This window comes from Lacerta agilis, chromosome 3, assembly GCF_009819535.1.
Source record: "Lacerta agilis isolate rLacAgi1 chromosome 3, rLacAgi1.pri, whole genome shotgun sequence".
In the NCBI taxonomy this organism is placed as follows: domain Eukaryota; kingdom Metazoa; phylum Chordata; class Lepidosauria; order Squamata; family Lacertidae; genus Lacerta; species Lacerta agilis.
The window spans coordinates 21486585-21558673 of record NC_046314.1 but is presented as its reverse complement, the minus strand read 5'-3'; the positions used below and the strand labels follow the sequence as shown (position 1 = coordinate 21558673).

The 72089-nt window shown below is 41.4% G+C and overlaps 1 pseudogene; it reads left to right on the top strand.

Annotated features, from left to right (window-relative positions):
* The first annotated feature begins 43644 nt into the window (after window positions 1-43644).
* LOC117044820 lies at window positions 43645-43794 on the top strand (annotated as a pseudogene).
* Window positions 43795-72089: the final 28295 nt, after the last annotated feature.

The window sequence follows — 72089 nt, the reverse complement described above, 5'->3', positions numbered from 1 at the left end:
TTCTCAAGGAGAGGGGGGAAACAAATTCACATAGAAACTAGCATATGTCAAAGATAGCTAGCCTAGAATCATTCTCATTGAGACCTAGCTTTCTATGTTCAGGGAGCTATTTTTAAATAAGAACCCAGAGATGGTATGTAATTAAGTGCACGAGGGTTTTTGCTGTTAACACCTCCCCCAAATCTGCTCCTGGGGGTTGAGGGTGGGGGGGGGGGAACCCAGAACAGATTTGGTCGGGGTCAGGGAGAGAACTGCACTGGGGGGGGGGGTGGAGCCCTTGCACTGACAATAACACTTTTTTAGATAGAAACCACAGTAATGCCACCAGCTGCCTGTCTCCACCTGCAGTATAAAGGGGAGCACTGTCATCACTGCATCTGCTAAGCAGACCTCAGTTACCACAATATAAAGTGATGTTATTCTCACTACTTATCAACTCTGCCATAGGTTAAAGCAGTTCATCTTATTTTGCGGGTGTTGAATTATATAGCCCTCACAGGCATGTGACCAGGAGTGGTTTCTCTGCTGTGCAAACAGTTCTGCTGCTGGTTACTTACTCACTGTATCTTCCCATTTCAGCTGAAGTTAGGAAATTTATTTGCATATGTTTAGCCGGAGCAGACATTGCTATTCTCCTTCGGCAAACCACTTTTGAGCGTACCTTACAGTGAGCAACTCTTTACACTTTGCTTTTGTCTTTTCGATTCATTTTCAATAAAATATTTTAAATTTTTATGAGATTCCCCCCCCCACACACAAACTCATTAACATAACAAGAAAAATGCATAGGGCTATCTAACTTTGACAAGTGCATTTTATCCTGTCGAGACAGAGAATACATGAATGAATGCATAGCTATTGTTGAATAGCCAAAATGATGCTGTTAAAATTCTGCAAGGCCTTGCAGAAAAATAATGGCATTAGCGTGACTCACAAACCTCCCAGCCTTCTGTAGAAGCCATTATAAAATGCAAACAGTTATGAATCTTGCACATCTTGAAATCTTTAACCATCCGTCTGCTGCAGATATACTGCATTATCATTGCTATCACATTCTATAAACTTTCTTTGAAAAGTGATAAAGCTGTTCTGCCTTAAGGTTACTATCATTTAAAAAAAAAACAAATATTGTGTTTTAAAATTTAAGTATATTGAATAATTTACCAACCTTTTTTTAAAAGCTTTGTGCTTCTTCTCTCTGCACCCAGGTCACCAATTTGAAGAAGCGGTTGGTAGAAGAACACAGTAAGGAATGAATTTTATCCAGTGGATAAGAAAACCCAGATTGCCCCACAGAAAGAGGGAGAGAGAGAGAAAGAATGAAAGAAGATGCAAAATGGTGTGGCTGATAAATGGCCAACAGGTTTATTAACGTGCACAATCTCCAGTGAGCAAAAACCTGTTAGCAATAAGCTAACAAACCCTCAGTGCAGACTTCTGAACTTCAGGTCAGAATGGGGAGCCCAATAGGACTCTTCCTCTCCAGGATTCTTCTCATGCAATCTCAGGCTGTGTCTAAGCACAACCCCCTCTGCTCTGCCCATTTCATTTCTCTGCATGTTCTAGGAGACCAGGGGGGAGGGGATATGGTCACAACATGAGGGGGAAACTCCCTGGCTTCTGCCTCTCCCTTGGAGTCTGAACTGTGCTTTGCCTCAGCATCTTCCTGTCCACTACACCCTGTCACCTCTGACACCTCCTCCACCCGGTCAGCTCCTCCTCCTTTTCATCACCACCCTACCACCAATCCCCTGAATCTGAGCCTTCTTCCCATGGGAGTTCCCTAGGGGGGTTCTCCGGCTGGTGCCTCCCACCACTCCTCTGTATCCAGACAGTTCATGACAGACTGAGATTAAACAATGGCCTAAGTACAAAAAGAAACATGGGTGGCTTCATGCTCATACAGTGGAACCTCGGTTTCCGAACGTCTCGGAAGCTGAACGATTCGGAACCCGAATGCCAAAAACCTGGAAGTAATTACTTCTGTTTTCAAACGTGCCTTGGAAGTTGAACGTCTTCTGCTGCATGTTTTCTGATTTTTTTCATTGATTTTGCCCTTTGTGCCCTTTGTGGATTACGTTCGACAACCGAGGTTCCACTGTATACTCCTCACTCTGTGGCTGTGAACATCAAGTGATGGCTTGAAAATGTGAAGTAGTCACCACCAGTCAGATACCACAGACAAAGCTTTCATTTCATCTCACGTCAGATACAATAGTTTTCAGTGGAAGGAGCATGAACCCATTGGGTCCATATCGTGAAATGACTACTGGAGCATATAACAAAATGTTGCTGTGTCTTCACTTCTTTGCAGGAGTGTTCCCATCTAGGTTTCCTGCCAGCCATTCCACTCCCAATCCCCAGCTTTATACCCCCACCCCCTCCTCAGCTGGGACTCAATATTCTATGGCTATTACATTCAGTCCTAGTTGGGCTGATTTAGTCTCTTCTGTCTGTCTGTCTGTCTGTCTGTCTGTCTGTCTGTCTGTCTGTCTCTCTCTCTCTCTCTGTGTGTGTGTGTGTGTGTGTGTGTGTGTGTGAAATAGTTAGTACTTCTCAATTTTGGGGGGTTTCCCTAATCATGGAAGAGCCTCCCCCGTGTTTCTCAGAGGACTTCAGTTTGGCTTAAATCCTGTCAGCCCCCGCCACCCATGTTTGATATTAGCGGGAGTGGCGGACCATCAAGTGATCTCATTGAAAGATGAACACACAAAGCTTGAATTTTCTCTCACATGCCTCTGAGCACAAATATTGACTGTACTCAGGGACACTAAGTCCTTCAGGATATTGCTTATTCCACCCCAAACACAACTTTGGAATAAATGACATGATTTATAAAACAAGGCAGAGCCATTTGTGTTCAAATACCTTGACCTTCTCCCTCAATCGTGCATTTCACCAACTAATTCCCGAGTCAAGTCTGTATCATCTGATTTGCTCAAGCATGTATTTCTGAAAGACAACCGTCCAGGTTTTCAAAGCCTCCAAAGAATAAAGGGATATGCTGTGTTTCTTATTGCAATGTCCCAGTGATTAGTTTTCAGGTTCCAAAGGTAAGTGTGTATGGATCAGAAGGCAACGCCTGACCAACAGGGAGAATGGCCCGGATAAAGGCCCTTTGCCTAATCACAGAAGTATGGGGAAAAGGTATTAATTTAAAGATAAAAGCCTTGTGCTTTGTGTACCGTGAATGAAGAGGCTTTTGGAGTGATATGTGTCATATCTCATATTCCCAACTTAAGAACGTAAGAATAGCTTACTTGAGCCACCCAATGGCCCATCTAGACCAGCACTCTGTTCTCACAGTGGCCAAGCAGGTGCCTTTGGGAAACCCTCTCCTCCTCCATGAATTTGTCATTGGATTGTGCTGTTAAGATCATGAGATAGATCACAGATCCTCTAACTGTGGGTTTGGTTTTTCTAGAAAGTTAAATGCATATCCTCCTCCTCCTCCTCCTCCTCCTCCTCCTCCTCCTCCTCCTCCTCCTCCTTTTCTGAGAAACAAAGTGGGGGAATGCACAGAGTTCAAGAGAGGGAGTGTAGAGAAGATGTAAAAGAAAATGAATATTTAGTTTTGACAGAAAGGTCTATCTTTTAATCTATCTGTTGGGGGTTTCTTTAGGCCACTCCAATCACAGTGATTTGGGGGAGGGATGCTGAACTAAATATACACAGTCTTCACAATGTACTGCATATTATACTAGACTTAAGTTGTAGCTGGGCGGATACGAGAGTTTTATGTGCTATTCTGCTCTTGTTTAAAATAGACAATAAAGTTCTTGTCTAGCCGCTTGATGAGTGTGTGCTCGAAGCTTCCAATTGAACAGCTTTTATGTGGTTTTCTGACGGATTGCCTGCTGGAGAAACAAACCATTCAAAAACGGCAGTGGGAAACTATCTTTATCCTTCTACAAACAGCCAAACAGAAATAATATACAGAAGAAACTCCCGGGCTGGCGGGCGTCATTGCAGGGAAGAGGGACATCTATATTGTCATGCTTCTTACCTGCGTTTCTCCCCCAAAATGAAGAGTTTGATGCAAATAAAAAGGATTCAACGTTGCAGGAGAGGGGGACTTGCTTCAGTCTGAGGGGCACATTAGCTTGTAAGGAACCTTCCAGGAACCACATGCCTGTGGTGGCTTTGGGCAGAGGCAAAGGTGGTTGGAGCAAGATCAGAGGTGTATGTACGGACACACCTCTCCAGGTCCAGGCAAACTAGTCAAGGGGTGTGTGGTCTGGAGAGAGGCAGTGCCTTAGGAGAGTGTTACGGGCAAGAAAGAAAGCTGGGGAAGGCTGCATTTCAGGGCTGGGGTCTGTCCTAGTGTAATATGCAAGGTGTAACTGGGAAGTTCGGTGAATGGTCACAGAAATTGGACAGCGAGAAATATCTGAACCTACAATCGGCACTGGAATCCCACAAAATGCTCACAGTTGTGTACGGAGATGAAGCTGTAACTTGAAAGACAGTGTATGAGTGGTTTAAGCATCTCCATGAAGAGCGGCAAACCATCGAAGATGACCCTCGGTCTGGCAAACCGAAAATGAGCAGAATGGCAGAAAATGTCGACAGAGTTCGTGAGCTATTGATGCGGGATCAGCATTTGTCCATCCAAACGATGGCGGAAGAATAACATATTCTACGTGAAATCATTACTAAGGTTACTGAGTTGTCCCACCCTCCATATTCTCCCGATCTGGCCCCTCCAGATTTCTTTCTTTTTCCAAAACTTAAATCTGCACTGAAAGGGCACAGATTTTCCAACATTTCACAAGTCCAAGTTGCCGTGATGAGAGAATTGAAAGCAGTATGAAAAGAGGACTTCTCCAGAAGTTTCCAACAGTTCTACGAACGTTGTCATTGGTGCATTGTATCAGAGGGGGCCTACTTTGAAGGCCTGTAAGGTATGTATGTTCGAATATTTCTCACTGTCCGGTTTCTGTGACCATTCACCTTACTTTCCGGTCACACCTTGTATAACGTACTATTCTTTCCCTTTTTTGAGATCAAAGAAAGGTCCAAGAAGCCATCAGACAAAATGGGACAGAGGGAGTTTTGGGGCTGTGGAACGGATATCCTCTTACAAATGCCTCTCCTCTCTTTCTCTCTCCTCTCCCAAATTTGCTTTTGATATTTCATTTGGAGTATTTTCTTAATTCATTGCATGAACAGGACCTCGGAGATGAACAGAGCATAATTAACCGCCCGGGCTAAAGGGGAATGCAATGGCAGCAAAGAGACTGAATAATGTTGAGGAAAGCAGTTCAGAATATGTTTACTGTCCCATTTGTTCCAGAGACTTTGGCATTTTGTGTGTGTGCATTCTTTCCACTACATCTGAGTAAGCAAAACACTGCACCAAATTGCTTGTCTCTGTGGTGATGGCACTGTTAAACGTTCTCCCTACACACTCAGTGGACAGAACATACTCATTTAGAACACAATGCAGAAAACTTACAAAGTCAGGAGGCTCCACAAAGTTAATGAGATAAGGCAACTTCTGAGAATTGCATTTGAGTGTTCTGCATTTGCACAATATAATGATATTGGGCAGTTGGGTACTGTTTGTTACTAAGATCATTTCCATTACACTACAGCAACAGTGTGTACATATCCAAAAAGCCATTTGTGCAATTCCATGGGGGGGGGGGGACGGGACACTGCATTTGTTACTGTGATTGCTTCCATCACTGTTACCAACCAAATCCATTGGTATAATAATAATAATCCCCTACATGTGTGAATAACTGCAATCTTGTGTCTGAACAATTCCTTCTCCTTGCACTACTTCACTAGCATGGGCTATAGAAACACTGTCAGAAAGCTGGGAAGGTAATACACTGTATTTGGGGACCACGCGGACATCAGAATGCTCCCTGCATTGCCACATTCCTCTAGGGACAGCGGTAAGAATTAGCTTTCCTCCATGCGGTGTTAAGGACCCTTGTGACATTGTCAGCCAAGAAAAACAAGGCTATCCATCTGCCCTCTCCTGCAAAACATTTGAACATTCAAAGCACCAAATGGCAATTCTGTCCATGCAGCAGATATTTTAAATCAACACCTTCAGTGAGAAATTATTGATAATGGTATTATAATAACCATATGTGGAGATAGCTGTAGCCATACTTCATATCCATTAATTCCCTCCGACATTGTGGAAAGGAGGAGAACTTCATTGTTCCTCTTTGATTGGATATAACTGAGCTGGTGTTTCTGTGCATTCCTGGAATGTTGCCAATCAAAATGCTGTTATGTGAACAGTAAACTCAGTGTTCTGAGTAGCCTGTTATTCTGAGAAATGCCACCCAACTGTTTTTGTACATTTAATTGCTCACATGTTTTCCTTCTCTTCTTGATGTAGAACATATGTATCTCTGGATGGCAGTCACCCCATGCCTATGGCACCCTTTGGGAGATTAAGGAGCTACATTTCGATGGCAAAAACATCCGGAATATGGAAACTGCCTTGGATAAGGCACTCAAAAGCCCATATTCTGTCTCCATTCCATCGGAAACAGGAGAGGCTGTGGAAAATTGGACAGAGGTCTAAAAGCCGTAATGGACTAGATGGGAACCAATACAATGAGAAGTGCTGTGGGGAGGTGTTCTCATGTGTGGGCATGAGGTGCATGATCTGTTCTGGCCGGGGTTGCCCTCCCTATGAATGGAAAGGTTTGTAATCAAGGAGTACACCTGAATTCAAACCTGCCACCAGAGTCCCAAGTTGCTTTTGTGGCTAAGGAGTGCTTATGACCAGCTTAGGCAGATTTACCAGATACGGCCATTCCTCAGTTGTCCGTGGTCTGGTGCCCTCCTGTCTGCACTACTATAATGGACTGTATGAAGGGCTGCCCTTGATGACTGCAGCTAGTGTAGAATGCTAGGCTGGTAAGTGGGGCAGCCCGACGGGACCATACGTCTCCAATCATGAAAGCACTGAACTACTGGGCCCAATTCAAGGTGTTACTGATAGCATATAAGACCCTGGATGGTTTGAGACCCAAGTACCTGATAAAACAGCACGTTTCCCAATATCAGCCATCTCTGGCCCTATCATCACCAGGTGATGCCTTGGGGGTGCTGCCACTGCCCCCCAGATTGGCTTTGGCCCACAGCAGCCTTTTCAGTGGCAGTTCCCTATTTGTGAGGTGGTGAGTTGCACCTGTCTCCCTCGTTATTGACTTCCATGAGGAATCGAAAAACATTCCTGTTCACCAAATCATTTGATGGCTGCTTGAGATAATGTTTTTAACTGATATACAGTGGTACCTCGGTTTTCGAACGTAATCCGTTCTGGAAGACTGTTCGAGTTCTGAAACGTTTGAAAATGAAAAACTCAGTATGGAAGCCTCAAAATGAAAAACTCAGTACGGAAAACTCAATATGGAAGCCACATTTCAACTTCTGAGGCGAGTTCAAAAACCGAAGCATTTACGGCATTTGGAAACATTCACCAATGGAGATGTTCGGAAACCAAAGTACCACCGTATATATACCAGTTAAAAACATTGTACACAAACCTAACAATAATATTTCATTATATATATAAAACGAAATATTATTGTTAGGTTTGTGCCCCTGGGTTCCTTTGGGAGGAAGGGATAGATAGATGATGACGACAATGATTTTGAAAGTATGGCTGCCTCGTGGCCCACAATCTTCAATGCTCATTTCCGATTTCCCTTAATGCCTTGGGATGCAGGAGAGCAGAGACAGGCACCAGAAGAAGTGGAATGGGTGGGTCTGCATGTGCAGGCACATGCCACAAATAACCCAGAAAGAATGTATGTTGTCCTGGATGTATGTTCCTTCCTCTGTATTAGATGTAGTATCCCTGTCAGCCCTGAGTGAAATATATCTGTACTGAAGTCAGTGGCTGTAAAGATGCTTACAATTACACTGCAGCTGAAGTCTGGCTAGGTAGGGAAATGGCACCTTCTCTTCCCCCCCCCCCCCCAAAAAAAAAACCCAAATGAAAATAAAGGACTCCCCAACTGCCAGGCAAACGTTGATTCAGCCTTGAACTTCTATGATACCTGCTGAGGTGTCTGTGGCTGCCTAAAAGTTCCTGACATGAATTACCACGGCTGACACCAGTGGAATGCCAACAGCGCGCTGTTTCTTGTAGGTTTGTGCTTCCCCCATATGCAGCTTTCCCCATCAATAAATAAGACAGCAACTGACATTCCCTGCATCGCCACAGCAGTTCTTCACATTTATGAAGTCTTCATTTCACCCCAGCATAATAAGCTTCCTGAATACATATCCATGATAGAGATACCTTAACAACCTTGTCATTTCAATTTTTCACACATTTCCTTTGTGTGTGTCCTCTATCTCAGCGAAGTTTCAACTCATTAGGCAACTGCCATAAGCTATTAGTCTGTAACATTGTTCAATATATATATGTATTCATCACAAAAAAGGAGTGGTGGGGAGAGCTTTCAATCACTTCCTGTTTCTTTGGCATTCCACATCATTAACCCCCCCCCCCCCAAAAAAAATGCAGTGGAAATGAAACTCTCGTCCTTCGCTAAAGGAGTCCTTTTAAGAACCACAGTCATATCACCCGTTGCCATGAAAAGCACTGTGCCCATTCCCTCCCTTCCAAACAGATTAGGGGGGAGGGGGAATGAAAGGGAGAGTCAGCATTAAAAATGTAAGATCTTATTTATTTGCATAATATAGCCACTAAGAATGTATGCACCAACTTTTAATACAGTTGTTGTTCCTAAGACTAAACAGATAAACATGGATCTCTCTGAGTCTGTTGGAAAGCTGTCTGTGGACAAATGCTGGCTCCCTTGGCCTGAAGTGAAATGAGTGCCGCACCCCATAGTCATCTTTGACTGGACCTAACCATCCAGGTGCTCTGGTCCATGGGGTCACGAAGAGTCGGACATGACTGAACGACTGAACTACAACCATCCAGGAGTCCTTAACCCGTACCTTTATTTTTTTAAGGTGACATGAGGCATTGAGGGCCTTTAAAAACTGCAGTAAGATTCCACTAAACCACACTAAGTTGTCTGGACCCTCTTTCTGCTTGCTATGGAAGTACTTGTTCATCCTGGATTACTCAACAGGACCAGTTCTCTGTGACTCCTATCAGCTTGGCAACTTGGGAACGGCTGCCTCACAAATCCTGAGATGTAGGTCCAGTGCTGTTCCCTAATACCACTATGGGGATGGGCAAATAACGACAATTTCTGTTTCTTTCTGTTTCTTATTTTTTCAATATTACATTCAGTCCTCCACATTTCTGTAGCATGAAAATTTGTCAGCATCTTAGTGCAAAATTCTCATAACTGATACATTTTGTATGCAATTTTGCTCCAAATATAATTTTTTGCAAAGCAAAAGGTGGTGCCAGAGTTTGTTAACAGTGCTTGGGGTGGGGCCCCTTCCTTTTAAGACTCCAGTTCAGAGGGAACTAGCTGGGCATCCCAGCAGCTGATAACTATAAGGTCATTTAAAAGCATACATACATATTTCACACATTATGTGAATTGCTTAGAGTGTTGTTGTTTTTTATTAAACAGCATATAAATATTGTTAAATAAATAAACAAAAATGCATTATATGAAGGAAATTTGTTTTGTAAAAATGTGTGTATTGTCAAAATTGCATACAGAAATGTGTATATTAGGAGAAATTGCACTAAAACTATGAATTTTCATGAGGACTTAAACAATAAAAATAATAATCACAGGCTAATGTGGGAATGTGGAGGACTGAACCTACGAATGGAAAAATTGGAAACTGAAATTAACAGATTCACCCATTCCTATTCATAATAATTGTTTCTCGAGATGCGGGAGGTTAGAGTACCTATCTATTGATACTCCCTTCCAAGTTTGTGATTCTGTGCAAATGTAATTCAGTAACCACATCTGTTAAATGGATTTTTAAGACACATGCACACACTGTAGGTCTTATATGATGCAAACTTGCAAGAGATTTAAGAGCCATTCCCGAAAGACTAAGGCAGAGAATTAAATTCTCTATGCTGTTTCAAGTGTATGTACCTCTGCTCAGAACACTTCCCACTTAGAAGGAGTGTAAATAACATGACAAGATTTGTCAAAGGAAGATTAGCTCCACACATATTATCTTGTGATTTTGTATGTGCCAGGAGTCGTAGCCACTGCAAATAGATATTGTAAAAATAATATTAAAATGATATTAAAAGTAAAACTCATTGCAATGGGAAATTTTACAGTGCTAGCCAATATTCCCTGTTTAGGGAAGTTTATAATGTATTTTTAATCTTTTGTTGGAAACCCAGCCAGATGGGTGGGGCATAAATAATAAATTATTATTATTATTATTATTATTATTATTATTATTATTATTATTATTATTTTCTATTTATCTACTTGTCATCTGTCTTTAGTCATGTTATTCAGCAAACATAGGAAAAATATAACTTTAAAGATACAATTCATGCTGTAAGTAACTGCTGTTCTGTAGATCTTGCTTGTTTCTGGAAAATGACATATACGTTGACAATTAAAGCCTGTCTACACACAACAACAAATTAGTTCTGGAAACCTGTCACTTTGGGATTAAACTTAAGTATACTTTGAACATGGAGATTCATGAGAGAGATTTGTACTTCCTCGGTTTTTGTCAGCAGACTAGTTTCAAATCCTGCCTGGCAGTTGTTTGAAGATGATTAATGGATGCATATTAATGAATATTAATTAGTTAGCTTAACAAATTTGAGCGTGTGCAACCGGCGTCGACTGAAATACGTGGTAGCCTTTTATGGAAATGAATGAATGGGTCTTCTGCTCTGCTTCTTGCCATATCCTTAGTATGGTTCTAAACAAACAACTATTGGAAATGACAATATGGCTGAAAGAGGAAACACATTTTCGTCGACCGTTTTTAGGCACCCATTTTCTGCACACCCTGGAGATGCAGCCCTAACCACTAATTATTATTATTACATTTTGATTTCCTCCCACCCTCCACCACAAGGTCCCAGTGCTGGTTACACCAATTTCTCTTCCCACAGAACTTGGGGAACTGTAGCTGTGTGAAGAGCCTAACGGTTCTCAGGACCCTTAAGAAGCAACATGTCCCATGATTCTTGGAGGTTCAAAGTGTCCCAGAATTCTTGGAATGTTTAAAATGGCATGATATTGCGTAAATGTGTAGCTCAGATGGGGTCATAATATACAGTGGTACCTCACAAGACGAATGCCTCGCTAGATGAAAAACTCGCTAGACGAAAGGCATTTGCTAACGAAAGGGTGACTCGCAAGACGAATTTCCCTATGGCCGCAACTCGCAAAATGAGAACATTTTGCGATCCCCCCCCTGTCAAACCGTGCTTCCTCGGACTGTGCTTCGCAAGACGAAATTTTTGCTCTACGACAGCACTAGCGGAACAAATTAATTTCGTCTTGCGAGGCACCACTGTACCTTGGTTCTCAAACACCTTGGTACTCAAACAACTTGGAACCTGAATACTGCAAACCAGGAAGTAAGTGTTCCAGTTTGTGACCTTTTTTAAGAAGCCAAATTTGCTCCGTTTTGAGTGTTATGCTTCCGATTTGAGTGCCACACTTCCATTTTGAGTACTGCACTTCCAATTTTATTGTTACGCTTCTGATTTGAGTGCCACATTTCTGTTTCGTGTGCCACACTTCCATTTTAAGTGTTATGCTGAGGTCGGTCTGTTTTTCCTATTCATTTTGTGTTTTTGTTTTTGCGGCTCCTTTTTGTTTTGTTTTTGTGACAGTGTGGAACCCAGTTCAGCTACTGATTGACTGTGTGATTGCAGTACATTGTTTATTGCTTTCATTTTATGGATCAATGGTCTCGTTAGATAGTAAAATTCATGTTAAATTGCTGTTTTAGGGGTTGTTTCCAAAAGTCTGGAACGAATTAATCCATTTTGCATTACTTTCTATGGGAAAGTGCACCTTGGTTTTGGAACACTTTGATTTTAAAATGAACTTCCAGAACAGATCAAGTTTGAGAACCAAGGTACCACTGTAATCCAAATTGGTGGCCATGATTATCTCCTGTGGGAGCAAATTCTATAGTTTAATTATGTAATATGTGCCCTGAATCTTCCCATCAGTTACTCTCTCCCCTTCTCAAAAGAAAGGGCTCTCCCTTCTACATATGCAGGTGGTGAAGGATGGCAGGGGAGACTGACTTACTGGCAGTGGAGAAGCAAACCCCATTGCTGACTAGACCTGAGCCTGAGGACAACATGTGTTCTACCGCCCATCTCTTTTGAGGGAAAATAACACATCCATCTGTTGGTACACAGTGTCTGCAAAAAGTCATTTGGCACCCTAGATATTGAAAATGGCATCGTTTGCATTAAATTAAGCAATCACACACACATGCAGTACATTTTAGAGGATCCTTTTTTATCTATTTGGGCCTGTAAAGCATTGTACTGTAAAGATGAATAGAAAAAATAGCTTTTATTTTATTTTATTTTAAAAAAAAACCCTGACAACATAAGAACAAAGCAACTTTTGCTCATCGGAAACTGAAATTGGACTATCAATATTCCACTATTTACTCCGGAGTTATTGACCCAGTAAAAAAAGGTGCATTAACGAGATTTAGTGCTAATGCTGTAAACATGCTGGTTTTTACCATTATGTGACTTTGTTACTATATCCCTCTCCTTCAGCACTTTATAGAACAAATTTTAATGACAATTCAACCCTTGCCCTTAATTTTGCTGTCATCTTCAATCTTGAACATTTCTCTCTCTCTCTCTTTTTACATTAAATCTTTAAATTGCTCGCATGATTAAGGATCCATTAGCGTAAAGGATTATAAGGACCTCACAATTTCTCTTTCCTTTCTCTTGTGACAGACAAAGATAATAGTTATGTGATAACCTACACACAGCAATGGCCAGTGTCATTTCCATACTGATCAGTATGGTATTTGATTATATTCAATTTCACATTCACCTTCTGCATATGAGGATGTGGCTTTGCTTTCTCTCTGTGTGTATGTATTATAGACAGAGAAAGAGAGAGCAATAAAACTGTACTGCTCTCACGCTGCCGTTTCTGTGGGAAGGGAAGAAATAATATAAGCAGTCTTTTAATTAACTTATACTACGACTTCCATTTCATATAAAAGGTCAGAACTGGTAGCACTAATGTGGTATCTGCAGCACATATAATTATAAATAGGAGAGAAATAGACAGTGATAAATTTTAAAGCATTGCCTGGTGAAGGAGACAGTAGGATCCCAATGAGAAACTACTTCTGTTTATTATTCTTTAGCATTCATAAGGTCAGGAATGCTCTAGGGCAAATTTATCCCAACTCGGTGTATGGATCTGGACTTCATTTTCTTCTATAACTTTTCCAATATCAACCCATATCACCTTGTGCCACCAACATTGGAATTATACCACGGGAAAAGAAAGAAGTCATCTCAGAGGCAAATGAGTGGAAAGCAGTCAAGAATTTGTCAACTCGCATTTGATAAAGTCAATCCCTCTTCAGCCTAGGGGTAGATGAATAGGCCAATTTCAGTTTCTCCAAGTTTTTCATGTTTTCAAACTCAAATTCATTTATCCAATTCTTTTTCCAGAAATCTACATTTTTTATTAAAAAAAAGCCTCATGAAAATCTGTCAACACTTTAGTGTGAATTTCTTCTAATGTGAATTTCTTCTAATGCACTTTCTTTTTTATCAACCAATATAAACATTTTTGCAGGTACTTTCGCCTCACATAATGCATTTTTAGTCTTCTTATATTCTTAGGTTATTTTTTCCTGGAACTTTTAGTAGCAGGAAATCTGCCAGTTTGTTCATTCAGCTCATTCACTTATTTAAAGTGGCTGTTTAAGATTACGTATTCGAACCTCTGTCTTCTTGACTATTTTTGGATGTGACTTCACTGAAAGGTATTCATTTCATTAAATGTTTTAGAAAGCATATACTTTAACCTCATTCACAACCTTTTTATCTCTCCTCAGAGACATTGTAGCCTTTGGGGTACCTCCTTTATTGAAAAGCAAAGCAGCTCTCTTTTTAAGGAGAAAAAAGAATAAAAATCTACAGAGCTAAAAAAGCAAAACGGTAACATGGCAAAAGTTCTAGAATATTTGAAAGTTTGACAATTAAAATTATTCTTTAATTACCGCCAAGTTTGCAAAGTATTTAAAGGTTAAACCTTGTCTTTGATCTCAGAATTCAGCAGTGCCTTTGAACTCTAAATCAGGGTACTAAAATGGAGTTTGTTCTCTCTGTAATCTGCCACTCTCACTTGCAGTGCTTCACAGCTGAAGCTTTGCTTGGGATTCTGCTGAACCTGTTGACTTAACATTTGAAAGGCATTTCAATTCCTGTGATTCTGAGGTAGGCAAAGGTTACTTATATTTCATCCACGGGGAGGACTACTTAACGAAGTTGGTTAGAAAAGACTTCTGTATTACTAATTGAATTCCAAAAATCCCAGAGCGGTTGTGGAATGCAAAATTTGACTTTGATTACAAAGGGAGACTCATTTTTGTAGCACATCTCATCAGTATGGTAAATAAAGGTAAAGGTAAAGGGACCCCTGACCATTAGGTCCAGCCACGGACAACTCTGGGGTTGCGGCGCTCATCTCGCTTTATTGGCCGAGGGAGCCGGCATACAGCTTCCAGGTCATCTGGCCAGCATAACTAAGCCGCTTCTGGCGAACCAGAGCAGCACACAGAAATGCCGTTTACCTTCCCACCGGAGTGGTACCTATTTATCTACTTGCACTTTGATGTGCTTTCAAACTGCTAGTTTGGCAGGAGCAGGGACCGAACAACGGGAGCTCACCCCATCGTGGGGATTTAAATGAGGGGGGGGTTAGTCAACATGCACTAAGTCCACACAAAAAAGTCTGTACACACACACGCACGCACACACACACACCTTCTTTCTTCTATGGTGCTTTGATGGAGAATAAGGAACAACTCACACAAAAGGGAGATTTGCAGCTGAATACTCTCCATGTGATCTAAAGTTAAACACCTCATGACAGAGTAGCAGAGATACATTCTAAGTTAATTATCAACATGTTAGACACCCAGAGAGCTTTTTATTATTATTATTATTATTATTATTATTATTATTATTATTATTATTATTATTATACCACTCTTAATCCAAAGGTCTCAGGGCAATTCACAGGTATAGCTCGATGGAATTTTCCAAAGTTAGCCTTTAGCAAGACACATACAGACATATCCATTTCAATGTACAATTAAACAATTGCACTTAACAGTGAAGGGATTATTACCAGCTCTATAATTTTTCTACCAGCATGCTCCATGCTTATGCCAAATGCACCGAGGATGTGCTGGCAGTGCATAAATGTTATTAGCTAGAGCTGGTATTAAGGTTTGACACCTGCTGAGGGACCCTACATCAGCAGGACTTCCACTGACAAGAAGCCTCTGGACTGCTGCTCTCACTCTGCTCCAGAAAAGAGTGGAGCAGTAAATGCCACTGCCTACTTGCTCATTGGCTCTCTGGAGCAGCAGGTGCTAAGGGCAATGAGAAGGCAGGTGGGCTGATCTTGCCCAAGGGCCCCCTCAGACCTAGAGCAGACACTGGTGTTAGCACGCTGGTACACTCTGTTTTTATATTAAATGCAGAGGGTGGTCTTTGATGGTCAGACCCTGGGTCATCCTCCTGGACTTCCAGAAGCCAATCAGGACTGGTTGGAGCATCAACCAAACAGGAGGAAGTGGAGTGTTAAAAGATGAAACCTGGCAATCAAACATTGAGATAGGGCTTACTGGGGATTAGCTGGGTGTTAGGTGTTTGTTATGCAGGGCAACCCAGATTGTTTCCTTGGGGGAAGGAAAAGATTCCAGAAGGCAGCTGGAAGTCATTTACGGGCTTAGTATATAACAAATAGTCATTCTAAGAAAAAGCAGTTTAATTAGAAACAGGTTAAAAGTTCTTAAATACCTTTGTAAAGTGATTTTGACTGAAATGAAGTGTTGTGCCTTATTGGAGTAATCATTAAGCTTTAACCCTCATCAAGTGTGCATTGATAAAATTCCAGTTTCCAAAGTGCCTCATCCTTACTTTGATCCTCTGATTGAGGGAAAAGTGATCACAATTTCTCCTATTAATTATTATTATTATTATTATTATTATTAAGAGAGTAGTGTGTAAAAAGCCTGCTTCTATGCATGTATGAATTTTACTTGGACTGGGGCAATTCTTTGCCCTAACCTCTGTGTGCTGGGATTTTTTAAATTGAGGACTCAGCTAGGGAACATCAGTGTAGTTATCACCATTTTTTTCTTGCTCTGAATAGCTAAACATAGATAACTCAACATCCTTAGGTTTCATATTTTTTAAAAAATATTAGTTGTTCCACTATAAAGCAGTTGAAATTTTCTCAGCTTCTGTACATATCAACACAACTACCCTTTAAAAGTCTTTCTCCTAGTGATCCAATAATTACTTATGTTGGTGACAAAATTCCAAGCTCTTGAAACATAACTTTTAACTTGGGGCAGATGCAAAGGACCCAACTTAATGCAGATAGCGCTTCTGGAGTGCAAAACAATGTTTTGATGAATGATCGAGCAAAGGATTTGTTAATATTTACTCACTTTAATGAGCAATTATGTGATAAAGCAATCATGGACTTGTAGAATGTGTTAATAGATTAGGGAATTAGCTAATGTTTGTGAACAGATACACAGGCAATAACAAACTATTAACTACTTAAGTGCTAATTAAAGCATAAATAATATGGTCTGTTGTATGTTAATCAATAAAACCATTTAGACAAGTAGAGAGGGGTTTGATTCATGGATGCATATTGTAATTATGTAAATGCAGTATCAAGGAGTTGAGCATACATGTAAGCAGTGAAATAAATAAATAAACAAATTAAAAAATAAATAAAGGCAAGAGGTGGCACATACAAACTCAAATCACTAGTTTAATCTTAATATGAATAGACTTTTTCAAGTGCTCATCTGATCGCATAAATATTTGTTTTTGGGGTGGGGAAGCAACCAAGTTAACCCTCTATATTTCTTTGTTCAGTATTTTTCTATTTTTCAGACAGTAAAAAGATGTGTCACTGTGGACATTTTCTCTACAGGCTCAACAGTACAGAGCAGATATGCTGCTCCTAACATCTTCCTTGAGGTGGAAGTAGCAGGGGCAGCATCAAGAGGGACTGTGCATCACATGCAACAAGGTGTGTTGTTTGGAAGAAAGAAGCACACGCGGAGAAAGTGTGGGTTAAACATGCCTAGATTTTTCTTTGGCCATAAGGCCAGGATCCTGCTATCAGGCAGTTCCGGGCAGCAGTTCACCAGTATTTGAGACTCTACAGTGGTGCCCCGCTAGACGAATGCCTCGCTAGACGAAAAACTCGCTAGACGAAAGCATTCGTCTAGCGGAAGGCTGCCCCGCAAGACAAATTTGTCTATGGGGCTGCCTTGCAAGACGGATTTTTTTTTTTTTTTTTGTCTAGCGAAAACCGCGGTTTGCATTGCCGCTTCGCTAGACGAAAAACCCGCTAGATGAAAATACTCGCAGAATGAATTATTTTCGTCTAGCGGGGCACCACTGTACTTGGAGATGATAGGGATTGAACCTGGGACCTTCTGCATGCAAAGAAGCTCCTCTATCACTGAACTATGGGCCCTTCTCATTCATAGACCATAGCATAATTATGGGGGAGCATAATTTTGAGCAATATGTCCTCATCCAGGACAAATGAACTGCTGTGGGGAGCTTCTCAGTGCCACCTAATGAAGACAAACAGCCTGATTGGTTATGCCATGCATAGTGTTTTGCAAGCAAAGTTTGCAAGATGCAAAACTTACCAGACTCTTAGGAAGCGAGGTCCTAAACACCTGCATTGAGCAAGGGAAGGCCAAAAAGCCTTGGTCTTGATGTTTGGTCAGCATGATCCCATCTCAGATCTGAACTCCACCTTCAGTATAAATAGAAGTTTTCATTGCCACTGTCCACAAAGTTGAGAGGGGGTGGGGAGCCTGTTTTCCCAACCCTACCCTCGCTGTTCAAAGATCAGCAGGGCAAGCACCCAGGTCCCCAAACCACAAGACCAGGCAAACCACTCAAGCCATCTGTCAATGTGAGGTCATTGGTCAGAGGGCCTTCACACCAAAAAATTGCCCCAGAGTGCCTACCTTAAAGTCAAATCCCTTCCCAGCTTGCCCCAGATGCCAAGATTGTGACAGGCTAGCAGTCAATTAAGCCAAATTAACCACACACCTCAGATCAGAACTTTACAGAGCAGAAGATAAAACACACCACAAAGGTCCATCAGGGATGCCCCCAAAATCCTACTCAGTCCTTGATGGCAAATGGCTAATTCTGCAGTATCCGATGGGTGGGTTGCTGCCTGATCTTATACTGACAAGAATGAGGAGGGCAGAGTCTCCTTTTTGAGGAGACAGCTGGCCAACTCCCATTGCCTACCTAATGTGATGTGCAGAACACCTCACCCCAGCCTCCCATCCAGGGGAAGCCACATAAGACTTCCTCCTGCAGATGCAGAGCAGGGCAAACTCCCTCCACTCGCAGTAAGTGGCAGAACAACTTTATTCTTGCGATTTCAATAACTTTTCCAAAACATTGTGGCGGCTTAAAAACCCAAACCCTTAGCTTCTCCCTTAAAGCGATGAGGCATGCACCTAGGAAGTACTGTACAGTATACAAGGAGGAATATCAGGCCTGTGCGTAAATGAATATAATTTATTCACTTAAAAATGGGGAAGAATTGGGAAAGCAGTAATGGGGGGGCAGTAACATGTGGATAGTTGTGACGGTTATGTAGCAGGAAGCTTATAAGTCTGGGGGATTCAGGGAAAAACTAACAACATGGAAGCGCTGTCCCAGAGCAGAACTGAAGGAACTGCCCCTGCAATGCAGTGAATAGAGTGAATTCACTCTATTTATCAATGTCACTCTCTGCACTTAAGTCATATTTTTGGTTTCTACAGTCTTCGATTCCATTACACATAATATTCCACCTGACCAAGAAAGGAAAGGACGAAAATGAAACTGTACCCTTGAAATATGGTGCCAAGAGATCAGAAATGTAACTAAATTTTAAGTCTGGCCTGTTAAAACACACAGAGACACAGTCGCAATGGAGTGGCCTTATTTTTATTTTATATTTTATTTTATTTAACTTCTAACGTTCCTGATTAATCTGCAAGAAGTAGAAGACTGACATTTGGCTGTAATCAAACAATATACGCAGCTAGTAATTCTGGAAAACCAACCATATTGATATTGATATGAGAGATAGAGATAGAGATAGAGATAGAGATAGAGATAGAGATAGAGATAGAGATAGAGATAGAGATAGATAGATATAGATATCCTTTTCCTCAATGCCAAGCAGCCTGGTGAGGGAGGGGGAACCCCTCATATTTAATTTCCCCAGATTTAACAATCTAAGTGGAAAGCAAATTCTATCCTATACTAAAGAGGGAGAAAATAAATAGCTGAAAAGGGCAAATCATTGGGCAATTGCTTAGCTCTAGATATCACCTCTTAATCTTCTTCGGCTTGCATTTGTTACTTACACCGTCAAAGGCTAAACTGAAGACTGAAGTAAGTAAAAAAGCACAGTGGTTGAGTGGGAATATGAATCACGGGAATATTGCAAAAGCAGTGCAAGTAGGTATTCTTTCTTCATCTCCATGTTTGTTTCGTGGTAGCTTTGTGAGCAGTTGGGACGCTTGGAATACCCTCTTCTGATGAGCCTCCTTCACCCAACACACAGAATAAGAAGCAGGACTCCACCCTGGGAACTTTGGTGAAAGGGCAGTCTAAAAATATCATTAATAATAACGATGATGATAACAACAACTGTGAGGATGATAACACTGAAATTTGTCCCATTTGTTCTCTTGTGGTGAATGCCACGCTTGCTATGACTGATGCTGTTGTTAAAGGCCTTTTGCCCCTTCAGTTTTATATCCAGGCTTCTTTATCAGTTTGATATGCTTTATTGTATACTTTATATTCAAACTACTTTATTGCTGATGATTAACTTTTATGTTTCACTTAGTATCTTAAGAGAGAGAGAGAGAGAGAGAGAGAGAGAGAGAGAGAGAGAGAGAGAGAGAGATACACCCTATATTACAGGGAAAGGACTATTTGTGCTAAATAAATTATTAAAGCAGTAATATAAAGGGAAGGTGACTTATTTCCAGTGTTATTGTCAGGGAAATCAATCACTGTGACATCTTATTTATAACAAAATGCTTTAATTTACATTTTATATGTGGTGTGAAAAAGAACATTTATTACTGACAGCAACAATAATAGCAGAAGACGGGTGTGGTGTGGCAGACAGCATATTGAACACGTTCTAGTGTGTTTTCGGGGCAACCCTGTGTTCAAATCCTAAATACTCCTCCACACAGTATTGCCTCTACTTGATTTCGTCATCAATAAAATGACCCAGGTGGCTGGTCTAGTCAAGAAGACAGTAGAAGGTGTGCTCCCAAGCAGTGCTACTTTTCTAGAAAAAGAGGTGCTGGAACCATAAATACCTTCCTTGTTCTCTTAGAATGGCAATAGTGCCCACCTGAGAGCATAGGAGCCAATTCCTAGGGGCCGTGGGGACTTCGGCCCCCACAATTATTATTTTTTTGAGGGAGCTGGGCCCCCTATAGTTGATAGGCATTCCCATTCAAATGGTGCGTGTGTACTGCGTTATGTGATCAATTATGCAGAGCGGGGCTTACCTGGGCCCCCACAATATTTTATTCAAGTTGCCACCCCTGCCTGAGGGGTGCCAGAACTGCGTTCAGGCTGGGGGAAAAAGCCCTGCTCCCAAGGTAGGCACCCAATACCTCTATGATCTGGCTACAGTAAGTTGTGCATAAGATCCAGCCAAAGTTGGGCCCTTTTCAGTCTAACTGAGTTCAACGTAGGAGGATATATAAGCTTAATGGCTAGGTGACATGGTGATGTTAGCTATATACTTCCATCCTTAAATTCATGCTGCTTTTTTATATAAAATAAAATAGAATACCCTCTGCAAGGGCCTCAGCCTGAACTGGGACCCTAGTAAGGGGTTTTGCTCTTTGCAAAGCACTGTGGGAATGATTCAGCATGGGCACCCTATGCTTGCAATTTGCAATGACACCCCCCAAAGGTCCCATTGTAATAAATGGGCCTTAAAACAGGCTTAACCTCATCTAGATCATGCTCAGCCGAGCAATCCTGATGTCCAGCCTGCCACACTGGAAGCAGCAAAAGTGTGCCTCCACACAGAATGCTGGCAGACTGCTGCCGCAGATAGCGCTTGCATCCAACCAAAGCAGAGGTGGGCAGAACTATCACCAAGCGAGCTTCTGGGGCAGAGACATAGCAGAACCAATAGGTGGAGCCGCAACCAATGACAAGTAGTACTATATAGTTCTAGTTTTGTTCACATCTTCATCTCCGTTGCATTTAGCAGGAGCAACAAGGAGTCTGAGGAGGAGGAAGTAGACAAGCAGTACCACTCACTGGACTTGGTATCAAAAAGAAGGTGGGAGGGAAGATGGAAATGGGTGAAACAGTGCTCCATACTCCCTAGTGAACCTGCACATGCTCCAACATTTCTTCAATGAGAATAGGGACGTCCTATTCAATAATAATAATAATAATAATAATAATAATAATAATAATAATAATAATTTATTTATACCCCACCCATCTGACTGGGTTGCCCCAGCCACTCTGGGCAGCTTCCAACACATATAAAAACATAATATAACATTACACATTTAAAAACTTCCCTATACAGGGCTGCCTTCAGATGTCTTCTAAAGGTTGTATAGTTACTTATCTCCTTGGCTCAGGGGTCGCATACTTCCACACCCACCAACATTTCTCTGATGAAAATACAGTGGGGGTGTCCTAAGGAAAAGTGGGACATTCTGGGATCAAATCAGAAACTGGGACAGCTTCTGCAAATCCAAGACTGTCCCTGGAAAATGGGGACACTTGGTGGGTCTGTTATAATATTCTTAGGCAAAAGGTCAACCATGGTATACCTAGGCTTCTGTCAATTGCCATTGAACTAAGTGGGGCTTACTTTTGAGCAGACATGCATAGGATTATGCCATTAGTTATACATGCTAATACTTAACACTGACAATAAAAGTTAATAGAACAAATATGGATACAAACACGTCTTTTACTGGCACTCTTTACAAGCTTTTCTTGGAAAGGTTTATGAATGCATGCTTTGATGTCGACTCCAAATGAAAACCAAATTGTATACACAGTTATCCAAAGTTCTCCCTGTGCCAGGAGGGTTTCATAGATGTATTGTCAAGGGGTAGAAACAAAAATGCAAGTCTCATGTGAACTAAGAAATACATGAAGAATGTCACAGAAGAGATATTTGTAGTGAATACCTACAAGCTTTTTATTCTTCTTCCTTAACAAAAGAGTAGCAGCGTTGCCAGGAACAAATTAACGAAGGAGTTTTGCAATCTGCTTATAAACCATCCATGAGGGAGGGTGGGGGAAGAAGAGACTTTGCTGAATAAGTTGTTTGTTATATATTACTTGTTCACTTAAAAGTTCACTTCTTTTATGCGCCAGAAGGCTTATTTTACAGTTATTACTTTGCTGAGAACAGAAACATATGGAAGGAATAATTTTAATGACAGCAGATGCTGCTTCCCTACTGCTCCTGCATGAATCGTGACCTATGTAAAGGCTTCCAACCCCGTGGTTTTTCCAAACATTGTTTAGCATCATCATGCAACATCATACCTAGGAACACATGAACACTTGTAGTGAGTCAGATCATGGGTCCTTCTTAGTTCAGTACTGTCTATGCTGATGGACAGTAGCTCTCCAGGAGTTTCAGACCAGGCTCTATCCCAGCCCTACCTGGAGATGCTGGGGATTGAACCTGGGATGTTCTGCATGCAAAACAGAGGCTCTAGATCTTATTTCTAAGGCATGTTCTAAGAGGAACCACAGCAGAAGAGGCTAGCAACACCTGGCGCCCAACCTTCATGGGCCAATGCATCCTTTCCAACGGGAAAGGAATACAAGTGAGTTGGAAGTGATGTCACACACTGGCGGCTGGCCATGCAGGACTTTCTTATCTCCCCACTGGAAACCAAGGGGGGATACAGCTGTAGAAGCAGAGAGAGGAACAGCAGGGATGGGGTTCTAATTACTTCGACCCACTATGTTGTCCTCAGAGAAAATTTTGTACAGGCACTATGAAGGAAGAAACCATCAGTAATGTCCTGTGAATTGAAGGACCCAGCGGTGAGCCAAAAGGCAGAGCTCACAAGGCAGGAGATCAGGCACAGGGGAGCGTAGATAAAAGCAGGTGGCCATGCTGGATAGAGACAGAATGTCTGAAGCTTAGATGAGCTCCTAACTTCCCTTAATTAGAATCAATGGGCTCACCTAGCCTCCTTTGCAGTAAGAATTTGACTCTGATACCAAACCATGCACACTGATCCAGCAACTCATTCTCTTTAGCACAAGTGCACAAGATTCTTCACAAGAGACGCCCGATTCACTTCAGTGTCTCTGGGCAGTGCATTTTCAATTGCGCCTGAAACACCACCACCTTAAGATGTCAGTTGACTCCAAGCAATACTTCATACATTATGTTAATGGATAACGGGGATCAATGAATGACAATATAAAATTGCGTAGCATGCACCAGAGTATACTAATGCATTCACAGAATATTTGTACCACTCCATCCTGTGCACGAAGTTGTTTGCTGTAGAGGGAATCCCCATTTTCCTTTCTTCCTTTTCCCTAGCCAGAGATCAGCTGGGAGCATTTATTGCAGGATGCACAGCAATGCACCCAGCCATTTCCTTCAAGGGGAACCCCATGGGCACCCCTACTCAGGGGCGTCGCAAGGGGGGGTGGGGGGCGGGCCACCCTTAGTTCCAGGGGAGGGGGGTGACACTTTGGCCGGCCCCTCCCACCCCGCCCCGACGGGCGGACCCGAACAGGGGCATGTCGCCTTTCCCCCCTTCCAGCGGCTATTTTCCGGTGGGGGGGCAGCAAGGAGGGGGTGTCATGCTGGCATGACATCCCCTCCCCGCTGGCCACCACCCCCCGCCGAAAAAAACTGCTGGGAGGGGGGGGAAGGAAGCAGAGCAGGGCGCATTCAAGCCCAGCTCTGCTTGTTTTTCCCCTTTCCGCCGCTTTTTTCGGCGGGGGGGTCGGACCCGCCAGGGGGGGTGTCAAACTTGTCACCCCCTCCTTGCTGGCCACCACCCCCCGCCGAAAAAAGCCTCAGAAAGGGGAAAATCCCCCCTTTCTGCATCCACGTGTGTTGTGGCGTCATGATGACGTCACGACGCACTCGTGCCCCTCCCCCAGGGGGTGCTTCTGCGCTGCCGCCACCCCCAGCAGCGCAGAGGCTAGCTATGCCACTGCCCCCACTACGTAGGTGTTGGCACCCCACTGGTCAGCAAGGCTGTGCACATGGAAAAGAACAGATAGCGTCCAGGAAGAGCATATGCATAAATACCTAAGTGTGTGTGTGTGTGTGTGTGTGTGTGTGTGTGTTAGTGGACTCACTGGACCAAAGAAAGCAAACTTTGAAGACAGTACATATTTGTTTATAGAAGATCAGCTACTCTAACTGCTTCCTCACCACAGTGAAGTAAAATCCCTATAATTCATCTGCACAGTGGCAGTGAAGGCATTTGAAGAAGCATTTGAAGAAGCATGTGCACAATGGAATGGGGGAGAGGAAATCAATTTTGCCACAAAGCAGTAAGGGTCCTTCCCACCACTTAAGTTACAAAGGAAAAGGTACCATAGGAATCTCTAACAATAAAACAGCCATTATCATCACACATTTGTGTAATCTTCAAAGGAATGTAAATCTCTCGCCCGCCAGGCACCCCCTCCCCCCAAAAAGTGAATGCCATTGGACAGCTTGCTGTTAACACCTATTTTATCCTTCCCAACTGCTGGAGCTGCTGCGATTCCTATTTGAGCACAAATCAACAGACTGACTGTCACAGTTGCACAATCAATATCATAGCAGGCTGCACTATCAAAGGTATGAGCAATGATATACTGGCGCAGGACAAAACTGTGTTTATAAGTTCTTTAAAAGTGAGAGTGAGAAAGAAGGAGGCTGGAGTAGCCTCATCATAGCAAGCTCCTGTGACACTGGACAGAGAAAATAAGACATATCACGGTAAGGTGGAGTTTTACTGTAGGAGACCCAACAGCTGACATGTTCCTCCAGCCACAGCCAGCTATGTCTTATTATGTGAAATAATATTCTATTCTGATCACCAATGAATGTGGCCCAAAACAAAGGCAAATTGTGAGGTTCAACGAGCCTCCAGCCCGTGTGGCCAATAGCCAGGAGTGATGGGAGTCGCAGTTCAGTTACATCTGGAGGGTGTCAGGTTTCCCACCCCTTGCCTACTGTGTTCTTGGGGTTCTTTTTTGCTACAGAAAAATGTGGCATGCTTGCATCATTAGGAAAAATTCGTGAACTTAGTGAGATTGCTGAGTCTGCATAGGCCTCCACTGACAAGCACCTGACAGCAAATTGCTGTGCAACAACAGTGACGAGTGTTGCACATCCTTTCCCCATTCCATACACCCCACCAGTTTGTGACATTTAAAAAAAAATAGGACTTCATTTTGATTAATTGATAAGAGGTTAGAGGCTGAATTCTTCCTCACTGTAACACTGCAATATGGGAGCACATATTCCGCCAATCTTTCAAAGTTGAGGGTTGGGAAGCAGAAAGCTGTATTCGTTCTCAGCAGAGATGGAAGAGCCCCTGCAATGCAGGAATCTCAGCTAAAGCACTGATGACAGATAGCCATTCAACCTCCACTTTAAAACTTCAGATGAAGTCCTTCCAAGGAAGTCCATTCCCTTGACATTCATTTTGTTAGTTGGGGCCCAGTTCTCCAATCTGTTAAGGTCATCTTGAATCTTGATTCTGTCTTGTACGGCATTAGCTACCCCTCCAAATTTGGTGTCATCAGCAAATTTGATGAGCATTCTCTCGATATCTTTATCCAAGTAGTTTATAAAGACATTGAACAACCACGAGTCCAGGACAGAACTCTGCAACACCTCACTGGTCTCATTTTTTCCAGGGTGATGAGTGAGCACTCTTTGGGTTTGGTCAGTCAACCAGCTGCAAATCCACCTAACAGCTACCTTGAAGTAATGTATGACTTGCTACTGACTTGCATGGGTGGAAGGCAAATATTAGATAGTGGTATCTGTCAGCATTGAATCACTATGTCAGTATTTCTTCTCCCATGCTGTGGTGTACATAGAGACATTTCAGTATGGAGGGATGTAGAGTGACTGAACTGACCTTGAGCCTTGCACTGAAGTAACAAAAACCCATATAAAGATTTGAAGCCATTTTTCTCTCCCTTATACAAGATATGTTGCACACAAAATATCCGTGGTTAGTTTATGTAAGAAATCAATTGCATCTTGCTGGATACGTTTCAAACCGGTGCTGCCAAGTTTCCTTAACAAAACACAATATTGAAATTCACCAGCACATACCCTCTTTAGGAGGACAAGCCTGATTAAGTAGGGTCTCTTCACTTGCTCTTATCTCAAGAGGTCATAAGAGATTTCCTGCCATGGACTCCTTGAGCACTCTGTGTCATCTTGTTTATTCTATTGCCCTCTTACCTGGTGAAATGCCCTTCTTATGGACACGTGCCTAACTGATTTCATTTCTGATTACTCGACACTGCTGATCAGAAAAGGAGGAGGAGTAAATCAAAGAAAGGGGAGATGGATAGAGATGTTTCAGGATACACAAGCATAATTATCCTGATTGTTGAATACATTTTGCGGGGTATGAAATACGTACTTGCAATTTCTAATGCCTTCAGAAATTCTGAAGGCATTGAAAAAATAAGAAGAGCCCACCCAGCATTCAGTTCCCAGTAACATCATTCAGATGCCTCTGCGAAGTCCTTGATGGCAGCAGCCATTCTGGTTCTTGTCCTCTCACCCTGGACCTCTGTTATTAAGGGTGTATATATATATATATATATAATGAAAATGGAGGATCTATAAACCATCATGGCTAGCAGCTGTTGCTGCACCTATTCTCATTAATGTGCCCAATCATTTGTAAGAATCATGCATTAAGATTCACTGCAGTGGGATTATTCTGAAGAAAACGCTGTGAATTACTAAGAAAACTTCCTTATTTGCTAGGAAGAGCCCTTTTAACTATGTATCTTTGATTGGATCCAGACTTGGGTGTTCCATGAATGGAAGGCTTCTTTCTATTCATGCAAAGGGCCAAGGGCCAATGGATGCTCTCGGCAGATGATTCCCTCTTCCCATCTGTAGCACCTCCAACACTGTTTCAGACGGTTCCCCAAGACTCCACAGCAGCTTTTCAGGGGCAACACAGGCTGCAGGAAGAAGGTGAGATCAGCAAAAATTGCCTCCCTACTTTCTCCAGTACAGTATTCCAAGGACAGAGATCTACTGACAGGGAGGATGCACTCTATAGTAATGTTTCCCATTGTAATACTGTTACAGCAGTATTCCTCACACACACAAAAGCACATTAAATAAAGACAGTGCTTTTTTTCCCTGGGGGTACGCAGGGGTACGCATATCCCTAAACATTTTGTGAATCTAAATTAGGAGAGCACCCCTAAACATTTTTTTAAGAAAAAAAACCACGGGATAAAGCCACATGCAAATGCACTAGGTAGGTTCCTCACTGCAGATCTGTGGAATGCACACTTTCCTTTCTGCTGTTTGAGACAGAAGCAGCAGACCCGACATCTAAACTTTAGTTATGCCCTAGAGGATCAAAGATTTGTAGGGCTTTTCTTGTTGCAACAGGCTTGTTAATTTGGTGGAGTTGAAAATCAAAGCCACTGCCAAGCATTCCAATATTGGCAGACTGAATTGTGAAAGGAATGTATAGTTAATTTCCAATAAGGAAAGTAAGATTTCCACCCTCCTCCAGTTGCAATTTTGATTGCCTTGCTATTTTTACATTGTATAGTTTCTACCTTGTCATTTTACCATTAAATGAATCATGCAACAATATTATACCACTCTGTAATTTTGTCTATTATTCCTAATTTTGCTTTGTGCTCTATTCTCAAGGTTATATATATATATATATATATATATATATATATGAATTGTATAAAAGAGAAAGCACCTCTGTTTTGTAGGCTTTTATTTGTTTTTGTCTAAGCTGCACTGAGGCCTGTATGATTTTATTGTCAAGTAGTGGGTGGAAGAATGTCACACTAGAGCAGCCAACTCTCACAGCTTGTACAGTGTAGACTGGAGTAGGGAAGAGATGAGTATGTGCTACTGGTGAGCACTTTCATCACTGAATTCATGATGGGATGCTCACCCAAATCAAAGGTGCTTGCATTTACAGAAAGCTGCTTTTCAGAGCTGCAGATTGGTTTGGGGAATGAAGTAAGTTTATCATCAGCATCAGCATCATTATAAAAGTAGCCTGCTTCCCTTTTGAATCTATCCAAAGTGTCTCGCGCAAACTCATCCATTTTCAAACAAATCCAGCTTTTAATGGCTGACACCATGAGAGGATCTGTCTCACTCACTCACTCACTTGGGGCTGGGAATGAACAGCAAAGACCAACCATGTTACTTATCCAAAGCTTGGAGATGATAGAATGTCTGCTAGTTCATAGTTTGGGTAGCAAATATTGTTGTTGTTGTTCAGTCGTTCAGTCGTGTCCAACTCTTCGTGACCCCATGGACCAGAGCACGCCAGGCACGCCTATCCTTCACTGCCTCTCGCGGTTTGGCCAAACTCATGTTAGTAGCTTCGAGAACACTGTCCAACCATCTCATCCTCTGCCGTCCCCTTCTCCTTGTGCCCTCCATCTTTCCCAACATCAGGGTCTCTTCTCATGAGGTGGCCAAAGTACTATGAACCCCCAAATCTGGGATCCCCTCAAAACCATTGCCAAAGTTTTGCAGTCGTTTTGCAGCACCAAACTTTGGCAAAAGTTCTGTAGCATTTTGCAGTGAAACCCCCGTATTTTGCAGCGCCCCACAGACAGAGCAATAGCCACTCAAACCTGGGGGTCAAATGGTTACCAAAACCCCACCATTGTCCGATTCACACTAAACCAGCACCCAACTTTGGCAAAAGTTTTGCAGCGTTTTGCAGCATTTTTCAACAAACCCCCCGCATTTTGCATTGCCTCACAAATGGAGCAATAGTCACTCAAACCCGGGGCTCAAAAGCTTACCACCACCACCCCAAATATGAGGTGATCTCTTGAACCCTGAGTTTGAGTGGCTATTGCTCCGTTTGTGGGGCACTGCAAAATGTGGGGGGCTTTGCTACAAAACCCTGCAATAGGTACTTTTGCCAAAGTTTGGCACTGGTTTGGAGTGAGACAATATTGGGTTTTGGTGAGCTTTTGAACCCCAGGCTTGAGTGGGTATTGCTCTGTTTTTTGGGTGCTTCAAAGCGCGGGGGTTTCCCCAATGTTTGGCGCCGGTTTGGAGTGAATCGGATGGCGTTTGGTTTTTGGCTGACACCATGACACCCAGGTTTGAGTGCCTATTGCTCTGTTTGCGGGGTGCTGCAAAATGCGGGATTTTCACTGCAAAACCCTGCAATACTTTAACCCACTTGTCATGTTTTGGGTCTTCACAGTACAGACATGGCTATAGTACAGTTATTTTTCCAATTCTATGTTAATTGCGTTACTATTTCTACACGCTAAAGTCGCTATGAATTTCTCCCTAGCAATTTTAGCATTAAGTGAATAATGTAATGTTCTTATAGTACTGACATTTCCATTCCTGTGATTCCTAACATTTGCTCTGTTCCTGCTTCCCTTTGCTTTGTTCCTCTTTTCATATAAAATACAAATTTCATAAGTAGCAAAACTACCTAGCTTTATGCTGCGTGAAGCAGACAGAATGATAAAGAAGGAAAATCTGCAGTAATGCTGCAGAAAGTAAATTAATTGACAAGATATACACTGCCAGCCATATCCTGAAAGTATTGAGAAATTATTGACCTGATGATGACCATATAGCATTATTGTAAGGGGCATTATTATCTTTATTCTTTAATATTCTTTATCAGACTTCGGTGTTTATTAGTTCCTCAAAGGCCTCAACTTCTATCCTACTTTCCAGAATACAAGTTGTAATACCTGAGCAAAATGGCAACTTTAAATGTGTTTGGGGCCTTCTTCTTTTTTGGCAAGAGGCTCCAATGAAGAGAAGCGATTCTGCAGCTGGCTTTGCATTTTGAAAAACTGTATGCACAAAATCATCCTGAAATATTTGAGTTCTGTGAACTTTGCAGGCTGCCCAAGTGGTATTTGTTTACCCTATCATGTATAAACAATGGGTAGGGAACTCTAGGCCTACCCCCCCCCCATAACCAAAGCCACTATACAAGTGATACACAGATACTGGGCCCTGAGCCAGCAGAGTGACCAAATTCTTAGCTTTCAGGGTTTTTTTTTTTTTTTTTAAAGAAAGGTAATTCAGTAAGTTAGAAAGCAAAACATGCAGGCAATAACTAGGCCCATACAAAGAAGCTGCTGTTGCTAAGGGTGGTTTACCACTGTATCACTGTTGCTAAGCAATCAGAGCAAGGAATGATAACCACTCCCACCTGCGACTTGGGAGGTGGAGCCTCCCAGAACAACAGGTGAGGGGAATGAAAACAGGTGAAGCTCATTGTTGTTGCTGCTAGGCTGGCTCAAGATGGAGGAGGATAGACTGCCACTGAATTGGGGTATGTTTGTTTAAACACTTCCTTATGTTACCACATTATTTTGTTCATTCACTGTCCACCTATAAAATGCAATTGCCAGGTGCTGGTATTCTGTACTTTGGAAGTACCTCTTCCTTCTTACAGAGAAAATATGGTAATATCCACCCCATTTCCTATTTGCCACACAGCTAATGTTGGTCATCACTGGGCTGTTATTTATTACGATATAGTAAAGTAACCATACAAAAAAACCAAAAAAAACCCGGACAAAATTAATATTAAATTACAAAAACAGTCTAACACCATACTGCTGCAGCAAATTAAGATTCCTATAGACTGTAGGCCTACTTTAGCACAAGGGTGCTGTGTTTGTTTATCGAGGTTGGCAACATGGTTTTTTTGTGTGTATTTTACTCAAAGTTGGGAAATGGCTCATTCTTAGAGTATTGGATGTTTGTTGTATATGTTCGTCTTGCTTCTCCTCCCAGGAGCTCAAGCCGTTGTACATTATCTTCCCCTCCCTGTTTTTTTAATATATATATATACTGTATATTTACAGCAGCTCTGTGAGGTATGTTGGCTGAGAGTTGGTAGGTTAGACACCAAAGTTGTGAAACTGTACACACTTAGGGGTTTGTTGGTTTGCTTATTGCTTTTTGTGGCTCATTATGGTTGGCAAACTTTTTACAGTTTTCTTACTTTGCTATAAAATCAGGATGGTGGAATGTTGCAGTTAAATGGTGTGTATGTGCTTTTCTGGATTTGTGTGTGTTTATTTTTCCTTACATGAGCTATGGACAACATTAAATATTAGTAGCTTGCTAATTTATCTCTCACATGCTCAAGGTTGAGTGCATTATATCTTTATCTTTATCTCTACAGCAGCCCTGTAAGTAGGCTAGACTATTGTTATATGAGCATGAGCAGCAGTTGTTCCCAATAAATTGTAGATTGGGGGGGGGGTAAGGATGCACAATTTTTCATAATATATGTGAGCTTGTTTGGCTGTGGCCTACTGCCACAATCCAGCCAACCTTAAGTAGTCTATGTAAATGTCCTGTAGCTTTTATGCACATGTTTTTCCCCCAAAGCCACTGTTACTCCTAAATCTATGTCAAGTTATTGTGCACACATTGGCAACAGTCACATAATTGTTACAGTAGATACATAAATATTACACTTCAGCCCACCCAAGTTCAGAAACGTGAAAATTCAGTCTGTTGTTACTGAAGGGCTATGTAATGCATGCAGCAGAAGACCCTGAGAAATAATTATTAGTCTGCTCCAAATGGAGGATAGGTATCATTTTTTTGGGGGGGGGGGATGGAAAACCATCAAAATGCCTACAGTCTCTTCCATCTGCAAAGGTTGAAGTCCTTTCATAGTTCTTCAAACACACAACTCAAAAGTGATGAATACCCTGGCAAAATCCTTTTAATGACTGGGGAATTAGATGATTTACTTTGACATAGCTGGCGGGCTGTCATTTCTTCTCAGAGGGAGTAACTTCTTGTGGCTTCCAGAGTTCTTATGAACACTTTTCATTTAAAAAAAAAAACCCAACTGCTAATTAGGTCTCAACCAAAAATACCTGTCCAACTTTTAAAAAAGATGTGCAAAAAAAATGCAGCCTAAGTTCTGACATGCTCACTGGTGAAGTATTTTTCCTCCCTATGGCCTCAATCAACAATGGCCACACACAGTTCTCAAAGAATTCCTCAATGCATTCCCTGTGGTCAATCTCAGGGTCTTTATTTCACAGTAGGGGATATTCCCACATTACATTCATTGGCAGTAAAACCTGCTGTGTACCTATGTACAAAACAGCTGAGCTGTGCGCTCATACAGTCATTCAAGTGCAATGTTCAGCGAGTGTGAAGTCTGTGTTCCTGTGTACACAATAGCTGACCTGTATAAATAAACAAGTATACACTGTTTTGTATACATGATTGTACATGTGTAGAGACGTATCCTATGGCACATTCGTTGAGTATGCATTCTTTTAGTTGTCTTCAATCCTATCAACTTCAACGAATTGCTGAAGGGTTTTTTTATATAAAAAATTCTTTAAAATATGCAATGTGCATTTAAATAAATTGAAAGGGTTTATCTATGGCAGTGTAAGCGGAGTTCTATGCATGCAGCAGGATTCGCCCTTTGTGTCTTATACCTGGGCCTGCTGTTGCTGTGGTCATAGTGATCCTGGTGTTCACTGCTGTTTGTGCAGACTGCCTCACACTGACGTTTGGGGTGTGCTGCTTTGCAAGAAGTGCACAAAAGGCCTGGGCACACTCAATTTGGCTTCAGATAAATTGATATGTAAGTGAATTTGGTTCTCTTAATTTAAAGTAGGGGAATACATGTATATACGCAGTCCGTTCCACTGTATGCAGGAAAGTTTTATTGAAAGGAATAGGAAGTCTCTTGAAGACAAGGGGGTTGATCCTTGTATGCACTGGAATCACCTTCCCTGCAACAAATTGTTGGATGAAGGGTTTGAACAAATCCAGGAAAATGTAGCCTGCATTTGAAATACTCCGAGAGGAGTCGTCTCAGATGGTTTGAGGGCTGAAATGTGATCACACAATGTGTTTATAGCTGAGACATATTTTCTTGCTCTTCCCCTATTGTGCTTTCTAGCATCATCTCACTGAATTATAAACATCCTGCATATTGAGACTTGTTTGCTAACAATTCAAATAGAACTAAACACAGAGAATTTTCAGTATGTCTGCCAGGATGGATATTCAGATCCTATGCCATGAATTTTAAGCAGATTGGTATATGAATTTCTAGATGAAAGACTTTGCTGAGGATCTTAGAAATATAAATAGCAGGAAAAGAAAGGCTTGAATTAATCCAATTTCCAGTAGAGATAAAAGGTACCACTGGGGTTGAAAGACTAGTTTCCATCAAATGTGTTGTTGCAATCATTCTTTAACTTGTTCTAGTAAAAGAACACTTATGCTGATCCCTGGAGAAATAGACCTTTGATGGCAACTGGCTCTTCACAGCTTGCTTGTATACTTCTTATTTCAAAATCAACAAGAGAAGGGAAATATTGTATATATTCTGTTTCATATGCTCTAGAGGGATTTTCAACATTCTCACCACAAAGCTCAAACATAAATAAAAATCCTAATGAAGACAAGTGAGCGGGTGGCACCTCCTGAATCCCATGAATGCTTGGGGGGGAAATAGGGGTGGAAGGAAGATGGCATTTTGGAAATGATGGGAAAGAGTAAAAAGAAACAAGCCTCTTATTTTACAGCGCAGAGTTATTATATGCACTTGAAGGAATGGGGGAGTAATTAATTCAATGCAACCTACCTAATCTGCACTTCCAGTATGTGATCCATAACACAGCATGCACTTCACCAGCAAAAAAATGTGTTCAGAAAAGTGTATACTGTGGGAAGTGGATGCAAAATTGTGTATATGGCTGAAAATAATGTACAACAATGTATCACATTAGGGAAAACTTGTTTGCCAAGATGCATATATTGCAATAAATGCACCCCGAAATGTTTACATTATTTTTATTTGCAAACTGATGTGGAAGTGGAACAAACTGAATTTAAGATAAGATGAATGAGAAACTAATTGAAACCAATATTGCCATATTCATTTATATATAGGATCAACCATCATTGGAAAATATACTGGCTTACAATATGTACTCATGTGTCTACCATTATATGACCCCTTTAAAAAACCCCAGAGAAATCCAATGTCTAGAAATTCTCCTTCTCTCTGTTATTACAACAGATGGGTGGCCTGTTATTATCATCATAAAAAGGGAACATTTAGAGCTTCTCAGCTAATAGATATCCAGTCATAAATTGCAGGAGATGGCTGTGCCTATGAAATATGTGCATTAATGTGTGTGTGTGTGTGTGTGTGCGCGCACACACACACACATACACACACACACACTTCCCCTGCAAAGTTATACAAAGTGCTCTTCAGACATAGATATTGTCTGATAACAGACACAGCCCTCTCAATTTAAGTCAGCCTGATATAGGAATCTCCCTAGTAACAACATATATGCTCCCTTTATGAAAAGAATGACATGGCCATACTCAATTGACTATCAAAAAGTTTGGCATTCTAGTCAATATATAAAGGATCTATTGTGATGGAACATCAGAGACTCTGGATTCAGGTCCAACTTGCATGCCACTGGAGAACATTTTAATATGACAAAGGCTGGAATGTGTGGGAGTAATATATCTTTCTAGATGGGCAGAAAGGTGGCAGAGAGGACTTGACTACTCCAGATGGGAAACCAGGAGTTGGGAGACTTTGTGTCAGATCTAATGAGGACAACTGTTCTTATGAGGCTCAATATATCAGGCTATCCATTTGTGGAAGCATCCAATCTGTCTCCTTTTATGTGGAAGCCTTCTACATATAATGATCCCACCCATTAAATTGTGCCTTGGGGGGGCTGCAGAGAGGATCTAATTGTTCTAGAAAGGATACTGGATGCATGGATAATTCTAGGCTCCTTTGAACACCCATTGCCATCATTGAACACACAGAGAGGGTAAAGGGTGCATGAAGGGAATTTTGGACTTCTCCAGGCTATTTCAAAGTCAGTGGTGTTTACCCATACTCTGAAATATGGACATGAAAAATAGACATAAACCTAAACCTGGAAGTCAGATTCACCATTTGTGGTGCTACTGGAAGTAACCAGAATTCACTGCAGAGAATAAGTCGAGATTTACATGAATTATTGCCTGTCACAGAAATATGAGCAGGGACTAATTGTATGATTGTGTGATAAGTCCTGAGATACCTAATTCATTTATATTGTAGGTATGGAACACAATTTGTATGAACTCGATTAATTAATGCCTGCACAGTGATTATTGTAAGGTATGCTTCCATAAATTGCATGCAGCAAGGACAAATTATATAACATTTCCATCTTATCAACAAATGTACTCAACTCTGTGTGAATAAATTGCAGGCAGCAATCATAGTCTGATAAAATTAGCACTCGAATTTATTTTACATTTATAATATGTGCTGGGCATTTCTGCTGCGGTTCCCAAGGTCACATGCATGGATTCAAATACATGACAACAATATTGCCCATCTAAAAGAAAACACTGGCTCAGGGCCCATTCCAATGTTGGGAAGCAATTTGTACTTGCTCATGATGTTGGATTGGTCCTACAATAGCCACTGATGGAAAATAAACTTCCACAGAGCTAGGGTAACGTTTATCTACCTGAATCTACACCTGCACCTGAGCTGTCAATAGGTAAAAAAAAAAAAAGGTAAAGGACCCCTGGACAGTTAAGTCCAGTCAAAGGCTACTGTGGAGTTGCAGCACTCATCTCGCTTCAGGGAGCCAGCGTTTGTCCACAAACAGCTTTCCATGTCATTTGGCCAGCATGACTAAACTGCTTCTGGCACAACAGAACACTGACAGAAACCAGAGCACACAGAAATGTTGTTTACCTTCCCACCGCAGTGGTACCTAATTATCTACTTGCATTGGTATGCTTTCGAACTGCTAGGTTGGCAGGAGCTGGGAGAAAGCAATGGGAGCTCACCCTCTTGCGGGGATTGAGCTGCCAATAGGGGACTTTGCAGAACCACAACATAATAACCACCTATCTAAGCAGTCTCTGAAGGTGTTTCCTGGGGAAAGCCAGAAATAAGGTTTCTGCACAACTTCTATCTATCCAGAGACTATACTGGCATAGTCCCAAATAAACCTATTAGGGCTCCTTCATACTGTTATTGTTCAACCACATACCAGAAATTACAGTGGATTAAAGGGATCTCCCCCCCCCCCCTAGTGTAACAAATCCACCCAAAAAAAATCCCCCAAACCTGACTTCTAGGAAGGTAATGGGGAAATGCAGCGAAAGGTACAGAATGAGTAAATGATTAATAAGAATATGTACAAACATCCCACAAGAAAATCAGATTGTAGCATATCTGCCCCACAGATAAGAATGAATACTCAACAAAGACCAGGTGCCACATAACCTATGCATAAGCTTTGTGCATGCAAACCAGGAGAAATGCTGAATAAATAAGTTGTTTAGAGGAACCCTTAGACATTCAGTTAAAAAACAACTGTTCTCATGTGTAAAATATTTTGCTTGTTTTATTTCTGCAGCCTCCCGTAAGTATTTGTCCATACTAGAAACTACAAGTCAAGGGAGACAACTGAGACTAGAAATCCCACCATGTGCCTGTAGTTAAGTTCATTCTGTTCTCATTATTAACCAGTTGAGCTGCAAGTTGGCGCTCAAGGCAATTTCAGCTGTATTTATCAGTGAGATATATAGCACAAGGCTGTGATATTATCCAAGCTGACCTCAAAGGTCATTCTCATAAAACTTCATTGGGGCGCTGACACTTTGTTGTATGCATTCAGGCCCACTCCAATCAATTTCTCCTCGTACCGTAGGAGGTTTCCTTCCAGGTATACTCATTAGAGTGAGAATGCCTGGACTTTCGACCTTTCCCTGGCCTGAAGTAGTGAATGCTTTCTTCTACCCATGCTACCTTGGGCTTTGCTTCCTGTAAGAATTGACAGTGTTTCAGGGATGCTATCTTCCCTGGAAATACCAGTCATCTTTCTCCCAATGAGAAGCAAAGCTGTAGAGGGAAGCTGTCATTCGCCGTGATCCAGAGCACTGATGACTGCAGTGGAGTGTGGTTCTGGTTTCCTCCTCTTTCTTTTCTCTCAGTTGCTGGAAGTGGCAGGATAAAATCTCTCCTCCATTAAGAGAATAATCTCATGCTTGAGGGTGGGAAGCCAAGTAAACAACCCACACCTGCATAGGGTGCTGTTAAACTCATCACTCTGGAGGAGGAACTGAAGTCCTCTCCTCTCCTTATCTGTGCTCCCTCTCCAGCAAAGCTAATGGTTCTGTTTCTATTTAAAGGGATCAATGGCTGAGGTAAATGAGGGGTTACTTCAATAGCAGCGTTTGCCACAGAAATTAATTGTGATTTTGAGCTAGTACTTATTTATTTTTCAATAGAATGTGATTATATTTTATACCAAATTGTGGCAGTTGAGAAATCAATAAGGATTAGATTATATGATTAAAATTAATATCTGTGATGCTATACAATCCATGGTAACAAACTTCAGAAAAAGTTTCAGTTAATTATTTAACCTGAAACTAGTATTTTGTTCCTCCCCTAACTCTTTTATATTAATGTTAATCTTAGGATTCAGATTTCTCTAATCAAATGCCTCAGCTTTTGCTTTCTCTTAATACTCTCCAGATGTTTTGTGGGGGGGAGCCACACACACCCCCTTCTGCATGTTGTTGTTGTTGTTGTTCAGTCATTCAGTCGTGTCTGACTCTTCGTGACCCCATGGACCAGAGCACGCCAGGCATGCCTATCCTTCACTGCCTCCCGCAGTTTGGCCAAACTCATGTTAGTAGCTTCGAGAACATTGTCCAACCATCTCATCCTCTGTCGTCCCCTTCTCCTTGCGCCCTCCATCTTTCCCAACATCAGGGTCTTTTCCAGGGAGTCTTCCCTTCTCATGAGGTGGCCAAAGTACTGGAGCCTCAACTTCAGGATCTGCCCTTCCAGTGATCTGCCCTTCTGCATACAAACACACAATGCCTCACAATGATGCTGGGTCCAGAGGAACAATCAGGATCTTAAAGTGAGTTCCCTGGTTGCTCCTTTGCAAACCAGGGACTTGGCTATACAGTGGCAAATATAACGTTTTAAGTGCATTATTCAAATGTGACACTAGATGGTGATTGTGAGCTCAAGGGAAATTCAATATCTTTTTCAAAACATTTTTAAAAAGGATTTTCACAGTGTTTTATATATGTGCCTAGATTCCTCCTAAGATTGGCTGTACTAGGAAATTCCCCACGAGACTCTGCTGGGCTCCAATTCTTGGTCGTTGATCCACTTCCAGTCCTCCATTTTCTTAGTGTTTCATCTGAGTGTCCCAGCTCTCTCTTTCTGTCCCTCCACCAGGCTGTGGTTGACTTCTTCCTTGGCATCCCTAAGCTTCAGCTAACAGTTAATAATTCTCTCTCAAGCTGTTGCTTAGCAACCCCAAGGAAGGGTGGGGTGGAAGTATTCTGAAGGGAGCAAGCGGCAATCTGCTTCGCTGCCCCTTTTCCTAATAGGCTTGCATCTTCACCATCAATTTCCATTTCATTTTCACCATAAATACATCATAGCTGGAGAAGTGGCCTATGGTTTTGTACTCTTTTATAGCTGGGGTTCTTCTCCCCTTATTTCCTGCATTGTCTGGCCATAGGTTCTCTTCTCTGTTGTTCTGCAATAGTGTCCTGCTGGGCTAGTGATTGACCATGGTTTCTAATTTATAAGTGGTTGGGGGAATACTTTTTCTCCACCCCTTGGAATATATGCTAGCTCAAGCTTATGCTCCTCCAGCTAAAGCATCAAAAAAAGGCTTTATCCAGTTCTATTTTACCACACAAAGTCTAACCTTCCTTTCCTTCCAGTTAATAAATGATAGCAAATGACCTTCTTTAACCTTAAAGTGCCTTATGATTCTTATTCTTTTCCTGAAATTTTGCATGCTGTCACCTTTTATTGGAATCATTCCTTTGCCATACCAGCTTACTAGGTTCATGCACCTGGAGTGGGTTCATTAGGGAGATCGCACCTTGGCTTGGTTGTTCCTGTTCCATAATAAATCAAAGGTTGGCACTCAATTTTCTTGTTACTCGCGGCAAGATGAACCTAACATGCTCCATCACAAAGGAGTTCCACTTGTGCAATGCAGCTTAACCCCTGTCATCCCCCATCACATACCCAACCCTGAAATTGGCTCTCAGAGGGTCAGGAGAACCCCCCAGGACAGTGTGCAGGGGAAGGAGAGGTGATATCCTTCCACCTGGGAAGCTGCAATGCTGTTCAGAAGAGTGCAATGTTGAAGTCCACCCTTGGCCAATGCGTCCCATGGTCTACCTGTCAGTGCATAGGTGGTCTCCAGTTACATTTTGTGCAGGACTTCTAAAACCCTTCTGATAGTTGGAACAGGTACAGCTATTGGAGTCAGTTAAGGATGCTCTTACTAAATTCCACACTGCCCCCTCCATCACTGTCTAAGGAGAGTTGTGACTTCTTCAGGGAAGTGTTATGTGGCAGGGGCACCAACTCATGGGAGCGAAGCATCCCCCCCCTATTTTTGGGAGGGAGCCAGACCCAATATCCCCAAGAAATCAGGGGGCAGAGGATGCTGAGTGCGGAGTGCAGCTTCAAGTGGCCAGTTCCTACTGTACCCAGCTCTACCCCAGGCTCCTCCCAATGTCCAGACCTCATGTGTGACATCACACGCACAATGTTGGCCCATTTACCAGGCTCTTAAGGTACAGTGGTACCTCTGGTTACGAACTTAATTCATTCTGAAGGTCCGTTCTTAACCTGAAACTATTCTTAACCTGAGGTACCACTTTAGCTAATGGGGCCTCCCGCTGCCACCGCCGCTCAATTTCTGTTCTCATCCTGGGGCAAAGCTCTTAACCCAAGGTACTACTTCCGGGTTAGCGGAGTCTGTAAGCCGAAGTGTTTGTAACCCAAGGTGTTTGTAACCCAAGGTACCACTGTATTTGTAATAAAATCTATCACTGGTGAGGTATATTTTAAACCTCATTTTTAAAAGAACATTTTCCTCACTGCTTTAGTATGCTAAATTGCCATCAACTATCCCTTAAGTTTAAACTTTTTCCAATGATTTTTCAGTCTAGTGGTTAAAATATTTTTCATAAAAAATAAAATAAAATAAATTGACCAGGGATTTTCACACTGTATTATTCTTATCCAAATATTCCTGCTCTGCATAAATATATACACCATGTGATAGACTGCAGTGTATGCTTCAGAGGTTCATTTAATATCTTCATACATTTTCAATGCCTTTTATTTTAGCTCTGGAGAGCAGTTACTCCTTAATTGATGGGTTAGGAGGTTTTTCCACTCCAACATTCTTTGCTAAGCATAGTTCACTTTACTGCTCAGCTGGAAGAGGCAGAGAGGTTACTCAACATTTATATACCTACCTGATTTGCATATGTGAAACGCCAATGGTTTTGAAAGAATCGCAAACATTTTCCTTCATTATAACTGAGATAACAAGGGAAGCACCGGCTTTTCAAGTCAAACGTGTCACTTTACAAAGAGAAATTATTGAAGTTTGTTATTATAAATCCCAGCATTCCTCCTCCAAGGGACTTGGGACACTGAATATTTCATCTTTCGCAACATGTTCTCTTCACAGCATCTCTGCAAGGGAGCTAAAGCTGAGAGATAATGTCTGTCCCAAGGTCACCCAATGTGTTTCGTGGATGAGAAGGAAAATATGATGAAACTCAGTTTCCCTGGTCCTAGACCAGTGTAGACAATACTGAATTAGATGGGAGAAGAAGAAGAAGAAGAAGAAGAAGAAGAAGAAGAAGAAGAAGAAGAGGAGTTTGGATTTGATATCCCGCTTTTCACTACCCGAAGGAGTCTCAAAGCGGCTAACATTCTCCTTTCCCTTCCTCCCCCACAACAAACACTCTGTGAGGTGAGTGGGGCTGAGAGACTTCAGAGAAGTGTGACTAGCCCAAGGTCACCCAGCAGCTGCATGTGGAGGAGCGCCTGACACAGCTAGCTTCCTATGTTCCTATACCACAGTTGAAAATGCTTCATGTTTTTATATATCATAAGCATACTGAAATGTGGCCTGTTCCAGAAAAGGGTCACCACAACAACCTGAATGCTGCCAATTTTCAAGAACAGAAGGGCGTTCCTTCTTCTTCTTCTTCTTCTTCTTCTTCCTCTTCTTCTTCTTCTTCTTCTTCTTCTTCCTGCTAAGGCAGAGATAACTTTACAAGTCTTTTAGGTGGGCTGCATAGATTTATTAAAACACACAGTTAGATGTTAGGATCTATTTTAATACTATATATATAAAGAAAAAGAATATAGGCAAACAAAAAGAGAAGTTGCTGAATTGCAACTCATTACCAAACTTAAAACCATGGAGAGACCTGGTCTGAACAAAGACATTGGATTCTTATCTCATTATACATGACAAAGCTTTCGTTAGCCATCTCACCCCTTGCTTTTTCCTGTAAGACCAATTGCAGTCGTTAACAGCCTTCAACAGGTTTTCCACACCATTCCCACCACCCTTCTGAGTAATACCCCTCCCCACTCTCTCACTATATATAAGGGTCTGGTAACTTCTGTTTCAGTCTGTCTGAAGAAGTGTGCATGCACATGAAAGCTCATACCAAGAACAAACTTAGTTGGTCTCTAAGGTGCTACTGGAAGGATTTTTTTATTATTATTATTATTTTGACTATCTACCTGTAACTGGAATTATCAAAACAGTTCATTTCCCCACTCCCACCCACTCCTCCAGAACAGAGGTGGGTGCCAGTCATCAGGGTGTTCATTGGAGTATTTTGTAAAATGGTTCCGCATTTCAACAAAATACCCATATCAGATAATAGCACAAGACTCTTAATCTCAGGGTCATGGGTTCAAGCCCCACATTGGGCAAGAGTTTCCTGCATTGCAGAGGGTTGGACTAGATGACCCGTGAGATCCCTTCCAACACTACAATTCCATGTTATGGTTCTATGGTCATTCAGGGAATGTGCTCCCTTAGTTAGTTTCTCAGATAAAACAACTGTCCATACTTTCTGTTTCCATTGTGCGATGTGGCCTTTCCAGTCTTTTGCTATCAGTAATTGTGCCATTACCAGAATAAAAGTGCTAAGTTCCTTGTGTTCATAGATAGATTCCCTCCTTTCTTTCCAAAATTTGCCCTCCTGCAAGAGAAATATCATTTTCATAAGAGTGTATCAATCTGTACAAGCCTTTTCTCTCTCTCCATTTTGTATCAGCCAATTTTCTAACAGGTGCTTAGAAGGAGGGGTGCAATGCGAAGAGTATCAATGGTGATATAGGTGGTGTTAATTTTGATAGCCCTGGTCGCCATATCCTTAATTCTGCTTTTGCAAATAGGTTTGTTATTCCAACTGTATCCAAATCTTCTCTTTTACATAGTTTATCACACTAATGACATTTTGCATATGGCCCACATCATGGTGTCTTTGCAAATGTGGTAGACCTATAACCACTCTCTGGGAATGTTGATACAATACAGTCCATCACTGTCTAGGTCTCTTGCACTGAATAATGAAGGTTGTAATCATTGTTTGCCATTTCTTTAGAGTCTTTGCTGCAGTTCAGATAGGTAGAGTTAGAAACGAGAATAACATTTTTGGTAACATCATTTTGTTAGAATCTAGATAATATTCTGACATGTGAGATAATATAGATACTGAAAAGTTAATTGCCATTAGAATCTGTGTTAAATTTTGCACACATTTTTTATATAAGATACACACTTTAAAGTGCACATTTTATACATAAAATGTTTGGCTCTGTACACACATTTTGCACACTGAAATCTAGAGGACTGCATAATCTGGCAGTTGTGTTCTGATCTGCAAGAAATTCAAGAGCATCGGTTCACTGTGAAAAGCAGACGGAATGAATTTCCCCCCATCAGTCTGTTGTAAAAGTGGACCAAACTAATTCCTCTCCTATCCCCACATATCTGCAGAGTTATACTCTTCTCTTACCCATTCTGGACTCAATCATCACTTCTTTGGCCTACTCTCTGGAACCGACTGTTCAGACCTATCAAAATAGCCTACAGGTATCCTTTCTGCTGCTCATACATTTCAGATAATATTATCTATGCAGCAACGTATATAGTTACTTATTTTCTTTTTTACACCCCTTCCCCATGGCATTTTGCCCTCAGGGTGGCTGCAAAACTGCGTCAATAATAATAATAATAATAATAATAATAATAATAATAATAATAAAAAAATTCTTACCTGGCAGAGGAGACACTATGATCATGAAGGTGGGACTCACCCATTGCACTCTTGAGTGTGCTGACCCCCACGATTTCCCCAAGTGCAGGAAAACCAACTGCATAATTTGTGGTAGGGAATGGTCTACTGATGTTTGTTTTTAATTTATTTTTGCTTTTGACCTTTTAAAAACTTTTTACGATGCTACTGTTTGGTTTTATGTTTTTTTATATTGTTGTAAAAGGCTGTGGTATGTTTTTATGATACAGCAATATATAAATATCTTTTATATAAATGAATAAAATATAAATATAAAACTGCATATTGCATTGTAGAAGTAACATAAAATTACCCGCCTGGTTAACAACAACTCCCCACACTTGCTGGGATAGAAACATGTCCAATTGTTTGCAGAAGGCAATGATTGTATTAGCCTGTTTGACTTCCCTATGGAAGGAATTCTAAAAGGAGAATTCCTGCCTCATGTCTAGGGAATGGCAAATCTGTCAAATTTTGTTTGCCCTCAGTTTGTCATTTTTCTTACCTTAACTTCAGTTCTCCACATTGCCACATCCGTTTCCAATTTTTAAAAACAAGTCCTTATTAAAATTCACCGTCATTTTAGTCTGAATTTCTCCTAATATACATGAGTTTGTATGCAATTTTGCCTTTTATACACATTTTTGCAAAGCAATATCCCCAAATATAATGCATTTCAAGTGTTGCATTTGGAGAAGTGTGAACTTCGAAGGATAGCTGTATTGATTCTCATATTGTTTCAGAAAGTGCAAATTAAGTAGCTTCACCTTTAAATAGGAACTGAATTAAAATTTATCACCCATCTTTCCCTTTCTTCCATCAGACAACCAAATATCCTCTTCTTGGATCTGCAATAATTTTTGAATTTAGTACTGGACACTCTGTGTTGGGTATATCTAATTAAAGCGCTATTATTAATTTACAGTACTTCTATAGCCTACAGACTGGAGTCTTTATGCAACGACAGTAATTATTCCCTTAAAAGGGAGAAAATTCAAAAGATTCAGGAATCATCTGAGTTTTGCTTGTGATGTCTACTTTAATTAATATGTTGCTCTAGCGCCTCTCTATCTCTGCCTCGTTTCACACAGGCACACAGGTCCTTTACAGTAATCTCTAGTTTCAGTATATTCTCTTCTCCCTTCAAACCTTCCCTTTGAAAGGAAAAAAAAGAATCCTCATGTTCTGTATTTGATCTCATATCCCTGATTCATTCAAACAGTTTTACTAAATATTTTAACATACTAGAGACAGGAGACTCCACAGGACTGCTATGTGATTCTCAGAGTTGTGTTTCTTGTTCTGAGATCTGCAAGCACACAGTTAGTGTGTTAGCTCGTGTGCAAGATGAGGCAATGTGTGAAACTCATCCCTTTGTTACCGTGGGTTGTTCCTACATGCTAGCACCACAGGTTCAGGACATTTGTCCCACAAAAGCAAATGCATTGGCAACACAAAACTGCACCATTGTTGACCATCATGCGATCTCTGTATCTAACTTAATAGGACATCATGTTCCTTACTCAAAAACTTAAGACCAGAGATCACCAACATAGTGCCCAAGAACGCCAATGTGCTTACCAGTGCCTCTTTTGCAACATGTGGAGGTTGTAAGTAAATATCTCCTCAAAAACCCTCAATACCCTGTTTGCTCTTCCTGCTCAGTTTCAGACCCCTTCAAGTGTCCCTATTTTCCATGGGCACCCCTGACTTAGGGAAGCCGTCCCAGTTTCTGATTTGATCCCAGAATGTCCTGCTTCTCCTTACGTTGTCCCTATTTTCATTGAAGAAATGTTGGAGGGTGTGGAGTTATCCAACCCCCCAAGCTGTCTGAAGGCAATCCTGTATAAATATATTTTTTTAAAGAAAATGTTCAATGTATTATGATGTTTTTATACATGCTGGAAACTTCCCAGAGTGTCCAGGGCAACCCAATAAGGTGTGTGGGGTATAAATAGTAAAGTTATCATTATGGAATGGGACACCCTTTTTGCATCGGATAAATGTTGTAGGGTATGCTGTTTACACAAGCTCGGCCTCTTCTACACTGAACATCCCCATCCCCATTCAAACATGCCCACATTTCACTGGAGGTCAGGATTGGATGCCTCCTCTCCCATCTGTTCTGAGCAGAGGAAAGATGCAAAGACCACCACAACGAGTGAGTGTTGTGGTGGTTGATCTAGCTGCCTTTCCTCCCATTGGTGGTGGTGGTGGTGGGGGGGACATTTTGTGCTGCCTCTGTTCGTGCTCTTTCAGATATGGCAGCCAAATGCCATACCCCCCCCCCCGGCCACCATTTTGTGTTACGCCATGCCCCCACAGCAACTGCTTGTGACAGTCACCCACAATCCCTTTTCACAATTTCAAATTTCACCCACTTTTCCAAAAAAGGTTGGCAGCCCCTGTCATTGGCATTCAGTTGGCTTAGCTGCGCATCCAGCTTGCACGCCCATTATCTTTCACATATCTGACAATCTGGGTAGTTTTTGTTTTCGTTTTTATCTTGCGATTTTATGTTGTAAGTTTCCCGAGACCTGCAGGTATAGGGCGGTATACAAATTTAAGCAACAACATTCTCAGTACTGCTGCCTGTCTGAAACAGTAATCAGATAGGTACGTTTTGTTTTGGAGCAGTGAATCACAAATATTTGGGGTGTCCAGAGCAGGTGGTGCGGTGGGGCAGCACTGGGGAGTTAGAGGGGGGGGAGCTGATTGGCTCTGCCGAGGTGCCTGCATGCCATCTGCTGCTGCCTCCCTAGAGATGAGAGGAGTTATGGTTCTGCTGCTGCCTCCCTAGAGATGAGAGGAGTTATGATTGCAAGAACAAACTCTGATGCCTTCAAACACTAGGTGCAGGGATAGCGAGAGAAGTTTCAGCATTTTACTTAAGCCAGAACCAGAGTCAGTTTAACAACAAGGTGGATCAAGGAGTCGAGATGCGGCGATGCGAGAACGAATGTACACCACTGTTCAGATGAAGAGCATACTGTGAGGTCAGTCAAGTGAGCCCAGAACCAGGATTAGACTTCAGTGAAGCCTGAAAGATTACAAACTGCTGCTCTTTCTTGCCTCGGCTCTCCATTTGTTGTTCCCGATTTGGATGCTCTCCTGCCCATGTAATGTATTCTTCGGCTGCTTAATCCCCTCAGCAATGAAACAAACACAAAAGAGAGGGTCTGGAATTTTCAATCATGCATACATGCTGTGCACTGGGATATTTGGGAGGCATCTATTTGTGCCGTTATGGCAGCGTGGATCAAAATGAAAGCACGGAAACAAAAGACGATGAATTAAACATCCACAGGGTACGGAAGTAAGTGATACTTGACAGAAAAGGCAACATCTTCAAATACGTGCCTGTATTAAGCTTTCCTATCTGTGCTACTTCTTTAGACCAGGATGCTGTTAAAGGTACATAAGCAGGGCTTGTAAGGAAGTGGGCAAACCTAGATTTAAAATTTGCTCCAGCTGACCATCTTCTACTCCAGATAGTTTTGTGAAACTCATTCACTATGCCCAATGGTGTTTCGGTGCACTAAATATCTTTTGCATGGGAAGAAAATGCCTGAAATCCTACATCCTAGTAATTCATGGAGACATTCTGTTGAAATCAGTGTGACTTATTTGTTCACAGCTGAACTGACAGGAGAAGTATGCACCTGGGAGATTGCTGAACAGTAGTAGAGTTTCGTATGTAGAAAACCTAAGGTTTACTCCCCTGTAATTTCTGGAGCTCAAGGACTCAGAAGACCTACTCCTGGGAAGGTGATGGACAGCTGCTGCCCATTCAGAGTACCCAATACTGGACTGTATCGATCCATAGTCTGAGACTAGTAATGTAGCAATATATCCAATATAGTGCATCTGGGAGAGGTGTTCGTTCAGTTATAGAGATTGTGCTTTGAATGCCTAAGACTGAAATGTAAATTCCCAACGCATCTAAGCCAAAGGTTACTAGGACTGGAAAATGCCCCAGCCTAAGGTTCTGGAGAGTTGGCAGCACCCAGAGCCAGGGCTAGATAGAGCCATGGTCTGATTCTGGATAGACTCGTCCAGCAAACATTGATTCCCCTCCATATTAAATGATACACACACCCCTCGACGCATACTGACTGATCCCCATTATTCAGCAGTTTTCATCAAGAAAGATATGCAAGCGCCTCAGTTTCTCAGCTAGTCAGGTTTTTGCCACCCGTCCTCCTGCTTCAAGCTTTTCAAATGTCTATCAATCTCTTTATTTGCTTGTTTGTGACAAAAGAAGAAGAGAGAAATAGCACACGATATTGAAAGGATCACTAAAGAAAATCAGCTCCTATCCCTTGCAATAGATCTAGGATGAGTGGGATGCTATCAGGCTCATAAAGCAGCAGAGCTACTCTCTTGATTTATATCTTTATTGAGCCACAGACTTAACATCCTGTTTGTTTTCTTAACAGGCTCTACACAATGAATTGCAGGCTTTTGGGATTTCTTGTCTGTCCAGCCCAGGATTTCCCCCACTCAAGGTCACATAGGCCACCACCCTGTCATTTCAAATCCATCCATACTTCAGCTTACCACATTTATGCACACAGAAAAGGAAATTTTTCATTTATTTTGTCAAGTCTTCATAAACTTGAGTGCCCTGTGGTTTGCCAGGTTCTCGACACAAGCTTAACTGCAAAAGCAAAAAAGTGCTGCTTGCAATCCTATCAGCTATTCTGCGTCACGGAGTCTCAATCCAGTCATGTAAGCAAGATGAAAACATGGATTTGGCTAGCTGTGTGAGAAAGCAAATGGGAATGGGCACACACCCCATTCGAAACAACATTATACAGATCGACTATCTTCATTCATATGGGCATAGGGAGGTGGATCTGAATGCGTACTGGCTTGACACTTTCAGTTCCTTGTTCATCACATGGTACCTATGTTTATACAAGTTAGCTTTTTTGTGTGGACTTCCCTAGGCTAGAATAGTGCAACAGTTTGGGAACAGCCAACCTGCCCATGGGTGTGTTTTTGAATTGGCACAAGTTCTTTGTTGTACTTCAGTAAGTATGACCTTTTACCAGTTCCTGTTATTGAGTCTTCCTTCTGGGTGCGGGCCAAAGGAAGAACAGGACAAGGAAAGAAGAGGAGGGAAATGTTATATTAATAGTTCTACCTTTTCATTTCCTAGTGGGAAATGATAAAGTGCTGACAAAAGTGGAGGTATGATTAGGGTTGCCATATTTCAAAAAGTAAAAACCAGGACACCACTTCTTTTCCAACTTCTTTTAACTTACAAACTGATTTAGTTCTCCGAACACCCCAGAGCATACAGAAACCACTAACATAATTGGTGGAGGTAGCATTTAGCGTCCAAACTGATACTGCTATATACAAGTGGGACCTGCAAACACACTTTGTCCTATATCCTCCCTCCCAAAGGAAAATGTTCCTATTCAGGGTTCCAGCCAGCCATTCCCTGTAAGCAGGACATCCCACTTCTCTTGTTCCCTCCTCCATTCATCAAAAAAATAAATAAATTCCCAGCTGTCATTCTACAGTTTGTGGCTGCTGAGCATGCTCAGTCTTCATTAGGCTGATCTTTTTGAGGTGTGATTCCTTAGGGGTTTTTTATTTCTATAAATCTCGGCTCCTTCAAACAAGCGTTGTTTCTCAGTTGCCCCATTTTGGCTATAATTCTGGAAACAGTTGCCACCTAAGTCTGCTATTAGATAGGGTCTTACAATAAATTTTATTACGGTCAACGACCAGCACACACATATTTAAAACATAGAATCAATCAGAAATACAATCTAAAATATATTCTAAAAATTTAATCTGACAAGATTTATCATTATGTAATAAAAATATATGGGTAATAATTGCACTACATCAAATAAATAAACTGCATCAAATAATAACTTGGTTTCTTCTCTAAATCTGTCATAAAATAGTATGGGTGCCACTAATTTGGGCGGACCGAATCTTAATGGCGTTAACACAGAATTTTGCCACCTTGGCTGTCACATAAGGATTAGAGTCTGAGAGAAGCCTTTTTATATAGAAATCTTCAGGTCGTCCTGGGAAATCGAGCAATATCGTATGAATAAGATGGTTTCATACCTCCTCACAGAAACAGCATCATAAGAGCACGTGTTCAATGGTCTCTTCTTCTCCGGATTTACACAGGCATAGTCTGTCGCCCAATGGGACCCGTCTAAACTTCCCTTGCAGAATGGTGGATGGCAGAATGCGATTTCGGGCCAGGGTAAACGCTCTTCTATGAGATGGTATCTCAAGCTGAGTTAGATACCTAGCTGGGAGAGACAAATATCTCCGTTTATCCGGAGTCAGAAAAAAAAGAACATTGCTTAAATCATTTTGTCTCTCAATATCTGTTATCCTCTGCTTGACACTATTCTTTGCTAAATCGTAACCACGCGAAATAAGAAGAGTTGGGTGAAGACCTATACTTATCACCTTATTAACTATGGCCCTACTCCAAGAAGATCTATGTTTGTCTTTTAATACCAGGGGGGGCAAGCCCTGGGGGTTCAGATGTAGTTTCAGCCAAAGGTTGCAGGCTTGTATCCAAACTCTTGCTTCCACGCAGATCGTACCTGTTTCTAGTCGCAGGGCAGCATTTGACATGCGGGGGGGGGGGGCGTTTGAAGAGCTGCTCTAATAAACTTTGACTGGACCCTTTCAAGTGGGGTCAAATTTGGTGGAGGAACACATAGTTGGACCCCGTAGAGCAATTGAGCCATCGCCTTTGCCTCAAAGAGTTTTAGGGCCACAGGCATATAATGTCCCCCCTTTGACCCAAGGAAACTTAAAATTGCTACAGAGGACTTGTGGGCTGCTGCCACTACATGTGTTATGTGGGCTTTCTTTAGCCCTTTGTCATGAAATACTATGCCTAGGTATTTTAAGCAATGAACTTGCTCAATTTTCCGGCCATTTATGCTCCATGGACATATCTTAGGCAAAAGTCATTACTTTTGTCTTTTGATAATTTATAATAAGACGGAACTGATGGCAGTATTCCGCTAAAGACCGTAATGCCCGTCGTAGCCCGACTGGGATCCTGGATAGAATCAGAACATCGTCCGCATATAGGAGAATAGAAATTGTCTTATCTGCCAATTTGGGTGGATGGAATTCTGATCTCGTTAATTTCAATATGATGTCATTTATATAATAGTTGAACAGTAGGGGGGCTAGTACACATCCCTGCTTAACACCCCGCTGGGTATGTATCCAGTGGGACAGATGGCCCTGATGGGAACAGCGAACCATAAGGCTAGTGTTCGTGTATAGCAATGAAAAGGAAAAAGATGAGGATTCCATCTTCTGCCAGAGCTTAATTCTTGAAATGGAGTCGAAAGCAGTTTTTAAGTCTATAAAAGCCGCATAAAGGGCGGAGGATTTGTTGGCTGAATATTTTTCAATAATGTGTTGTAAAACTAAGCAATGGTCCGTGATCTGTGGTTGCTCGCCCTTTTTGGAATCCAGCCTGTTCGTCACCAATTTTAGACTCTGTCTCAAGCCAGTCTTGTAATTTATCTTTTTAGATGTAGAGCATACAATTTGCTAACAATGTTAAGTAGGCTAATAGGCCTATAATTTCCTGGTTATGACTTATTCCCTTTTTTGTATATGGGAACCCCAGTCTTTTGGAATATGTCCCGTACAGTCGATATACGTGAATAGTGATGCTAATACAAGACACCAACATTCTTTGTTTTCCTTAATCAGCTCAAGTGGTATTGAATCCTCACTGGGCGCCTTCCCAACCCGGAATCTAGACAGTAGAGATTCTATGTCTGACATAGTAACTGGGTTCCAACTTGGAAAATCATTCATATTTGGCACATCAAAGATCTCTACACAATCTGGGTCTGCATGCATTTGCCTTAAGTGGTGATCCCATCTATCAGGCGAAATACATAGTTCTGACGTTAGAGGTCTGCTCTTACTGTTAGATGAAATTTGCCAGAATAGTGTTGAATTTTTAAGCTTGGTGGCTTGGATAAGATGGGCCCATGAGTCCATCATAGCCTCCTTCTTTTTCTGTTTTAGAATACTGTACTTTTGTAGCATTTTTTGAGCTTGTAAATTTGTGCTAGGTCCATATTTGGTGTTGCTGATTCGTTAGCTTTAAAGTTTGAGTATGCCGACATAAGAGCATCTTTTGCCTTGATGCAATCTTTGTCGAACCATGGTCGGGATACAGGAGCATCAATTTTGTCAATGAGTTGGGTATAGGGTCTTATTTATGTGCATATCTACAGTGCTAAAGACAAAGTTATTGTGTACGCAGAATCTTGGACCATGCGTGTATAAAACGTCTGTAGTCTGTTTATGATACATCATATTCTGTTATGTTATAGATCTGTCTGTCTGTCTATCTATCCATCCATTATAACGCCTTATATATCTGGACAAGTATTACAGGATATTCATGCTATTAATTGAAGATCAACAGAATACAGAATGATCCCAATTAGAGAGAGACATATATCAACATTTTAATTATATATATAAACATGATAACAAGGAAGCTTTTGAATTTTTACAAAGATTGAGATGCCTGATTTTAATTAATGAAAGGGCACTTATCAATTATCAACAAAATCAAAGAGTCTTGAGTTAATGAAATACGATGCCATGTAAGCTAATTATATTTGTGATGAACACAGAATGCATCATGTCAGGAAACCTCTGTGCAAGATAATCAATTTCCTCTATTACCCTAGGAAATGTATTACTACATAGGATATAAATCATTCAGCGAACCAGGTACACGTGTTGCAGTACATTATGAAGCAGAAAGATTATATTAATGTTACAAATGCTGATCATTAGCTGCATTATGCAATGAGCAAGAAGAGTCACCTGGACATACAACCTTCACAGCCACATTAGCATCAGAACAGAATGAAAGGAGAGACTCACTTCATCCATCAAACATCTTTGTGGCTGTCCTCTTCCTCTGTCTTGTTCTCTGTTTTGGAGGAAAGTGCCTTTGTACATTGTGTTTTGTGCACATCTGACAGCTTTGCAGCACATGGATATAAACTTTGAATCATTTATGTGTCCTTTGAAAATGACACATCATAATCAGAGGTGCCATATCCTATCACGAAAGAGAGGAATAAGTAGTTGCAATGCTACTTTGCAAATGAGAAAAGGGAGGAGGGTGATCCAACTACATTTGATGCTTTGACAATAAATCAGCTAATGAGTTTCAGGGAAATTAAAATGACATTCCAATAGTTAAACTATATTATTTCCATTTTAAATAAGACTGCTTTAAAGACAGATCTCCAAATTCAGAAACGGGCAATTATTTTTAGTTGAGGCAAATAACGGCAAGTTATTTTCACCCTTAAATAATCACCTGTCACTCTAAATCTCGGTGTTTTATGACAGCCTCCAAGCCACTATGTAAGTGATTAAATGGGTTTTTTTTTCCTTCGACTAGTCACAAGCATAAGGAGCTACAAACATGTGCTGACAAAATGCATGTATCAAAGTAATAAGAATTCCTAGGGGCATTGCAGGAGCAGAAATCCATGTGCAACTTGCCCATGGTATTTGTACAGAAGGCAGTGTTGCTCAGTAGTTTCAGAACCAATGCCTTTGGACAATTCAAGGTTAAACTAAAATCATGGAAAAGGCATGCTTAAAACCTAAGGTCTTGATGGCCATATGAATTACAGTTGTGCCTTAGTTGTCCAATGCCTTGATACTTGGACGTTTTGGCTCCCGAATGCAGCAAAGCAAGTGTTCTGGTTTGCTAACATTTTTTGGAAACCGAAAATCCGTTTTGGCTGTCGGCATTGTTTCCAGGGCCATCAGCCAATTGCCTTGGTTTGCAAAAGTTTTGGAAGTCAAACAGACTTCCAGAACGGAATCCGTTCAAGAACCAAGGTATGTCTGTATCCAAATCAAGGAATTGTAGCCTTAATTGTTCAGAATGACAAACCACATAAGAAAATCAAGGCAGGGCATTTACTAAATTACGAGAGAACTAGGGGAGCACACACTTCTCAAGGGTGAGAAGCAGGACTCACTCTGTCAGCTCTGCTGTCACAAGCCAGCCCCACCAGGCTTGCTCTCCTTCAACGGTCATTTGGGGGCAACTCCATCAGACTTCCACAACAGCAGAGGTTGGAAGGGAGGCCCATTTTTTCTCAGCTTTGCTGGAGGCCCAGCCTCCCATCAGGCACTTCCTGAATTGGGCACCAATTTCTATAATGACCAGCTGGCACAAGTTTTGATTTTCCTCTTCTCTTCTTGTCCCCTTTCCCTTTTGTGTCATTCTTCTATATACACTGTAAGCCTGAGAGTATTGTTTTGACTCTGTGTAAGCCACTCAGAGAGCCTTTCTGGATGAAGGGCAGGGTGCAAATCCTGTAAATAAAATAAATGATAAATAAGAGTCTGCTCAGATCCCAGTTTGGCACTCTGGAAAACAGCCTGGCTCAGTCTGAGGTGGTCTGATTTGGTAGGATGCCAAACCCATTGGAGGCGGTGGGAGGGTTGACGCTTAATTCTATGCTTTATTGTGGGATTTATTTTTAAATGCCTTTTTATCTTTTGTCAGAAGTTTATGAAATTTGCAAGCAAAGTAGCCCCTCTGGAGCAAATAAAGCTTTTCACATTACAGACCAATTGATCCAGGGGTTTTGTGTTGGACTTTTTCTCTTTTTCTTTGGTTACGCTGTGCCTGTTCAAAGTTACGAAAGGAACAGTAGTGATTTCCCTACCAAAGAAGATTGTGAAGTTTTGATGTGGACATTTGTTGTTGTTTTTTTAATGTGGGGTTGTTGTTGTTGTTTTGGTTTTATTAATGGGTTACATTAAACACACACACACACACACACTGGCATCTTATGGTGAAAACAACATTTTATAATCACTTCAGCTGACACGGGGATAATGGCACACTTCCAAAAGGTGTGAAAGGGCTTTCAGATTCAACCCTTTTATAAACATTACAACATAATAACACTTTCCTCAGATAGTGTATTGGGGTCCAATTACTGTTAATGGGGGAAACTGACCCCTGCGATTTAGTAATTAGTGGATCGGAGATTTTTCCAGTGTTTCTTCTTCTTTGTTTTGCTACAATGGGTGAAACATAAAGCTAAACAGCATTTTGACTCTGAAAACTTATATTCTATTTATTCTTGTTTGGTTTCGGCAAAACCACCCAAAAGTTAAACAAAAGCAGGCATTCCTATATTGTGGTGAATTGTTTCCCTTCCTTTGATGAATAAATGTTTTTAAAGAATGCCCCCATTTTTTTAAAGAAAAAACCAAAAAAATAAAACTATATCGGTTGAACATATTTCTAAAGGTAACCTTTCTGCAGCCTTGTAGCTTCACATTGTTCTGCAAGCTGTCTTTATAAATCTTCTTTATCATTCTACTAGTAAGAGATAATCAGAGGCAGTGGGTTTGGCCAGGCTAATACTTCCTGTCAACAACAGACTAAAATATCAGTTGTAATCACACGGATGCAGACTTTTCTTTGTCTCTGGTGTAATATAAAATAAGATGTATTACGAATATATTTGACAAGGAAATAAATAAATAAAGTAACAACGACCCGAACTGTATCTTCATGATGTTTGCTTGCAACCTACCTCCAAGGGAAACAAAACAACAAAATATTCCACTCAAGGTCAGATGCAGAAAAGCCAAGTAACGGCATAGACGAAACAATGATCACGAGAAAGCACTTGTGTGTCAATTCCTTGTCATGAAAACAGATTATAATGCTCCACTGCGGACGGGTGACTTTGCCCAAACTCTGTGAAATGCTGAAAATTTTAATATATCTTTTTACCCTTCTCTGCTTTGTGTTCTAAGCAAAATATGCTTAGATGCCCAGATTATTGCTGGGGAATCTGTATCCTGAGAACCAGAAGTGACTCTAGGGCTTAATTTCATGAAAGTGGGAGGGAGAGGGGTGGTTGAAAAAAGAGGGGGAGGGAGAAGGGAGCTGCCTCTCTTACTTTGGCCTCAGGTCCTCTCCCCCCCCCCCAGCATGATCTCCACTAGCATAATTGCTCTGGCATTATGTGGCCTCTGAAGATGAAGAAAAATGATTTCCCCACCCCTGGCTGTTATAAATCCATGTGGCCAAGATCATGTAACTTCACTTCTCCCAGTGACTGAAGGCAGAATTAGCAGGTTTGAGGCAGATAAATTAATTAAAAGGCATTAGCCAGAAGACAAGCCAGAAGGCACTGGCTTGAACAAAGGTTTATCCACAGGACTGGCTATATGGTGAGAAAAATGGTGGTACTAGGTGGTGAACAGCTAGAAAAGCAAAAATAATATTCAGAAAAGTACAGTCACTACTACCACGGCCAACAGTAACCCGAACGCTCTCAAGTTTGTTGTTGTTGTTCAGTCATTCAGTCGTGTCCGACTCTTCGTGACCCCATGGACCAGAGCACGCCAGGCACGCCTATCCTTCACTGCCTCTCGCAGTTTGGCCAAACTCATGTTAGTAGCTTCGAGAACACTGTCCAACCATCTCATCCTCTGTCGTCCCCTTCTCCTTGTGCCCTCCATCTTTCCCAACATCAGGGTCTTTTCCAGGGAGTCTTCGCTTCTCATGAGGTGGCCAAAGTACTGGAGCCTCAACTTCAGGATCTGTCCTTCTAGTGAGCACTCAGGGCGGATTTCTTTGAGGATGGATAGGTTTGATCTTCTTGCAGTCCATGGGACTCTCAAGAGTCTCCTCCAGCACCATAATTCAAAAGCATCAATTCTTCGGCGATCAGCCTTCTTGATGGTCCAGCTCTCACTTCCGTACATTACTACTGGGAAAACCATAGCTTTAACTATACGGACCTTTGTCGGCAAGGTGATGTCTTTGTTTTTTAAGATGCTGTCTAGGTTTGTCATTGCTTTTCTCCCAAGAAGCAGGCGTCTTCTAATTTCGTGACTGCTGTCACCATCTGCAGTGATCATGGAACCCAAGAAAGTGAAATCTCTCACTGCCTCCATTTCTTCCCCTTCTATTTGCCAGGAGGTGATGGGACCAGTGGCTATGATCTTAGTTTTTTTGATGTTGAGCTTCAGACCATATTTTGCGCTCTCCTCTTTCACCCTCATTATTTTGCGCTCATTATTTCACCCTCATTATTTTGCGCTCTCCTCATTTCACCCTCTCAAGTTTAGGGCTGTCTTATTTTCCCTCACCACCAATAAAAGCCAAAAATTATCAAGTAAGAAATCGGATTCTGAATTCCTGTACCCCCTTGGTATCAATATTCCTTTTTTTTCATGATGATTTACTAGTATGCAGTAATTATGTTTCCAAGACTTGTAATACCTCAAAATTCAATTTGAAATATAAGCAAATTCATACTGGGAGTATTTGCCTGACGGTTTCTCCTCAAATTCCGTTTAGCTCCTGCATCGTTCTAAGAGAAACTTTCGAAGCAAAGATAATGCCTGTCCCTAGATGTAGCAAATTTTGTCAACTGCATTTCCTTAGCAGTCTTCAAAGTCTTAAATGCATACTGAAAAATGTGAAGCCAGCACAATAGTGGCTCAGTATGTTCACAGACAGACAGACAGCATCACCAGAAGGTGAAATATAATACTGAAAAAGCAAACAATTAATTCTAGAATAGTGAGCTACAAGGTGGGCATAAAAACACTCCAAAGGGAGATTATTCTTCCGCCTATCTGCTCTTTGGGGTATTGTACAATTGCTTTGATAAGTACAGCATCAGCTTGAGTTTTAGCAAACAGCTTTTGTTACAGGGAAACCGATTTTGCTCCAGTACCCAACTCTTTAGGGCTTATTTTTTCTTAACCCCTCTAGTCTGTATACAGCAACGCACTGTGGGATTTCACAGTCCTCCTCTCTCCTTGATGTGCAAACAAAAGGGGGGGGAGGTTTTAACCCACTCAGCCAAGTTTGACCCACATTAGAATTACCAGAGAGGCAGTACTGTATATTCCTTGGACTCTGCATTCTAAGTAACAGACCACCTCTGTTTTGTGTGTGAAGTGGACAACTAGCTTAACTTTATTCTCGAACATTGAGATGAGATGAGGAAAGCTATACTGCTGCTGAGTGCATACAGAAGAGAGTAAGGCCCAGAAAAACGTCCTGTTTATAAATGCTACTGACAACTGGAACACACACACACACAAACAGAGAGAGAGAGAGATTTTACAAGGCGCTGCATAGCATTCTGGATGGAGCAGACCCAGAGGAAGGAAAGGCATAGCAATGAGCTTTTACTCAATTCCCTCTAGGTCTGCAAGTCTTTCAGGTGTCGTAAAACAAAACTGGCAGGGTATTTTTAGCTGTCGTCTTATTGGAACTCACAGAACCTTTTAGGTTTCTTTCTGTCTATCTTCAGCTGCGTGGGGAGAAAAGGATTGGGTTTTTATTCTTCTTCTATCCAGTCCCAAATGTTCAGGGCAGAATGCCACAATTTAAAAGCTGCCTAAAGACAGAAATCAGCACCATAAAAAAGCACAAACTCCAGCACATCCCTGTAAAGTTGCAGTTCTAAGCGCAGGAGTTTAATTGAAATTAATGAACCAAACTTGACCACCCCACCTGGCTCAGCCCATTGAAACCCTTAGGCCTAGAGTAAATAAGACATGTCCAAAATAAGCAGAAGTACAAAATCATACATCTCCTTGGCTCACCATTTATATATGCAATAAGTGACTAGACCTGGCATATTGTTAGTGTACTGCTAAATAAGTGATGAGTGCTGTATACAGTAAATCAATTAGGAAAAATGACAGATTTCACAGACCAGTCATGGTAAAATGGCAAATGTTACAGATTAATAGGAAAGCACATAAAGACTCAAGAAGCTGTCTGCACACTTCAGGAAAATGATTTCTCAATGCTGATTCTCATTCCTAATGAATGAAAACAATGAGCATGTATGTTGCACTGTTATGAAGCTCCAGTGTCCTTTCTGAAATGAGGAAAAGTGCAAAGGGTTATTTGTGTGCTCACAGCTGCTCGAGCACCATCAAATAAAAACTACTCTTTTTCAAGAGCCATTTTCAGTGCATTCCACATTCTCTTTCCTACGCAGACACATAAATGATTTTATGTTTCTGTGCTGAACAGAGATTTCATGGGAATGGTGTGCATCTGGCTTGAAATACATCATAAATGTGATAACAAAAAATATATCAAAGTATGCCTTCTACTAGGGCTTCCTTGGCAATCTCTTTGGGCATTTATTCTACAAAATGTATTGTTGATTAGATAGAGGGAAGAATGAAAGATCAGGATATTAGTGGGGAAATTTGTTACGGGGGCAATGAGGCATGCTTAAAGGAAGGCAGGATGGGAGGACCCCCAGGGCAAATCTTGCTGGATGAGGAGAGGTAAGAAAGGCACCTTGACAGATAAACAGGCCGTTTTGTATTAGATATTTAATTTCCTCCTTCCCCTCTCATTTCATATCCTATTACTTTTATCAAAGCGTTGTTCACCGCAAACTTCCTACTTGGTCAAGTGACTCTTAAAGGGTATGGTAGAACTAGCCCCATTTTGGTACCTATTAGAATGTAGTGGCAACTTATTCATAATAGATCCATGCCACAACATCAGGATTGGAGCTTTCGGGAGGGTTGAGGTGCATCTGTTGTGCCACTCTCAAAGAGACAGAAAACTCCAATACTGTCACGTGACAAGAAAACTGAACCTGTAAAAAGTTCTCACAGAACTTCCTAGTGTTCAGAGAAGCATGAAACATGAAACACCGGAATGCCCTGGTGAACTATGACAGTTCGATATCCACACAGGACCCAGTATGAAACATTACATATGGTAGCAACTACTGTTAAATTATCCATAACTAATTAGCATCTTAATTGTCCTTAATCTGAAACAGACAATTAAACATGTTCTGGATTATTAACTAGTTCATATTCTGAGATATTCAGATGATTAGACATATCCTAAACCAGTTGTGTGTGTGTTGATTGTATCATTACACAACATTACTTACCAGTGCTCTCTTGTTTACTTCATGAGAGCTTCTAAACAAAATGGAGGTGCGCCACACCTGGATAGATATTAGGATACTTTGTCAATAGGCAGCAATTCAAACCATTATGTTAAATTATAAATGAATTACAAAGCAACCTTTTGAAAGTTCTGCTAAAGGAGTAACCAGCACAATAATGTTCTCAGAAGAGCAGGAGGAAAGCTATTTGGGCAAGCCATTTCAGCATCTGTCTTCCCTGTCAGTGATACAAAAGCCTTTTCCTTCTTCTCTTCGGAAAAAATGTTAAAGCAAAGAGGGGTACCTAATGTGGTTGTGCTCAAGCTCCTATCAGCCCTAGACAGCATGGCCTGTTATCTGGGATAACGGAAATTATAGTCCAACAGCATATGGAGAGCATCACATTGGCATGGAATGCCTTTGCCATAATGATGAGATAGAAAGTTAAACCTCGGATTATAATACTCTATAAATGAAGTAGTTGAACCATTGAATTGTGGTCCATCAGGGCAAACAGGGTGCTGCCCCACAAATCAGCCCTCAGTCATCCTCCCACATTCTTATTTACAAACAGTCCAGTGCAGGGCAGGAAGTACTGCCTGCCAGCTTCCTCCTCTCTCGACTCAATGTTGGCCTTGTTGAACAAAGCAGCAAGGAGGATGGGGACAAAAGCTACATTAGTTGGCTCTGCCTGTCATTGGCTCTGGCTCCACGTACTGTTCGTGTCCCTGCAGTCTACCCTATCTGTCCCAATGAGCACCAGCCACCAGTAGTTTGAGCATTTTAAAAGCTTAGGGCTTACATAGAACATTACACCAAAGAGCCCTTCTGGATCAAATCTAAAGTCAATCTGCCCCAGAAATCTGCTTCTCAGAATGGACAACAAGGTGTCTTCAGAAAGCATAGAAGCAGGGCTTGAAGGCAGTAGCTTCTCCAGCTGTTGCTTATTAGCAATTGGAATGGAGAGTCATGCTACTTAGAATGGGTGAACAGCTAGGTGGGCTTCCTCTGAAAAGCACATTGTGCCGTTGAGAGGGTTATCTAAGTATTCAACCAGAAGCCTGATGGGTGGCCCCCCAAGGACCACCATAGGAAAACGAGAAGGAATAGCAAATGGGTGATGGCTCCTGAGATGACAGAAGAGGCAGATTTTCATCTTCACTCATGAAATGCTTGCTATCATTTTTGTTAAAATAATGTGATAGCAGCAAACATGAGCTGTGGTGTATTTCAGAAATAATTATGACATATCCAACATTTTTTTTAAAAAAAGATGCATTGCATTTAATTTCTATCAGTCAGCAGTGTTGAAGATGGGATTTCTGGCCACACCACTTATTAACAAAGACAGATAACAGAAAGAGAATGCATTTTAAACAATGCGGTAACCAATCCACCCTGTGGAGTTGAGTTTGTATGTTTATTTCCACCTCCTGTTTAACAAAAGTAATGTTTAAGAATATGACTATTATTTTAGGACTGTGGTTCATTAAAAAAAAAACTGTCCTCAGTATTTCACTTAAATGAACTTCCCCAAAATAATTGTTATTTGTTGTATGTTAAAAAGTCTTCACATGTAAAGTGGATAATGAAAAGAACTTAAAAGCTGTGCCCACACATACAAGTTGTCAGTAAATAACAAAGGACATGAGCCTTTCCCTTGGACAAGTGGAGGACAAGGCATGGTAAAGCACTGCAGAGGCTTCCATTATACCATTTTCAGAGAAAGCAAAACTGTCTTATATCCCATGTTGCAACATACAAAAAGCTTTTAAAAAAAACACACAAAAAAACACTCTAATGCTCAGTCTTCAGCACTCTTCAGGCAGGCTTCAGGGCAGCCATGTTTCATGGAATGTTCATGAGAGGACCCAATGAAGTTGAACCACCCTCCAGGAAATAACTCACACCTCAGACATTAATTTTGGATTGGTTTTTGGAATAAATTTTGGCCACAACTTTATTAAAGTACAAGATATGTGAGTGGTTGCATAGGCATAGGTTTAGACTATCTGTCCCACTGGGGACAGAACTGACGACCGTCAGTAAAGGGAAAACACTTTGGGGAGAGAATAGGAGCCGGGGGACAGACCCAACAACTCTCCCCCAAATGCTCCCAGGGGCTCTTGCGTGGCCCTGGCCCCCGACCGGGGACACGGACAACAGCATGGCGAGCCCCTGGATTCCTTTAACGGAATTCCCATGCAGCTTCAGCAGCAGCATTGGAGGGGCAGACACAGCCAATCTTTACCCCTCCAGCGACGAACACGAAAACCAATGCCTAACCGCCAACCTTACAAGTTGTGACTAATTGCTATGCAGTAGGCGAAAACCAGCAGGCACCAGCCAATCAGCCAACTGGAAAAATTCCTACCAGACCCCTGCCATAAAAGCAGACGACCCCATGACAGGCATAGCAAGGTCAACGCAGAGGCCTAAAACAAGGGAGAGGAGGGCGGGCGATCCGTTGCACGCAGCAAAAAGGAATAATGCAGGGCGTGCCGAGGCTTTTAAACCCTCTGACTGTCCATCAACAAATTGCAACATGAGTTTCTCCCCAACAACACCAAGGCCCCAATCATAGCTGCAACCATCTAAGATCCATCCCACTCTGGAAGGGTGGTTTTTTCTGGCCCCCACCGCAACCCGTGCTCTCTATGAAGGAGAACACACATTCTCCCACAGTCACTTCAAGAAGTGTGACAGCCTAAGAAGCTTGGGAGACAGGTGCAAAACTGTTTGATATTATGTATAAGTATACAGCATTGTATCCACTTCTGAATATATTATAATATATTTGCAATAAATTTAAATTTCTGGAAACATAACCCTGTAGCGATAAACGAATGAATTTTTTTGTAAAGCTAACGTTGACTTTCTTTTCACAAGGGATATAAAATATTGTTGTAAGATGCAGTAATGAATGATCCAAATGAAATCAAGGCTTGCTTCGAAACGGTACCCTTTATGAATCTACCAATATTATTATATATTGTTATGTTCTCCACTTGGATGGAGCACACTGAAATTACTGCATATGTGATGCATCAAAGCTGTCAGAATGACACCATGCGAATGCGTGTAAAAGAGAGGGTGTTGAAGGCAGAACACTGAAGATCATAGAGAAGAATGACACTGTGAAGGAGAGGTCTAGTGAAATGACATTACTATGGAGGGATTATCTCACCTGATATCTTTCAGAAAAGTATACTTGATAATACGCAGCATTGAATGTCAAATGAACCAATACCTTCCTTTGACATTTATTTACAACTAACTTCCCAGATATATAAACATCTTAGGAAGGTTTATCCCCATATGACATCTTCAATGCACCCTGCTTTTTAGAAATGTCAGATAACAATAGCCCTTGGTATTTATTACTGTGTACCTAGATTATTGCATTTCCTTGGCATTTGTGTGTGCCTCCCCTCCTCAAAACTATATTTTTTAATCAGCCTACCTTTTTCTCATTATCTCCTTAAAACTTTTTACCTACTATTCCTTAGGGCAGAGATGTGTGGCCTGTGGTGCTCCAGATGTTGAACTCCACCCCTGTCAGCTCCAGCTAGCATAGCACAGCTGGGGTGGGGGTGGGAGTTGCAGTCAAACAACTTTTGGAGGGCCACATGTTCCCCATCCCTGCTGTATGCCAGGAGAAAATTTCCCATCTCCAGTCCTTTATTTATCTGTCTCTGATTCACTCTGCCCTATATTCCTCTCTTCTTGAATTATGGTGAGACATGGATACATTCAACAATTAATTTTGGAATTTCCTAATTTGGTTCATTTGCATTTTTTTTTCATTCTGGGTTACCTATGTGCATTGATAAAAAGAAAATCAGCCAATATAATAATGTGTATGATTATTATGCTTGTGCAGCCAATGTAATAACGTGTATGATTGCATTAAGATTATTCTTCTGCGGTGTTTTGTTAATTTTCACATGTCTTCTTGCACTTGGGTGAAACACCACACACACACACACACACACACACACAATCATGTTCGCTGAGACCAAAGGCTCCCATAGAGGCTCTAACAGAAAAAGTTAAAATTATTTTTATGAGGATATGCTAATGACAGGTTAAAACAGATTCTAACACTAAAGTCCTCATGGAATCATGTGTTGACAAGATTGCTTTTTGCTGTGTTTTATTAAATGCACCCATGCAGCTGTGGCAGGGACGGGGAGGATTGGGTCCAGAATTGGCCCAGACCAGATCTGATTTAGATTTCTAAAACAAAACCAAAAATCTGAATAGGGGGCTTGTGCACAACCCTACCAAAAACACCTCACTGATTTGGAATTATAAAAAGGTTAGGAAGGGGGGAGTGGACAATTTTTTTTACAATTAATATGCCCTTTGAAGAAAGAGGTAAATATCACAAGTTATTAGCATTCAATGGAAAGACAAGCCAATTAAGTATTGCATATGGCTGAAATATGAATTGAGCACAATTCTAGAGCGTAACTCCAATAAGCTAATGGTTGAAGTGGATATGATTTAGACAGATGGCCTGGAAACCTTGGCTGAGCAGAATAGCAGTAATCTTAATGAATATATTACCACAAATACTGTTGTTGTTTTTATCAATATTCCACTGGCCATCAATACTGATATCAAAATTCATATTGCAAAAAGTGGGCAGATACTTGTAGCTAGTGAAATAGTCTCTCAAGAAGACGTTAAAGGAGGCCTTTGGGATACCAGAAATAGCTCAGTGTTATGACAGAATGGTGTTGTTCATTCAAAATAGCAAAGGTGGAGCAGGGGTTCTGCAGCGAAAACCTTTGGGACTGAGGATGTAGTCCAAACTCCCTCTATGCCAGGTTCAGCATGGGTTCTAAAAGTTTCTTCACATGCTACATTGAATGGTATTTTAAGGTATCTTGAATAATACAACAATAGCAATCAGAAGTGTGGTGCCTTAAAGGCTAAGGCTCTGAGTGGCACTAAGGCTCTGAGTGGCCATTTCTTCCTTACACTGTGGCTATTTATATTCTGTTCCGAAAATGGCAAAACTAGTTATTGAGGTGACTCACCTTCTGTCCCCTATGCAGCTGACATTCCGAGAGATAAACAGTATATTGGTTTATTATATATGAATGCTAAAAGCATCTGAACCAAGATGGGCAAGGTGTAGTGTCTTTGAGGAGAGTATAAATATAGTGGGTGGAACTTGGGCTTTCAAAACATACCTCAGTAAACATTCTTGGGTAAGCTTGGTTGTCATGAGATAAGAGGAGAGGTCCTCTTATGGATTGGTAACTGTAGAAGTAGCATCCCCTGTGGTGTAGCAGAGGTGGGGCATTGGTGCCAATGGAAAAGGTTATGTGTTTGATTCCCTGCTCTGCCCCACCCCCCAGCATTCTGACTGTGCAGAGAGTTTTGAGTTCTGATCTTAATGGGAAGGAAAGAGAGGAGCCTCTCCTCCCAGCACACGGCATTCTCAGTATGCCTCACACCTATAATTAATACAGAAGGAGAGCAGGGGAGGTAAGCTACCTGTGACACCCTAAACAGAGAGTCTGGTGAAACTAAACCCTGCAATCTCTGCCACCCTTTCCTCAAAGAAGAAGTTAGTTCCGCAGTGCACACTGACCCAAAATAACTACCAGCTCCAAATGTCTACAAATACATTAGGCTTGCCGGCTGTGCTTTTCTGATGCTAAAATAGAGTCAAAGATTGTCTGCTGCTCTGCTTTGTGAGATCTTCCTACGTTTTACACTTCCTTAGTTTTCTGGAGTTTGAGTTTTTACAGTTCCCAGGGATTCTTGCTTCTGCTGTTTCGAGTATTTCCCTTTGAATGTCTTTTTCTTTGGAGCTGATGAATGTAACAGATGATCTAACAGCATAGTTGGTTTTAGAACAAGGTATTATGTTATGTGTCAGAGCCAGGGAGACAGCAACAGCACTGGGGTCAGAAGTCAACTGCTACATCCAGCCCATTGCCTTTTCCTACTTAGAGATGATTTCCTATGTCAGGGAAGCTTCAGACATTGCATTTTGTTACTCAGGACAGGAATTTCCTTAGTAAAAAATAATAATCTAGTATATGCTGTAGTCAAGGGTGAAGAGCACCACATGCAAAACAGAGCGCCTTTTAGAAACTAGGTTTGACCATATATTGACACCACTTCCAGTATTTCAAAGGGATACATACCAAATTTTACTCAAGTGCACCATTCATGCTTGATGAGCTGTGCTCAGGAGTTCTGACTGCATTGTGATATTGATTCTGATGACCTTAACACCTTCGTGATCCTGAAATTTCTGTTCATGTCCAAGCTTCTTATAAAATAATATCCCTATGGTTAATCTTCTACACTTCCACTGCAACATTTGGAAGTATTGCTGTATTGGGTATACAAATGTTGGAAATAAATAAATGGATGGATGGATGGATGGATGGAGTGTGCTGGTTGAGGATTATTATTTTTTCAGCACCAATATTTTCAGAATTAGAAGCTGGGCTGTCTGGTGGCATATCATTCATGCACTCAGAGAGTACCTGATTCCAAGTAGGGTGAACTAGCTGATAATATTGTGGTGCAGTACAGTATCTGAAACTTTCCAGTGTTTTAGTAAACAGAGTAGGCCTATGGGGAGGGTCAGAGGTGTTACAGGATGGCATAGTCTACAGCTTGAGATGAATGTTCCAGGAATGCCATGCACCCTGGAGCCAGCTCTCATATACCCTGGCTGAAAGGTGTGTCCCTGTCTTCTGAGGAGCTCGTTGGTTGAACGGGTGGCAGGAGAAAGGCCTCTTCTCTTCATTATGACAGGATTTGCAGCTATTGGTCGAGGAAAGTGATATGTCCACTGTGTCCTTGGGGTGAGGGGCGGGCTGTCCCATCACAACCTATATTCCTATTGGAGGGGCAAGGGGCGGTCACCTCAAAATGGCTAGACACAACAGAGAATTTCAGGCACTAGCCTGGACATCCACAGTGGCTGCTGTGGAGTTGCGAAGATCCAGACATGTGGTAAGGACTAAAAACAAAACAAAAAACTTCCATACACTCAAGGGGTGAGATGAACACACACTGGGACATAGAAGGGCACAATGGTTAGGTTTAACACCCAAAATGTAGGCCATGGAGACTGGAAATCTACTCTGCCAAATCAGGGACAATGAGGCATTTATTTACACTGGTTACGATGATACCCTAAAACATACTTTTCCGCCCCCCAACCCCCATACCAAATTTATATTAACTTTATATCAAAAGTTGTTACTTCTAGTGCAAGGTCTGGGACTTCCATTGAAAAGGGGTGGGACACCTGTTCCTTTTTTATTTGGTTGGTAGTATACGCCAGCATGGTGTAGTGGTTAAGAGTGGTGGACTCGTAATCTGGTGAACCAGGTTCGCGTCTCCGCTCCTCCACATGCTGGGTGACCTTGGGCTAGTCACACTTCTTTGAAGTCTCTCAGCCTCACTCACCTCACAGAGTATTTGTTGTGGGGGATGAAGGGAAAGGAGAATGTTAGCTGCTTTGAGACTGCTTCGGGTAGTGATAAACTGGGGTATTAAATCCAAACTCTTCTTCTTCTCCTCTTTATTTCTCTATGATCAGAAGCAGTAAAAAGGCTAAAAATAATTAAAGCAACCAGAATAGTATTTTTAAAAAACAAAAACAAAAACCATCAATAGATGAAAGTCAGCGTGGATTGCCTACAGGAAGGCCAGGGCCAAAATATGAATGAATGTCACGGCACTGGAAACGTGACCATTTCAGTGCCAGAAGAGCCTCCCTTGGAAGAGGATTCCACATGAGGGAAACCACATGTTAAAAGTTCCAACCCATCTCACTTCAGAAGATGGTGGATTTGGACCAGGGCCTCCTAAATATTTAGGCAGGCTGCTGGAGAAGAAGGCGGTCCTTTAATGACACAGGGATCTGTCTTAGCCCTTTAGGACTTCAGAGTATTGCTCAGAAAAGCATGATTGGCCAGTGCAGTTGTTTAAAAAGAGGTTTATCATTTTCTCTCCTCCAATTGACACAACGTTCTCTCCTCTCATATCCTGCTCAGCTAAAGTTAAATTTTCTACTTTGTCGTATGCCCACTCATATACAAAGCAAAACAACCACATTATGAATTACAGCTATAATACATCTTATCTGTGTATCTGGGAAACAAAGATGCAGAGCTTTTAGCATGGATTCATGTTCCAGTTACTAAGAGAAGATCAAACGCAAGCGTCCCTTGTGCAACTCCGCTCTGGTGCCCACAGCTTTGAAACAAACCAATTTCCAGAGCCACACAAAGGCTTGAAAACAGCAGGCGAATAATGCACATACATGGTTATCAAATTAATTACATTCTCTCTCTGTGTTTTTTTTTAAAAAAAATCTGAACAAGAAATGCCCCAGTCATTTTCATAAACTCTTGATCATGTTATCATTAACAGCTTTCATTTTCCTGACTTTTCAAAAACAATTACCATGAAAGGAGAAGGGATCTCAGGGTCTAATAAAGTTGGAGCTCAGAATTAAGTTTTAGCTGAAAACAAGACTCAGCAGCAATATTCAGGAATGAAAGGACTGCTGGATGCTAAAAATTAAGAGCCAGGTGATGACTTTCTAGAAATGGTTAGCATGAGAGGTACTTTTTTACCTTTCCAGAAGTTTTGTTCTGGATATTTTTTGAGAGACCAGCAAAGTGAGGTTCCCATGCATACACAGAGCTGTGCATAATCAAGGTTTAAATATGCATTTAAGAAGTAAATGAAGAAAAACTGCTCGGTACCACTGCTGGTTATCTGACTGAGCCACAGGATTGCAGATAAAGTTGGACAGGTATGTATACATAACCCAGGTCCGACGATCAGTAGTAGCACTGATTAGCTTTTCAAAGTAGGGATGGAATGGAACAGGTCAAAATCCAGCACCTGCTATCAGTGGTATCTGTTATCATCATTGTATTTATTTAATTTAAAACACAATTCCATATTGATTTACATCATCAATGGTCATTTGACTAGAGTTTCAGAAACTTTGCCTTGGCAGCATTTTATTATTATTATTTGCTTACATCTGAAATTCAGCTTTAAATAGGAACCTGTAATTGAGCTATGCCTCCTGAGGTCAGCTACTCCACATGCAAATTGATTGTTGAATTTCCACCCAACTTGAAACTGAACAGGTTAGCAGCAGACAATGTCTAGGGGGAAAGTGGGGAGTATCCAACTTGTGTCCCTCTGCTGATAGTAGACATCCGTCAGCAGAACTGGGAAGGGAGTCGGTTTTTGGAAATAGCATCTCCCCTGCAAAAGGGCCATAGCGCAGTGATACAGCACCATGTCCCAGGTTCAGTCCCCAGCATCTCAAGGTATGGCTTGAAAACCTGGAAAGCAAATGCCGGTCAATTCCAACAATGCTGAGCTAGATGGACCAACGGTTTGGTCCAGTTTAAGACAGCTTCCTATGTATCCCTCAAAATCAGATTGAAGGCCTTGAGGAATGTAGTGGGGTTGGAGATTGCAAAGAGAAGGAGGGAAGAAAATGGCCTTCCTCCCTATTCTGATTATTGATGCCCATTGTTAGCGGGAGGATACCAACTGGATACCCGCCCTAGGGTATTAAGAGAGAGCTGTAAACATCTAACCAGGGAAGGAGAGAAAGAGAGAGAAATAAAAAGACTTACATTCAGGAACAAGAAGCTCTTAGCAACAGAGAATACTTTAAGGATAACAGAACCCATATCCTGGGAGACAGGTGGCAACACAAATTGCTCTTCAATGCTTAACTTAGAGTAAGTAAGGATTGGCTAAAGGACGATTGGTGACAGCTATTAGTCCTTAGTGATTGACAGCACTTTGCTAGTGCAGGCCGCTGAAATAGACACTAGCTGAATCTTTTGACATGTGCATTGGAAAATAGTTTATCTTTAGACCTTGTGCAGGTACGTAAAGCGGATAAAGACGGGATATGAGGAACGACTATTAAAAACCTTATCAGAAGCAGAGCTTAGGATGGAGCTGTTTTTTAAAAATAGGTATTATTTCAACAAGAAAAGTATTTTTCTGCTTGACTGTTAGGAGCAGATGAAGAAACCACAAGTGAACCAGGTGATGCAAAAAATTAAGAATCAAAGAAAAGGGGGAAATATATATTAGAATAATATTAAGAACACATTATCATGCTACCCTTTCGCATTTCCCAGGCGTGACAGCTGGGGAATAGTCTATTAGGCTGCCATTTTCCTGAAAATGGCCCAAAACAAAGGCATTAAGGTAAAGAGAGAAAGAGAGTGCTGTAAATATGAATCAGGCTTCATCCATAAGAGGAAGTAAGTGTGTGTGTGTGTGTGTGTGTGTGTGTGTGTGTGTGAGAGAGAGAGAGAGAGAGAGAGAGAGAGAGAGAGAAGACCACATAAAACTCAACTTTTATATTTCCTGCATGAATTTTTTCTGACATGGACAATATTTGCAGAGCATCATGCACAGGGTGCTATTAAACTACATGGCACTTCAGCAATCAAAGACAGCAATCAAACTGAACACAGTTGCTTTCATATGATCTGTTTATTTAGCATTATTAATCCTGATTTGTTTGCACAAGATTTGTGGGGCGCTTACAAGACACCAACTATTTGCAGGAAGGTGATACAACCTTGCATCAAGCAATCAGTGTCTTACATATCATTGCACAAGAGCTGCTACATCAACTGTCATTGTGCAATCCAAATGTGTGGTTATGTCATTGAACCCCACTCCAAAAAGATGTCCGTCAAGAAGTTCCTGTGGGGGGGGGGGGAATATAGGCAAGCTTTTTAAATCTCCCAAAGCAGACTTAACCCCAGCCCTGAATTGGGCAGCCTCCAAAGCACTCTGGGCTGAAACAGGCTGTGTTTTGATGTGATGATCCAAATATTGTGGTTGTTGGTACACACTGCTAGTGGCTAGGTTTGGGGACTTTATCAGGCAGTTATTGATTGTGAAACAAACAATTACCTCAGTGTGTTTGCTTCTCTCTTACACAGCTCAGAGCAGCTGCATTTTAAAATAACATGTGCAATGGGAAGTTATTTAAATAATGCACCATTGACAATTATGAATTCAGATTTTTGAATCTTTTGCAATTCTGAATAATTGCATCTGATCTGACCCACTCCAGGTTAGCTAGAAGGGAACTTACCAGACTGATGTCCACATAATTATATAGATAGCTGAGGCAATTAGACCCCTAACTGGGGTATGCTCATAAACAAAACGACAACGCATTTGTTAGAATGAAAAATTAAGAGTGCTGAACAGTTAGTTGCGTGTTTCAATGACCTCGTGTGTTTGCAACATCTGCAGCATGCAGAGAGAATAATAACATATTTGATATGTTGCAAACACAATCTATTTGCTCAGCTATGCCTGCAATAGGGCTTGCTAGATTTGCTCTAAAGTTCATTTCCTTGCATTATAGGTGGGTAAATTTGTGTTCCTTACTGATGCACAACTTCTATTAATGTTAAACTAGATGAGGTTATGGTAAAAGAAAAGAGTGCCATTGAGAAAGAAAATTAGATAATATGATGCAAGGGTGAGCTGAGATGGATGACATCTACATATTGAGGTGCAGGAGTTAGATTGAAAAAGACAAGACTGAATGGCCACACAGTGTGAAAACACCAGGAAGCCAGCAGAAACAGCCTGACACATAGGAATGTCTCAGAGCTGTTACCGAACAATCATGACAGTTTGTGAAAAGAAAGAGCAACCCTGAAAATAAAATGGCAATAACACCAGAAACCGCAGAACGTTAAGGTCACTCTTGTTTCAGAGTTGTCTTTTGTCTAAAGGCCTTTCTAGATTGGTGTTCTTTTTGTGGGTATATTTTGTAACATGTCATTGATGCAAAAAATAGTGCATTAATGATGGATATTTACTGGGGCATCCACACACCATTCTGCTTTATTATTTGTTCTGCTATGCATCACCAACATTATTGCCATCTGGAGGGGTGCTCTTGCCCCATAGCATGACAAAGGCAAGGCAAAACAACAAGGCTGGAACATTATGCAAAGGGATATGATTTTTAGATGTTATTTTATTAAGAAAAAGTTGGAGGAACTTATCAGAGAAGTATGGGACATGCATCTATTGCAAACAAAGCAGTACGATACGACCACCACAAAACTTTTGCAAGTGCAAATAGTATTGCAAGTGGGATTGCATAACATCATGAGCACAACAAAATAGAAAATTCTTTCCAGTAGCACCATAGAGACCAACTAAGTTTGTTCTTGGTATGAGCTTTTGTGTGCATGCACACGTCTTCAGATACACTGAAACAGAAGTCCATTCAGATACACCATTCAGATACACACGTCTTCAGATACACTGAAACAGAAGTCCATTCTGTGGACTTCTGTTTCAGTGTATCTGAAGAAGTGTGCATGCACACAAAAGCTCATAC